The 69,883-nt window shown below is 38.0% G+C and overlaps 1 long non-coding RNA gene across 1 annotated transcript; it reads right to left on the minus strand.

Moving 5' to 3' along the window:
- Positions 1-41,725: 41,725 nt before the first annotated feature.
- On the minus strand, positions 41,726-42,704 carry LOC131038530 (uncharacterized). Its single transcript, XR_009104506.2, has 4 exons — positions 42,629-42,704; positions 42,227-42,521; positions 42,021-42,134; positions 41,726-41,913 (listed from the first exon to the last, which is right to left on the minus strand). It is a non-coding gene; the product is annotated as an uncharacterized LOC131038530 (long non-coding RNA).
- Between the last annotated feature and the right edge of the window lie 27,179 nt (positions 42,705-69,883).

Consider the following 69,883-nt stretch of genomic DNA (forward strand, 5'->3'; position numbering starts at 1 on the left):
TGAGAATGCTTATGTAATCCCTACTGGTACTCTCAGCGATGATCAAAAGAGAGAGATTCAAGAGAATGGGCAAGTCATGGAACCCCTAATCAGCAATTTATCTGACATTGAGTTTATTGATGTTCAAGATAAAGAGAATCCCAAAGAAGTATTGGATGCACTTGAGAATATCTATGGCGGTGATGAGCATGTAAAACAAGCTAACGAAGAAAGTCTTAGGGAAAATTTTGTAGACATGCAGATAGTTGGAGGAGAGACCACTCAACAATATGGAATAAGAATCAAAATAGTTGTAGGAGATATCAAGAGTGCAGGTGATAAAATAGAATATTTCACTATTGTCAGCAAAGTTTTGAGATCCTTATTACCAGTATATGCAATAAGGGTTGCTTCTATTCAAGAGTTGAGGTCTATAGATAAGACAAAGGTATCCCTAGACTCCATCATTTCAAAGTTGATAGCCTATGAGCTAAATAATTATGATGGTAGTATTTAGAATACTAAATCAGCCTTTAGAGCATCTATGACACCATCTAGAAAGGGAAAAGAAGCAAGTACCAGTTGTGAACCAATACAAAGCAGAGATATGGATGATGAGGAGATCCTAATGGAATTTGATGCTATTCTTGCCAAGAGACATCCTAAGGGAACCGGTAAATACAGAGGTAATTTTCCTTTGAAATGCTTTTCTTGTAACCGGATAGGACACATTGCTATAAATTGCCCTAATGGTGATAACAAGGACAAACTAGAGAGGTTCAAGAAGTTCAAAGGAGGAAACCAAAGAAACTATTTTGTAGTAGTTGATGAAGGTGTCGTTGATGAGGAATCAGAAGATGAAGAAAGTGAAGATATTATGTCTATGGCAGTCAAGGAAGATGTGTCAGACAAGAAGACTCTTGTATCCCACTTTGATAATTCCAATGAGTCGATCATTGATAGTGGGTGTTCTCACCATATGACTGGTGACCAGACTAAGTTTCTATCTCTGGAAGAGTATGATGGTGGTGTGGTGCGTTTTGGCAATGATGCACCATGTATGGTAAAAGGCAGAGGGTCTATCTCTCTGAATGGAAAGAGTTGTGCTGATAATCTATATTGGGTAGAAGGACTCAGACACAACCTTTTGAGTGTTGCTCAGCTGAATGAAAATGGACTCACTCTAGAATTCAAAAAGGGAGTGTGCAAAATCAAAGGAAAGAATGGTGAACTGATGGCCACCAGTATGCAGACCAAAGGAAACCTTTTTCAGCTGAATACAAATATCAGTACATGTCTTAAGGCTAAGTTTGATGATAGCTGGATATAGCATAGGAGACTCTACCATGTAAATTTTGATAACATAGTGAATACTAGTAAGATCAAGGCAGTTAGAGGATTTCCTGTGCTGAGCAAACCAGAAAATCCTTTGTGTAGAGAGTGTCAACTGGGGAAAATGTCTTCCTCAACCTTCAAAGGTAAATCTTTCACTACAGACAATTTACTTGATCTTGTGCATACTAATTTGTGTGGTCCTATGAAAACTAGGAGTGTGCAGGGAGATAGGTATTTTATGAATCTTACTGATGATTGCTAAAGAATGATGTGGGTCACATTCTTGAATGATAAGTCTAAAGCCTTTGGAATGTTCAAAGCCTTTAGAGCACTGGTAGAAAGAGAAAGTGGTAAAAGAATCAAATGCCTTAGAACTGATCAAGGTGGATAATTCACTTCCGGTGAATTCAACAAATACTGTGAAGAGAATGGCATCAAGAGGCAATTGTCCTCCCCCCATACTCCATAGTAGAGTGGCCTAGTAGAGAGGAACAACTGGACTATGGTTGAAGCAGCTAGAACTATGTTGATCCAAGGGAAGGTTGCTCACACCTTTTGGAGAGAAGCGGTGAGCACTATAGTCTACACAATGAACCGGGTACTCATCAAAAAGGGTAAGGATAAAACACCTTATGAGTATTGGACCAGTAAGACACCAGTGGTAAGCTACTTTAGAGTGTTTGGTAGAAAATTTTATATCAAGAGGAGTGAACATCAGAGCAAGTTTGATGCTAAATGTGATGAGGGAATATTCCTAGGGTATTCCACCAAGAGTAAAGCTCTCAAGTGTTTTAATAGTAGGACTAAGAGAATTGTTGAAAATATCAATATTAGAGTTGATGAAACCTCTGAGAAACCTAAGGAAACTGACAGTAAGCATGTAGGAGATGAACCAGTAGTAACCTTCTGGGAACCCTTTGCAACGCAGTCCAGTACTAGTAAATGTGTTCCTACACTAGTAGATGTTGATGCTGATGAAGATGAGGATGATGAAGAAAGGAAAGAGGAATCTGTCGAGATCATCCCTATGTATGTTAAATTGAATCATGATCCAAGGCAGATCATAGAAAATAAGGATGCAAGAATTCTTACAAGAAGAAAGGTCAGAGAAAATTCTTGTATGATCTCTAAATTTGAGCCTAAATCATTTAAAGAAGCACATAGAGATGAAGACTAGATCAAGGCAATGGAAGAGGAACTTGACCAAGTAGAAAAGAATGGTACATGGTCTTTGGTACCCAGACCAGAGTATAAAAATGTCATTGGCACCAAATGGGTTTTCAGAAATAAGCTGAATGAAGATGGCACAGTGGTAACAAATAAAGCCAGACTAGTGTGTAAAGGATATGCCCAAGAAGAACGGGAAGACTATGGAGAAACCTTTGCTCCTATAGCTATATTGGAAGTAGTTTGTATGCTTCTTGCATATGCAGCCTTTAAGGGATTCAAAGTATATCAAAGGGATGTAAAATCTACATTCCTAAATGGAGTACTTGAAGAGGAAGTGTATATAGAGCAACTAGATGGGTTCGCCCTATCTGAAGATAGCGACATGGTGTGTAGGCTACATAAAGTCTCATATGGACTAAAGTAGACACCTAGAGCATGTTATGAATGCTTACACTCCCATCTTGTGAAGATTGAATTTGAAAGAACAAGTGAAGAGAGCAATATCTACTTGAAATCAGAAGGAGATCAGATTCTGATCTATGAAGTATTTGTTGATGACATAATCTTTGGTGGAGTTGACAAGATGAGTCATGACTTTGCAAATGAAATGAAGAAGGAATTTGAGATGTCACTTATAGGGGAGATTAAGTTCTCCATTGGACTACAAATTCAACAAATGAAAGATGGAATCTTTATCACTCAGTTCAAGTATGTCAAAAAGGTATTGAAGACCTTTGGCATGGAAGACAAGAAACTGGTTAATACACCAATGGTGACTAGTTGTAAATTATCAAAAGAGGATAACTTGGCATTGGTAAATAAGAAGGAATAGCAATCAATGATTGGTAAGTTGCATTATGTAGTACATAGAAGACCGGACATTGTACATGCAGTGGGCATTACTACATGGTTCCAGAAAATCCCAAGAGAATCCCACTTGGTTGCAGTCAAGCGGATTCTTAGCTATCTAAAGGGAACTATTGATTATGAATCATGGTATCTATATAGTAATGATTTCAACTTGAGAGTGTTTACAGATGTTGATTGGGTTGGTAATGTGGATGACTGGAAGAGCACAACCGATGGTGCATTCTTTCTCAGTAGTAGACTGGTCTCATGGATGAGTAAAAAGCAGAGTTGTATATCTCATTCTACAGCAAAAGAAGAGCATGTTGTATCTTTTATCTACTGCATCTAGACCATTTGGATGAAGCATGTATTAAATGGCTTCAAAGTTAATGTATCTGAACCGGTAAGTATATTTTGTGACAATACAAGTGCAATTAACATCTCCAAGAATCTGGTTTTACATGGTAGAACTAAGCACTTTGAGCTCAAGTATCATTTCTTGAGGGAAAAGGTTTAGAACAAGTAGGTTGCATTGGAACATGTTTCCAGTAAGGAACAGTTAGCAGACATATTCACCAAGCCTCTACCAAAGGCTACTTTTACCTATTTGAGAGGTGAATAAGGGGTGCTGCCCCTTCAAGAGGTCAACTAACGGTTTGTGCTCCACATTAGTCAGGTCTTACATTGATATATCTTTTTTCAGGATTGGTGTGTTGAAGGATGCTACTCCTCAAGGGGAGCAGCATAGTGGAACATAGATGTATATGCCTTCACTTTAGGATTTTTGTCAAAGGGGGAGAAAATGTGAAGCAGAGATGATATCTACAGTATTGGGAGAGAAGATGTAAAGCGGAGAGATATCTTTGTATATTGCCATCAATGCCAAAGGGGGAGATTGTTGGCATATGTGCAGAGTTTGATGACATGATGATATTGTATGATTGTCATTGATGTCAATATGCTGAAGAGTGAACCAGTATATTGAAGTAAGCAACTTGCAAAAGAACCAGTATGATGTAGTAAACTGGTATATGTGAAAAAGTGAAAAGAACCGGTATGATGTAGTAAACCGGTATATGTGAAAAAGTGAAGTGGTATGTCTATCCAAGTGAACCGGTATGTTGGAATGTGAACCGATATATAGAATGTTTTGTATAAAGGCTTCATATGGTATGACTACTGGTTGGTAGTCTTAGCTTCAAGGTTTCTAGTTAAAGTGTTCCAAGCCCATGTGATTCAACCGATGATGTTGTGCGATGAGTTAGCATTGTAATGAAGAATAGATTGTGTTGCCATGTTAGCCTTGTGCGCGTGAAGGATCTTGCATGAAGGAGATTGATCCTATCTACCTCGGGAATGTGCAAAGTCTCTTTAAACAATGGAGAATGCGTGATGGGTTATCAGCCTCCAAGAAGCGATGAAAAACAAACAATGGAGAATGTCTTGAGATCTGTTCAAGACTGTTGTATTCAATGCAAAGTGTTCAATGGTTAGGATTGAACCGACTGAATTGCTTAGCCTAAATATTTAGGGTTTAGGGTTTATGCTGCTAACCTATCTCTTTCCTATAAGGTTGATGTTGTTTTTTATATTGAAGTTGTTGGTGAATGTTGTGTGTGTATCTAAGAGTAGAGATACGTGATTCTTGCTAGACCAGATAAGTGAATAGATATGTGTATAGTGTGATTGTAGAAGGAAGGAACTGAAGAAGATCTGCATTGGCATTGAGTGTTGCTACCAAATCATTGTAATACCTATTGATCTCTAACCACTTCAACAGTTGGGAAATCCCTTAACAGGGTAGCTTTAACCAGCTTGCTGTAAATCCTTTAACAGGGTGACTCAAAATCATTGAGTTTTTGAAATCCTCTAACAAGGTAACCTTTAACAGGGTTTAACCCTTAACTGGGTATTTAGCCATCCCTTAACCGAGTGATCCCTAGCCGGATCGGTTCCTAACAGAACCTATTGTAATAATCTTTAACCAGACCCGACTCCTAACAGAGCGGACTTCAAAAGGGTTCAAAGAACAACTTGTGGGTATTCATCCCCACCATGGTTTTTCCCAGTTGGGTTTCCACGTGAAAAATATGTGTGTCATGTGTGATGTCTTTTCATGTGATGCTTTGTTATTTTCTGTCAAGTGGTAAATCATGTTGAACTAGCAGGTTATTATATTTCTGATTGTAGAGTACAAGTGTATGCGTATGGGTGAAGTGGAAATAAGATGTTAGATTGTGTGTAAAGCCAAGTGTTACCGGTTTAGGTCCTTCACCATCTCACTATGTTTAACCGGTAGTAATCAGGTTTAGACCGGTGTTAGTGATTGTTAGTCAAGTGCACTGTTTGCATTCAAACCGGTTTAGGAAAAGTGATTTTAGCCTGTACTGATTCACCCCCCCCTCTAAGTACCGGTTTGGTACTAATTTTTCATCATTTATTCATCAAAAGCTCCATCAGATGTACTTTTCCTGTCATCAACATCTCCAACCCAATCTGCATCTGTATATGCACATAATGTAAAGTCATCATTTTTTAGGGTACCATAAACCATATTCAGTTGTTCCCTGCAAATGCCTAAAAATCCTCTTCACCGCACTCACATGATTTTCTCTAGGATCACTCTGAAATCTTCATACAATACAAACAACATTCATTATGTCAAGCCTAGCCTAAGTCAAATAAAGCAAACCTCGAATCATAGATCTGTATCTTGTAGGATTTACCGGTGCAGAAACATCTTTTCTTGTCAATTTCTCACTTGTAACCATAGGAGTACATACCAATTTAGAGTTTTCCGAACCAAATTTTTTCAATAACTCTCTAGCATACCTATTTTAACAGGTGAAAATGCCTTTATTAGTTTGAGTAATCTGCAAACCTAAGAAAAATTTCATCTCCCCAATCATAGACATTTCAAATTCATTCATCATATTGTTAGCAAATTCCTTACACAACTTATCTTCACCTCCAAAAATGACGTCATCAACAAATACTTCACTTCAATAATTAGTATATCATCATTACTAATCTTATAAGATAAATTATTATCAGTATTACCCTTAGTAAAACCAAGCTTCAAAAGATATTTATCAAACCTTTCATACCAAGCTCTAAGTGCCTGTTTCAATCCATATAAAGCTTTCCTTAACCTACAAACCATGTTTGTATCATCTGATACTAAAAAACCATCAGGTTGCTCAATATAAACTTCCTCATCAAGATCCCCATTAAAAAATGCAAACTTTACATCCATCTGATAAACCTTGTAGTTTTTGTGGGCAACATAGGCAAGAAATAATCTTCTAGATTCAATCCTAGCTACAGGTGCAAAAGTCTCTCCATAATCAATTCCTTCCTTCTGAGAATATCCTTTGCAAACCAATCTAGCCTTATTCCTTACAACTTGACCATCCTCATTCAATTTATTCCTAAAAACCCATTTAGTTCCAATAACATTCTTATTTTTAGGTCAGGGAACCAAAGTGCATGTGTTATTTTTCTCAATTTGATCTAATTCTTCTTCCATAGCTTTCAACCAATATTCATATTTATATGTCGCAATTACTGATACCGGTTCAACTTGAGAAATTAAACATACCTCATTAGTTGTCAGTCTTCTTCTTGTCATTACTCCATTGTTCTTATCCTCAATGATTTGATCTTCTGAATGATTCAATCTTGCATACCTAGGAGTCTTTTGACTCTATGTTCCTCTTCCCAGTTCTTCAATTACTATAGAATTTTTTATACTGTCGGAGTAACTAGTTCAACACTTTATTCCAGTAAAGTTGCTACCAGTTCAGATATAATCATTTCCACCAACGGTTCCTTCTCATAAACTCAGATTTGACCTCTATTCAACTCATCCACTTTGACATTAGCACTTTCCACAATTCTTTGCAATCTCCTGTTATAACATCTATATGTCTTGATTTCATTAGAATAACCAAGAAATATGTCTTCATCATTTCTAGGATCAAATTTTCCAATGATACCATCTCTCCTGATATAACATTTACTACCAAAGATTTTGAAATACTTAGTTGTAGGTGTATTGCCAAACCACAATTCATAAAGTGTCTTACTGGTTTCTCCTTTGATATGTACTCTGTTGAATGTATAAATTGTTGTGCCCACTGCTTCTCTCTAGTAGATATGAGGTAGACTAGCTTCCATCATCATTGTTCTAGCAACATCCAAGATAGTCTTGTTTTTCCTTTCCATAACTCCATTTTGCTGAGGTGTCTGGGGAGCAGAAAATCGTCTTCTTATACCATGCTTCTGTTGGCATTTTGATGATGTTGTGATTGTCATTGATGGACACACACTTGTTTTGTGATCACTTTCTTTATGCATGAGTTATGCTCAACCGGTAATTGTTCCAACCGATATTATTTATTATAGTCTTCAGACTATTGGTGTTTTGCAGAAGGTGTTTACCGATCACAAATTGACTGAAGACCTCAAGCGGCTCGAGGATCTCAAGCGGTATGAAGGAACAAAGAAGTAGTTAACATTTTTCCAGTATTCATTTTTGACAACCGGTAATCGGTAAATTGTATGATTCGGTATTACTCTGTGATGAGTTATCTTTCATCAACACTTTGGTGGTGATTTTGTGTCATGTTACCAAATGTGTCTAGATGCACTGAACCTAGGAACTTGTAATGTAATCCTATTGGATCGACATGAAATCAGACTCCTTTATAAGGACATCATGTCTAGGGTTTTAGAAGTTGATGAGGGTTTGTATGTGCGATCATAGAAGAGAAGATTAGAGTCTGTATGAAGATATTGAAGACTGAAGTAATGCTAAATGTGCATTAACAATGAGTTATCAAGGATCTAATCAGGCATACTATGCTAGTATCTAGATCACTTACTTGTTGATTACTCATATCTCTGACAAGTCTGAAACCCTTAACTGGGTAGGCCTAGCAAAGCCTTTGTAAATTCTCTAACAAGGTGGCTCGCAACTATGAATCTGAAATCCTCTCACAAGGTAGTCTTTAACAGGACTTATCTCCTAACAGAGATCTAGATTCCTAATAGGATCCATTCTAGTGAAGAACATTGTATGACCTTAACCACTCTGGTTTCTATTCTGCAGATAGTTACTTGTGAGTTTCTGCTCACCGTGGTTTTTCCTATTTGGATTTCCACGTCAAAACATCTTGTGTTATGGTGATTGTTCTCTTGTGGGTGAATGCTTTATTTTCTATTTGGTTTGCATTTATCTTAACCGGTTTATTAGTAAATATGTTGTACCAGTTATCTGTTAAATTTTTTAAGAGTTTGTACTCAACATTTTTTGGTATATTAATTCACCCCCCCTCTTAGTATTCATCAATTGGTATCAGAGAAAACCTTTATATAAGTCTAACCACTTGGAAGGAGATATGGGGGAATACACTATGAGGGAACTTACTCATCATCTCACTCAGACAGAGAAAGCCTGTGATGGACTCAAAGTCAAGTATAAAGCCTCTCTAGCAAAAAGAAGAGAGCATGTTGAGAAACTGATGAGCTTACTGAAAATAGTTCTTCTGATGAAGTAGACATGGATGCCCTAGTTGAAGAAGTTGAAAAATTGAATGAATCCAATGCCAATCCGAGAAGGGAACTGGAAGGACTGACTATCAGGAAATGTGTCAAGAGCTTGATAACCAAAGGAAAGCTGAAGATCTGGTAAAAGACAAAGATCATGAGATCTCCAAGCTGAAGCAAGAAATCAGTGCCCTTACTGCTCATCTCCAAGAGAGTAAAGTGGAAAAATAAGAAATGCAAGGTGAATGAAACATGGCTATTTTTGAGAACGGAACCTTGAAGGAATCCAATGTTGCTATTTCCAAGGAACTTGTTGAGTCAAAGGAAATACTTGCCAAATTCAATTAGAGTACTGTTAAGCTAGAGAAAAAGCTTGAATCAGCAAAACTGGTAAAGAATACCACTGGACTTGGTTTCTCCGGTTATGAGGAAGGTGAGACCTCTAGAGCAAAAGATGTAGCATCAAAGAAGCAACCAACATCAAAGGATAAAGGTAAGAAAAAGTTTAAACCTATTTGCTTTAATTGTCTCAAAGAAGGACATACTACTATTGTGTGTAGAAATAAGGCCTACAATAATTTTCCTTATTTTCTAAACAATAAGCCTAGATCCAATAGATTCAATGGAAACTGTTATGCATGCAACAAGTTTGGGCATAGATCATTTGAATGTAGGTCTTTTTTGCACAACATTGGGAGATATCCTCCAAGAACTCAAGGAGTTGTTCCAGAACCCTTTGTGAACCAGAATCCCAACTGGTATAATACCTATGACTATAGGTCAGGTAGCTATCAAGCGGCAAATGGTTGGAGAGAAACTTGTTTAGTCTACCATGGTAGTGGTCACACTGTTGCAACATACAGAAGGAAGAATGGTAGTATGAATAATGGACCATGGAGAACACCTAGAATGGTATGCTATCATTGCAACAAACCGGGACACACTGCTAGAACCTATAGAATGAGAAAGAACCTATCGGATGATATACCGATCACTCCAGAAGGGAAGATTGATGTTCAAACCGTTCAAGCGGGAATGAATAAAACTTGGAAAAAGGAATCTAAAGAAGTGTCACAGGATGAACCGGTTTCTGCACCTGGTGTGGAAGTCTCTGAACTAGCAAACTGAGCTTTAGAAAAGCTTAGGGGGAACAAATTGGTGAAATGTTTTGAACCCCTAGTTTATATCGGTAAAGACCCAAACTAGTATATGTTACCTATCAATCGGTAAAAGAAAAAATTAGAGTTTGTACCCTAGCGGTGGAGCATTTATTATGGTAGGTGAAGAATTTGTTTAAAAGGGATTCTTAACTTCATTTTCACTTGTCAGTTTACGAGCAAAGAAATTTTCAAGAACAGAGTGACAAAGGGCAATTTAACTTGTGATTCAGAGAGAATTCAAATCTTGCAAGAAGAATCTAGAGATATTTTCAACCTATCGGTGAAGAACACTAAGCAGTAATCAAGCAACTGAAGTGGTGTGGTGTGAGCTACATTGGCAAACCCTAAATTTTGAAATTGTGAAGGTATTTCTCAAAATTCTTGTTAATCATGGTTTCTACATCGCACTCCAGTTCTAGTGTACCTATGGACTCAGCTGAATTTATTCAAAGGAAAATGAAATACAATGCCATGTCCCAAATACCTGCCGGAGTCATTGTTGAAGAAGATATTTCAGGGTACATTGATTGTAAATTGGAAGACCTAGGATCCTGAGTGATTCATTCCCAGCCAAGTCTGTTCTGTGGGGATGAAAAGAAAATTAAACCAGAATACAACATCCTAGTGAGGAAGAAACTACATAATGTTGTTTCTTTTCTTGAAGAGTTCATTGAAGAAAACATTTGCATCATTCTGAGCAAAGTACATGGTGACAAAATGTATCTCGACAGGACGCATGACATAACACCTGAAGCAATTCATATCGTCACCAGTTTCTGCAACATTGGTGAGGTGCCAGCCCTAAGGAAGGTCATCAAGACTGAAATGACCAAACTCACCAGTTCTTTGAGCGATCAACGGGGAATGACTGTCAATCCCATCAAAGATGAATTGGTCGAGTATGCCTACATGGTGATTGGCTACCGAGTATTTTATGATAGCTAAATAAATTTTGTCCCTGCTATTGCGGTGAATGCCGCATGCAAAATGATCAAGGAAGACGCCTCATTTGATTTGTGTACCTATTTGCAAAAACAACTTCTACTAAACCTAAAGTCCATCAAACGAGACAGTGCTCTGAGGTTCAGATTTGGACAACTTTTGGTTGGCCTATTTTTCTACTTCCAAGGCTATTTCCCAGGAGTTGGTGATATTCAATGGTCTGCTGACCAACCGATCACTAAACAAATTAGGGAAAGTCTCCAAGCGGTGGGAACCAAATATCTTGAGGTCTTGAATTAATACCTTGATGAATTCAAGTAGAAGATGAGTCAGAGGATGAGGATATCTAGGGATATTGTTAAGAAATATGAAGAGGACATCTACTTTACCATAAAAGTAGATGAATGTATAATGGAAGCGGTAGAGCCCAAAAAGGAAGAAGTGGAACCTATGGGATATGAGGTGATGTATGACATGTTAGATGGGTATGCCTCTACCCTTCTTTCCTCGCCTCTTGATGCGAAGAAAAAGTGAACCGACACCTACGTAGAGAGGATAATACCGGTTGAAGATGCTATAGTGAAAAAGGGAAAGGCAATGCCATCGGTATCGGTACTGGTTACCTCAACAAGTCCTAAAGTGACCAAGCGGTCACTTGCCAAGAAGAAACCAGAAGTTGCACCCGCTAAAGTATTTGAAAGAAAGTGAAAGACCAAAAATAACTCACCAGAGTCAGAGGATACCAAACTGGAAGTGCAGCCTAAGAAAACCCGACAATCAAGCAAGAAGGCTAAGTCTACCGGTACTGCACCTGCATCATCAACACCAGTAAATATAGACATCTCTTCTTACAAGCCTCTGACATATTGTCAAAGGACTTTAAATAATATTAAGAGAAAGGTCCTTGATGATTTAAAAGAAAATTTTGATGATTTTTCTGATAATGAGAAGGAAGAAGTAGAACAGGAAATGTTATGTGAAAATGACCAGTCGCCATCTAAAATTAGATCAGTGACACCTGATTCTTTATACAATTCTTTGGACAATAAATAGCACATTGCCATTGAGAAAGAACAGGAAATAAGGGAGAAAGTATTTGCTCAGTACTTTCTTGAAGCCTCCAATTCTGAATTATTTGAGATAATGGACATGCATAAAGGTCTCTTCTTCATGAGAAGAAGATGACTCAAGCTGCTAGAAGGAAGAACCTCTGATGTAGAGAATGACACTCATCTACATGCCAAATTTGTTATCTAGTTACATCAAGTGTCTGAGGCCAACAAGAAGGCCGAACAAGACCCTAACCTATCCTCAGCCAAACTAGATGAGGTATTTGATGGTGAAGGAGAAAGAGTTACAAAACAGGTTGACACTATTGATGTTGATGTATTCGATGTTGAAGATGCCACTCCGGGCATAGAGAAGGAGAAATAGGATAAAGAAAATACAAAGAAGGAGAAGTGGGATAAAGAACAAGCCGAAAAGGAGAAACTAGACAAGGCAAAGGTTGATAAGGAGAAAGTGGAGAAAGTGGAGAAAGAGGAAGAGAAAAAGAAATCAGAAGACAAGAGGAAACAAGAAGAGGAGAAGAGGAAATAAGAGAAGAAGCAAGAAGAAGATAAGAAGAAGGAAGAACTAAGGAAATAAGAAGCAGAAAAGAAAAGAGTCATAGAGAAGGAGGAAACAGAGAAAGCCAAACAAGCGGAGACTCCAAAGGCAACCAATAGTCAGACCAAACTGGTTGACATCACCAGCCCTATCGACCTCCAATCTGCAGATGAATCAGAGTTGTTGTAAAGCATAAAGCTTTCACAAGAAAGATTGAAAATATTAAGGAGGAAAAAGGAATAGGATGTCATTCAAATTGCGGTTGACACCCTCACTGGTTTGATTCTAGGTACTAACCTCCCCAGTATCGATTCCTCTTTGGCCAAATTGAAACTTCTATGTACCATTGTAGAGGACCAGGTACAATTCCTAGAAGAAGTTGCTGAAGCAAATGCATAGAAGAAGCATCAAAAGGCACTAAACACTGCCTTAGTCAAGAAATTGAATGAGCTCCGGTCTCAACTTCAAAAACAACAGAAGGGTATAAGAGATGCTATGGATGAGGGCAAACTACTGTTGAGCAAAATCAGCCAACCCCATCTATTTTGCAATGATGTGCTCACCCAAAAAGAGAAACTCCAATCAGATTTACAGACGTACATAAGAAACTTCAAGATGCCATCTGATTCTTTCACTACATATGGGAAAACAGTTCACCGGTATCAACTTCAGTCTGCCAAGATAGAAGTGGATATTAGCAACCAGATAAGAGATTTTTCAGGAACTTCAATTGGTCTTATTACCCAGACTACAAATACTTTAGGAGTGCTTTCTCAATCTAGAAGCCTTAACGATAACTCAAGAGATGAGTACCATTGATGCCATGGAAGAACAGGTATGTCAGATGCAGATAGAAAGTGAGGTTTCTACCTCATTACTTGAGTCATGGTCATTAGCCATGAAGACTTTTATGCAGGATTTTAAATCAGTTTTTGACAAGTTTCATTCCTTATTGTCATAAACATTTACTCAATTTTAATGATAATGAGAAACAAGGGTTATTTTACAGTACTTTGTCACTGTTGGCAAAGGGGGAATAGTATTTAAAGTTTTGGTGAATGTTATGTATACTTTCATGTTACCACTTTAAGGGAGTAGTATACATTGTAATTTCTGCAAAAAAGATAGTGTATATGCTTAGGGGGAGTAATTTTGCATATGGCATATTTTTGTTGTAAAAACACTTAGATGTCAAAATTTTACTAAGTGTTGCCATCAATGCCCAAAAATAGACACACTTATTTTGTGATCACTTCATTTTGCTGAGGTGTCTGGTGAGCAGAAAATCATCTTCTTATACCATGCTTCTGTTGGCATTTTGATGATATTGTGATTGTCATTGATGGACACACACTTGTTTTGTGATCACTTTCTTTATGTATAAGTTATGCTCAACCAGCAATTGTTCCAACCGGTATTATGTATTATATTCTTCAGACTATGAGTATTTTGCAGAAAGTGTTTACTGGTCACAAATTGACTAAAGACCTCAAGCGGTATGAAGACCTCAAGTGATACGAAGGAACAAAGTGGTAGTTAACATTTTCCAGTCTTCATTTTTGATAACCAGTAATCGATAAATTGTATGAACCAATATTACTCTGTGATGAGTTACCAACTGATATTTCTATGATGAGTTATCTTCCACCGACACATTGGTGGTGATTTTGTGTTGTGTTACCAAATGTGTCTAGATGCACTAAACCTAGGAACTTGTAATGTAATCCTATTGGACCGACATGAAATCAGACTCCTTTATAAGGACATCATGTCTAGGGTTTTAGAAGTTGATGAAGGTTTTTATGTGCGATCATAGAAGAGAAGATTAGAGTCTATGTGAAGAGTAGGAGTGTGAAGATATTGAATACTGAAGTAATGCTAAATGTGCATTAACAATGAGATATCAAGGATCTAACCAAGCATACTGTGCCAGTATCTAGATCACTTACTTGTTGATTACTCATATCTTCGACAAGTCTGAAACCCTTAACGAGGTAGGCCTAGCAAAGCCTTTGTAAATCCTCTAACAAGGTTGTTTGCAACTGTGAATTTGAAATCCTCTCACAAGGTAGTCTTTAACAGGACTTATCTCCTAACAAAGATCTAGATTCCTAATAGGATCCGTTCTGGTGAAGAACATTGTATGACCTTAACCGGTCTAGTTTCTATTCAGTAGATAGTTACTTGTGAGTTTCTGCTCACCGTGTTTTTTCCCATTTGGGTTTCCACGTCAAAACATATTGTGTTATGGTGATTGTGCTCTTGTGGGTGAATGCTTTATTTGCTATTTGGTTTGAATTTATCTTAACTGGTTTATTAGTAAATCTGTTGTACCAGTTATCTGTTAAACTGTTTAAGATTTTGTGCTCAGCATTTTTTGGTATACTAATTCACCCCCCCCCCCTCTTAGTATTCATCAGCTTCTCAGAAAATTTTGACCTCAAACATTTAATCTTCAATCATGTCTCAATTTCCACTTCAACCTTAAAGATTTTAAACTTTTCAAATGCTTCAAATTTTTCCCTTAGAAAGCAACCCACATCATTCTAGAATAATCATCAATGATTAACATGAAATATCTATAACCTTGAAAAAATTTAACTCTAGCAAGGCCACACAAATCAATATGAATAAGATCAAGAACATCATTAGATTTATCTTGTATACTCCTAAAAGAGGTTCTGACATGTTTCCCCATTTGACATTCTTTACATACCGGATTACAAGGCTTCACAATCTTAGGTATATCTCTTACTGCCTTAGATGAACTAATCTTCACAATGCAATCAAAATTCACATGACACGACCTTTTATGCCATATCCAACTCCATCAATTTGTGTAAGCAAACATGTCTTCTCTCTGAAATTCAAATGAAATATATTACCTTTTGTCTCTCTACCAGTTGCAATCTCCAAACCAGATTTGTTAATGATTTTGCATTTTTCATCCTTGAACTGTAATTGAAATCCCTTATCCACCAATTGTCCTACACTCAAAAGATTATGCCTTAAACCTTCAACATAATAAATATTGTCAGTATTTCTCTTACCATCCAATGATATAGTTCATTTTTCCTTTGATCATACATGCTTTGTCATCTCCAAATCTAACCAAACCAAACCACCATCAAATTTTTGCAAAGATAGAAACTTACCTTTATCTCCAATCATATGATGTGAACAACCACTATCAATTACCCATTCATCCTTATCTTCAATTTTAGCAGTAAGTGCTTTCTCTTTGGGTACATTCTCTTCTAGTGCCAGAACATCTTCCTTGATAGCCAGAAACACCCATTCCTTCCCATTGTTGGAACCACTAGCAGAGTCTTCTGTCGATTCATCATTAGAATCAGTAATGCCTTCCTCATCCGCTATGTAGCATGATTTGTCTCTATTTTCCCTATACTTATACTTGTTCTGATATTTAGGGTTAGGCTTAAAAGATCTTCTAACTCTCTCTTCAAATCTTGAATTCCTTTCAGGACATCTAGATGCAAAATGACCAATCTTATTCATGCAAAACATTTAAAATGTGTTTTCCTTCGTACTTACTTCCTACCAGTCCTTTAGGCACTCTTCTAGAAAATGGGGCTACAAGTTGCTCAAATTCTTCATCTTCTCTCTTCATATCATCCGATTCTTTTGCATACAAATATTTCCAATCTTGCTTATCGGTTGTGGATGCAGATGCATGAAAAACAGGTTCAGTCTTCACAGCTCCAGAAGGTCCAAATTCTTCAAGCTCAAAAGAAGATAATTTCCCAATCAAGGTATTTTTGTTGATAGATGTATTAGCCATTGTTCTCTACTCATTATTAGCAATAGCCTTCATCTTGTAAGTCAGTGGTAGGGCTCTCAAAACTCTTAGAAACAACCTCATCTTCACTCAGAGTTCCACCACAACATTGATTTCCCGTAACAATTTCATTTACCCTTTCCATGAATGCAATAATCCGTTCATCTTATTCCATCTTCAGATTTTCATATCTCACCCAGTAACCATCAAGTTTAGCAATTTTCACTGTAGGGTCACCTTCATTAAGAGTCTCCAACTTATCCCATATAGCCTTCCCAAATGATTTGTCAGTCACTCTTATTATTTGTTGATCAGAAAGTGCACACAAGAGGGCTTCTCTTGCTCTACAATAATTCTCAAGCTTCTTATCCAGGCTTTCCCAAGGAGGACTGTCAAATGTCAGATTATGAGGTGTAACACCATTCTGTGTGATCTCCCAAATCTTCTTGCCAAGACATCTCAGATGAGTCTCCATCTAAATCTTCCATACTGTGTAATTTGTTCCATCAAGCCTAGGGATATCTCTCTAAAAGATAGCTCCAGATGAACTGGATGAACTTGAACTATTAGTCTCCATAGAATCTTCCTCAAAAGGTTAATCTTTCTGCAGAGAGGACCAAAGCTCTGATACCAATTGTTAGATAGTTCAAATAACCGGAAGACAACTAAGAGGGGGGTGAATTAGTTGTCACATATTCCTAGAACATTTAGCAATTAAAACTTTAATATCGAAACCCAAAACATTAATACCAAAATGCTTAAACCAAATACCAAAATAACAGTTGAGCCAATTAAGCATAAAGAATAATCACAAAATAAATACCATCCACATGACACCAAGATTTATACATGGAAAACCTCGTAAAGGGAAAAACCACGGTGGGAAGCCTATCCACAATCAGATAATATTTTTGTAGTAAGTATGTGAATTACAATTGAGGGGATTGCACTTGCATAAAGGCCAATAGCCTAGAGCACACTATTCATCACAAATGGAGTCTCACTGACTACATAGAAATCCAGACCACAATCTAGAAGAAGTGTTTTAACTACAAAGATAACATCTCCTATGCCTGAGTACAATTCTGGTTAAGCTCAATACTGGAGGACTAAATCCTCTTACATAAACCCAATTCGATCTCCAATGATCAACCAAATCCTCTGCTTGAATTATATTACATTATTCGCACATTGCATATCCATATCCATTCCCGGAACTTATACCTATCATGATCTACAATGAGATCTTATATCATATATATACAAACCCTCGACCACAAACAATTCGGTCAACCACGAGACAATAAACCAATTGTATAATTACAAAACATGTCGGCCTTAAACCAAACAAATAATATCCAACATATAAGACATCCCAGAAACACATCTAAAGGTCCAATCCACACGTTACATTAAGTCGATCCATAACCTAGATCAATTGGGACCCAATATAGGTCCACACGCTAAAGAAATGATCTTCATCCACCAAGTCTTGAACATGATCACCAATAGCATCTTGAATCTCCACCAGAAGCTGCACTAACACCACTTATGCATATCATCAAAGATCTTCATCAAAAGCTCTGTCGGTGAAACCCTCGCTAAAACAACAAGCCAAGCTTCTGAGCAAGCAAGATAGCATCTGATCACTAAACTAAAACCAACTTACTAAATATGAACATGAGTATCATGAATAAGCCAATTCCATAACCAAACCATCCTAGAGCCTACTGAGACCATAAGGGTGCCAGTAAAGCATCCAAACAGCTAGTGTTGACATCAATGACAAAACATCAATGCAACACATAATCAATTCCTCCAAATGCCCAGCACAACATAGGCAATAAATAGTCTTACCACTTCAATTCTTGCAACTAGAGCATAAGTTTCACCATAATCAACTCCTTCTTCCTATGAATAACCTTTGCAAACCATTCTAGCTTTATTTCTCACAACCTGACCTTCCTCATTTAATGAACTAATTCCCATGTCTTATTATTTTCTATCTGATCTAATTCCTCTTCCATTTCTTTCATCAAATTTTCATCTTTACTTACTTCAATAAAAGATGTCGGTTCAATTTGAGAAATCAAACATACCTCTTCAATAGCTAACCTTCTTCTAGTCATCACACCTTTCCTTTTATCTCCAATGATCTGATCTTCAAAATGATTTAGTTTCACATACCTGGGAGTCTTTGAATTTTCTTGATTTACTGACTCTTTCTGTTGTTCAACGGTAACTATTGAATTTTCTGATGTTACTAGAGCAATTAAATCTATGCTCTAAACTGATTCGTGCAGTACCGGTTCTAATCTGATAAATTCATCTTCCAGTCCATAGTCATATGATCTGATCTGATTGTTGTCCTTCTCATTAGCCTTGACATTTATGCCTTCCATTATCCTATTCAATCTTTTGTTATAATATCTATATGTTTTTATCTTGGTAGAATAACCCAAAAATATTGCTTCATCACTTCTAGGATCAAATTTTCCTAATGCATCGTCTCTTCTGATATAGCATTTACTTCCAGAAATTATGAAATATCTGACACTAGGAATATGACCAAACCATAATTCATAAGGAGTCTTACCAGTATCACCTTTTATGTGTACTCTGTTGAAAGTGTATATCACAGTATTAATAGCTTCCCTCCAATAGATATTAGGTAATTTGGCTTCCATTATCATTTTCCTTTCAGCATCCAATATGGTTCTATTCTTTCTTTCCACTAATCCATTCTATTGTGGGGTTCTAGGTGTAGAAAGTTGTCTTTTGATTCCATTCTTTTCAAAAAAGTTGTTGAACTCACCGGATGTAAACTCACCATCTTAATCTGATCTTAAACACTTTATCTTCAATCTTGTTTTTGTCTCAAGCATAGCTTTGAAAATTTTGAATTTCTCAAGAGCTTCAGATTTTTCTTTCAAAAATGCAACCCACATCATTCTAGAATAATCATCAATAAGCAATATAAAGTATCTATCACCTTGAAAACTTTTAGTCCTTGTCGATCCACATAGATCAGTATGAATAAGATCAATAATTTGATTAGATTTATCATGTATTCTTCTAAAAGAAGTTCTAACTTGCTTACCCATTTGACATTCTCTACATACCGGATTATGAGGTTTAATAATCTTGGGAAAATCTCTGACAGCTTGTGTTGAATTGATCTTCACTATGAAATCAAAATTTACATGACACATCCTCTTATGCCATAACTAGCTTTCATCAATCTGAGCAATCAAACAAGTCTTCTCACCGGAGTTCAAATGAAATATTTTTCCATTGGTCTGGGTTCCGAAAGCAATTTCCAATCCAGATCTATTGATGATCTTGCATTTTTCATCCTTGAATTGCAAATGTAATCCTCTATCCACCATCTAACCTACACTTAAAAGATTATGCTTTAAGCCTTCAGCATAATAAACATTATCAGTATTAGTCTTACCATCCAATGATATTGTTCCTTTGCCTTTGATCCTACATGCCCTGTTGTCTCCAAATTTGACTAATCCACCATCAAATTCTTGTAGTGTTAGAAATTTTCTCTTGTCACTGGTCATGTGATGTGAGCATCCACTATCTATAACCCATTCATCCTTTTCTCCAATTTTAGCAGCTAAATCCTTCTCCTCAGTATGAGTTGCTTCAATGACAGGTGTCGGAGAATCATCCTTGATAGCAATAAAGACCCAATCTTTACTGGAGCTTCCATTGTCAGTTCCACATATAGGTTCATCATCATGATCATCATCAGTAATACAAAAATCATCATCACCAGCATAATAACATGATTTATCCTTATTCCTTCTAAATCTAGGTTTGTTCTGATATTCTGAATTAGACTTATAATTCCTCATAAATCTTTCTTGATTCCTAGCAGCTCTCTCAGGACATCTAGAAGTAAAATGACCAATCTTATTGCATGAAAAACATTTGAAAGGTACTTTTCCTTCATACTTACTTCCAGTGAGTCCTTTAGGAATTCTTCTAGCAATTAGGGCTTCCAACTCTTCAAGTTCTTTGTCTTCTCTCTCAATGTCATCCAAATCTTTAGCATACAACTCCTTCCAATCTATCTTCTACTTACCGGAGGCAAATGCTTTAAATGCAGTCTCTATTTTAGTAGCACTCTAATCTCCAAGTTCCTCAAGCTCAAAAGAAATTAATTTCCTAGGTAATGTATATCTGGTATCAGGGGTACTTGACATTGTCTGGAGTTCATTAATTGTAGTAGCCTTCATCTTGTAAGCCAGAGATATAACTCTCAAAATCTTTGACACAACCTCATCCTCACTAATGGGTCCACTATAGCATTTGATTCCAATGACAATCTCATTTACTCTATCCATGAAAGAACTAATCTTCTCATCTTCTTCCATCTTCAAAGTTTCATATCTTACCCGAAAGCCTTCAAGATTTGCAATCTTTACTACTTGGTCGCCTTCATAAAGAGTTTCAAGTTTCAACCAGATTTGCTTTGCATTCTCCAACTCTATGACATTAAATATCTTTTCATCAGATAGGGCACTCAACAATGCTTCATTTTCTCTGACATCATTTTCAACCCTCTTCTATTCATCAGCAGGTGTTGGTGTTCCAGAATTAGGATGAGGTATATACCCTTTCTCCACTATCTCCCAAACTTCAACTTCAAGACATCTTAGATGAATCTTCATTTAGTCCTTCCATATTTTGTAATTTGTACCATCAAATCTAGGACTCTCCTTGTGACAGGGATTAAATGTGCAACTAGATGTAGATGCCATCAGATCTCCTCAAGAGGTTAAGCTTCTGCAAAGAGGACCTTGCTCTGATACCAATTGTTAGATAGATCTGATACCGAGAGAAAATTGAGTTGAGAGGGGGGGTGAATCAGTTTTCTAATAGTAATCAAAACTATTGCAGATTCTAACCTTTATACCAGAGCACAAAGAAACAATGAAAGATAAAACATGAAAGCACAGCACACACAACACCAATATTTTGACGTGAAAAACCCGGTAAAGGGAAAAACCACAGTGAAAAATCCTACCCACAATCAGATAATACTTCTGCAGTAGTATGTGAAATAATTATAATGGGGATTGCACTTGTAATCAGGCCAACAGCCTAGAACTCACTACTCATCACAAAAAAGAGAAGTCCCACTGACTTATAAAACATCAGAGTACAATCCAAAGAAAATGAACTGTGAAAGTAGCATCTACTAATGCTTGATACAATTTCGGTTAAGTGCAGATGTCTACCCAGCAACACCAAAATATTCTCAACCCTTCGTTGAAAGATATGACTTTATTCACATATAAGCCTTCCTTTGATAATGCAGACATAACCATCGATCCCATACCATACCATCGATATATGAATAAGTCACCTATAAATACAGATCATCAACCTTATTGATAAGTTCAACTAAACCCTAAACCCATAATTACAAAAGTTATATCTCATAATACCACTGGACCAATATTATGATTTACATTACATAGTGTGGACCTAATTCAAATTATCAAACAATTATATCCATTGAAAATTACGCTAAGACCAAAATCCAACTTATTTCACCAACCGATAGAAACCCTCGGTGCAATAACACAGAAAGTCTAACTGGATCCAACTAGGACCACCATAACAACATGCCAACCAATGCAAAGCCACCAAACAATTAGGACATGGTCAAGAAGCATCTTCAGCATGATAGAAACCATTTCCATAAGTCGGACCAAAATCATCTAACCAAATCATCAAATATTGCTAATCGGTAAAGCCAACCAGTACCAAGAAATATCAACTGGGAACATAAGCGATAGCTACTAAAGCACCAAATCATGAACCAACATAATTTGGCAAGCATATAACCATCCTGAATAAGAATCCAAAACCAAATCTAAAGATCTGATCATACCGGATTAGAATCGTAGCCAAAACCAAGATAAGCCCCAAGTCTAATCGAGATAGGTCCAACTAGGATAGTAGAACCACATCAAACCGAGATACAGTGTTGACATCAATGACAACACTTAACCAAATCTAGCATATGCCAACAGTATTAGGGTATAGAAATGACTCTTGTAGTAGGACATATTGATGCATTCTTATTATGTCATGGATAATGATTATGTTGGCAATTGACACTCATCCGATAGATATCGGTGCTTTATTCGTGGTTTAGGATTGTCATTGATGGAAACACTTCTTGAGATTCCTATCTGGTAATCACGGATCTTGATATCCGGAAGCGGATGTCAACTGGTAGCCACTTAATCGGTATTTCATGATTGAGCAGAGTAGTTTTGATCCAAAAGCTTTCTGGTGATTGTGGTGTTAAGAATCGTGCATAGGATGATTGGGCCAACATAGAGACATAATTTTATCATCGTTTTGGTGATTTGGTCAAGCTGACATATGATTACATGTTACATTAGCAAACCGATTTGGTCAATGATCTATTTTGTGATTGTGGATATATAAGAGTGGTATAGAAAACATTTTTGGTGTGTGGTATTATTGTATACGAGCGAGTGGTGATCGAGAATCCATTTTTGGCATAGTTTCACATGTGCATTCTTGATCCGGTAGTTGACTGAGACAGAAACAGAGTATAGTTACAAAGAAGATACAGTTAGAGAATTGGCACTTAATCAGAACTCATCCAGGCATTGTTAGATGCTATTTTGGAGTTCTTTCACTATATTTCATCATTGTAATTGATCAGTAAAGCAGTGAGCCTTCTGAGGTTGTATCCCTTATTGTAATTGAGTTGTAAGCTCTAGACAGTGTACCTGAATGCCTGTGCATTCCCCCTCATGTAATATTGTTTTGTTACCGGCCATAGTAGAATAATGTTGTGGATTCAAATCTCACCATGTTTTTTCCCATTTGGGTTTCCACGTAAAAATCTTGGTGTTATGATTTTGTGGTTGGTTGTTTCAAGTTTCTATATTTCAGTTTCATGCTTATGCTTCTGGTGGCTCAAAGTTAAATTAGAAAATATGTTAACTAGTAGAACACTAATTCACCGCCCCCTCTCAGTATTTCTTGATTCCAACAATTGGCATCAAAGATTAGTTCCTCAGAGGAATCCTAGCTGCCTGAAGAAGGTTTAGGAGATTGAATCAATGGATTCCTATTTTCAAAGACAGCTTAGTGTGGCACTTGAGGATCTTGATGCAACAAGAAATGAGATCACTACCTTAAAGAGAAAGCTGAATGCAACTAAAGACTTCATTAATAACTTGAAGGATCGTGAAGTCTACAAGAGACAAGAGGAAAGAACTGATGGACAAGCTGAAGGAGAAAGAAGATCAATGCATGTAGAATCAAGACAAAGTTGACAAGCTTGAGAGAGAGAGAGAATTTTGCATTGAAGAATGAGATGCAATCCATTGTGATGAGGCTAACTAAGGAGATTGAGGACTGAAAGAAGAATGAAGAAAATTTCACTCAGTCATTGAAGGAAAGAGCAGATGAGTGCTTAAGGCTTACCTGTGAGAATGATCAGTTGAAGCTTGAGCTAACACAATCAAGGAATAATGGTCAAGAAATTGAAACACAAATTGCTACCCTAAGAGATGAACTTGCTACTGCAAATGAATACAAAGACAAATTCAATGTTATCTTAGCAAGGCTTAATGATATGTTGGAAAGTCGAAGACATGGAAAGGACATGCGAGGACTCGGATTTGAGAAAGGAGAATCCTGCAGATCAGGACAAAGCAATTCAAAGCCTAGGAACAAGAATCCTTCGGTAAGACAACCTAATGCTCATAAATTTAATGGTAGATGCTCTACTTATGATCATAGGGTGAATCAATGTAGAAGTAGGGTGAATAATGGAATGAATAATGCGAACAATGGTCCTACCTTTACCGGTCAGTATTTCATATGCAATAATTTTGGTCACAAGTCAAACATGTGCAGAGAAGTAATGAATAACTTTCAAAACAAGAGATGTTATGCTTGTGGATTTTTTGGACATATCTCTAACCAGTGCAAGATGAGACCAAATCAAATGAACTTCAAACCTATGCAAAATGTTGTTTGTCGTGCATGCAATAAAACTACTCACATTGTAAAATATTGCAGAAGCAAAATTGTGAATAAGAGTGCTCTGGAAGACAAGAACAAAGCAGATGAGATAGGCAAGGCAAAGGTAGAGGAGATTAGAGACAACAATGATAAGACGTGGGTCGGAAAAGCTGAATCCAAAGCAAACAATGGATTTGCACCCGAATCCGATGCAGGATCTTCATCCGGTAACTGGGGCTTTTTGCCTTAGGGGGAACTTTTCACGCAGATTCTAAGAATCCCCTCTTCGGAGATTTGCAAATGATTATGGAAGGTTGTAGAAGGCTTAAATCCTATATGCAGATGTTATCCAGAAGATTTAGTGAAGATTTGATGTTTCAGTAAGCGACTCCATGAAAAATCAAGGTAACCGATTCCAACATTTATTACAATGAACAATTAGGTTTTCGAAGGATAAAAAGGCATTTCAAATATTTATTTGTCACAATTTGACCAAGATAAGGTGTAGAGAAGTAGAGAAAAGTATTTGGAAACCTAAACAACAATTATAGTGATCTTAAAGCGAATATCTATGCCCGGTTGTGAATTGATGTATTTATCTATTTCAAGCTATCATTGTTTGAAAAACCTTAAGTTCGAAATGGCTTTACCATCTGGAATTACTACCCCGCTTTTTGTGGAAATTAAGGATAGAGATTGACCCTTTTTTAAGAAACATCCTTTTAAATCTATTGAGGATGATCCCGAAGGAGCATTTTATTTTGTACCCTACGACATTATTAACAATGAGGGCATCAAGGCATATATCCATTGTGATCTTGATGAACTCGGCAACGCTAACATGTTGACCATGTATAACAAGCATCTGGCAGACAACTTGGGGAATCTCAAGTTGGAATGTCATCATTTGCAAGCCAAGGGTTTTTCTCAATTCATACACTTTCCAACATTTGATGAGAAAGAATGGATCTAGTTCATACTCAACAGAATTCAAGATGAATTTATGTGGTTGGATAAGCCTTCCAAGATCACTAAGCAAGCAATCGAGGTTGTGACTTGTCTGAGCACATCCGATGAAGTTACTAGCCTAAGAAAAATATCAAACAACACTATGATTGCTTCCACTGGTTCTCAATTTCATAGTAGAGCGATGACAATAAATGACATTTTGGAGCATGATGTCAAGTTTCCATCAATGGTGGTTGGATATAAAGTATACCAGTCAAGAAGACAAAAATCTATCTTTGATACATCAATATACTCTACCTATCTGATGTTGAAGGAAGATAAGAGGTATGACTTATCTACGGTTCTTTTGAATGAGTTACTAAGCAATTTGAAGAAAATTAAACAAGACAAGAAGCACACCTTTAAGTTTGACACCCTTATTATCTGTTTGGCTCTATATTTCATATTGAATGAAATCCCTGGTGTTCAAGGAAAGTTCCAATGGCCCTATGACAAGCCGATTCCTATGCAAATCAAGGAAAGGATTATGGGGATTGGTGATGGCACAATGAGAATATCCACTCTATGGGGCTACTTCAAAACTTTTCAAGCCACACTAAAGAGCAGAGAAAGAATCCCAAAAGAGATAGTGGAGAAGTATGAGAATACAATTTTATTCATGGTTGATAAAGACCAATGTCTAATGGAAACAGTTGAGCCAAGGACTATGTGGATTATTCCAATGGGTTATGAAGTTGATGTTGCTACCCTAAATTCTTATTCTTAACATATTTTGAGTCAGCCGGTTGATAAGAAAGAAGGAAGATTTGGTACATTTAAGGAAAAAGACCTAGCGTTGGACAAGCAGTTCATTGCACCTACTAGGAAGAGGGAAGTTTCTAAGATGGCTAAGGAAGTGGCAGTGTAGATGGGATTCACCCGAGAGGAGGTGAAGTGGGCAAGGGAGAAACATGCTCAGATGGAAGCTAAGGAGGAAGCCACGAAGTCTAAGGTCGAGATGGTTCCCTCTAAAGCCAAACCAAAAGCGACTAAATCTGCCCCTACTCCGGTAGTACCATTATCAAGACAAAGATCATTCATAAATAGAATTATGAAGCAAAAGGAGAAGCCTAAGCAAACCTATGTTGTTGTATCTTCGGTGGCCTCTGAGACCGAATCTAATGAAGAAGCAGGCAAAGCTAAGAAGAAAGGAGAGGTCGTCAGAATTGTGAGGAAACCATAGTCCAGTGGTGCGATGTAGAGCAAGAAAGCTAAATCTGAACCTACTCTTACCAGAAGACCCAAGAGAGGAAGAAAGACTAGAACTCAACTTGACAAAAATATTGAATCTGGTGATCACCAAGGTAAATATACATTTGTTCCTCCATTGACATTAGATCAATCGACTGATGAAATAATTGTTGATGTAAATTTGAAGAATATTGGAGTATATTATGAAAATGTGGATGAGGCAGATCAGAGAAAGGTTCAAGAAGATGTTGTTTTGTACTTGCATAACTTTAGGAAGACCTCGATTGAATTAGAGCGCAATATCCCTAAAGATCTAAACTAATATTATTGATACAAGGAGGCTAACTGCTAGTAAACTAGACAAGGAAATGAAAGAAAGATAATTCATTAATGTTTGCACCTGTATCTCCCAAGATGAAGCCAAAAGGCTCATTGATGGAGCTAATACGAAAGAATTCAGAAGAAGAAATGGGGTGAACAGGTTAATGATTGGAAAGGTTGAAGAGGTGAGGAAAGAGACTAAGGATATCTAGAGAAGAATCATGAAGAACAATCCTCTATATATTGATGTAGTTCAGACTTCCCATCTGGAAGTTAAGGAAGGTATCTTTAGTGATCTAAAGGATGAAACTCAGACCAAGGGGCATTCAAAAAACCAAGGCAATGTAACCACTGATGCTGAAACCAGTGTGAATCCTCTAGTGGTAGATAGTTCTGAAGAAGTCCCTGAGATTCAAAAGGATGATATTTCACCAATTGGCAACACTTGTGCATTGGATAAAGGGGATGGTGCTGAGGTAAAGGAACCAAAGAAGTCAGAGGTGTGAGATGTTGGGGTAGATAAAGGGAAGGGATTTGTTGATCTGACAATTGACACTCCTTCAGTCACAAGGACCCTACCCCAAATCTCTATCAATCTTGATGGTCCTCTAGATCTTCGACAAATGTCTCCTACTAAAAAGTTAATGCTTGCAGCAGCTATTCAAGCTTAGGCTAGTCAAGATCTAGTCAAATCAAAGTCCAAAGACAAAAAGCTAATTTTGATGTCTGTTGATATGCTACAGAAGGTGATTCTAGGAGTGCAACTAGATCCCAATTCTAGCCCCTCCAGTAAATTACTTCAATTTTACCAATTTTGATTCTTTGGAGAAGTCTACTACTAAGTGTATATTAGATAGATTTAAGGAGGTTATAATGCAGACATTCTAAAAGATGATAGAAGATGATAAACTCAGATTGAATAAAGGTTTGCAAACCATCTCAGATGCATTGGTAGAAGGTGGTAAAATCTATGTCTTGTCTAATTTTGCCAAAGTTCATAGTAGACATAGACAAGAAAATAAGTGTTTGCTAGAGTAAACTTGCTAGTATTTCACAATCTTTTGATCCTAATGTATCTCTGACTAGCAGTGCAGAAGGGAAGATAATGGCTCTTAATTATTTGATCTCAAGCCTTAATGCGGATAAGGATAGAATTTTGAGAAGATTTGGTGAACTCTAGAATTTGATTACCCCCCGATGGGACACCATGTTGAGTAATAAGGTCGACTATCTAAAGGCTATGCGACAACCTATTCCATCTAAACTAAAGGATGTAGAGATCCATGCTTATGCTTTCAGTGCAATCACTATAGTTTTGGACAACCTGAAGAGTGGAAGATTTTAATACTTTTCAACAAATCTACTTGTATATGGAAAAGTCAAGTACCATGAAGGAAATCAAATCACTTGACCTCAATGAGATCAATCCATATTTGAATGGATTGCAAATGATGATGTCCTCAATTTTAATTACTTTGATATCCTAAGAAAAGCCAACTTGATAGTGATTCAACAGAATGATTTAGGAGAGGCTCTAAACTAGGTGTGACATCATCAAGACCTAGAATCATTTAGTGTAACACTCTTCAGAGCAACAAAAATAATTGGATATTTCTTATTTTTTAGGACTTTGTACTTAGTTTGTAGGTTGGCTTTGTATAAAGTAGATTGTAATTGAAAATTTGAAAACTATTAGCATCTAATTATTACTTATGCAATATGTACTATGCATTATGCAATGCAATATAATTAGCCATCTAAACATATATGATATGTATTCCACAATTCATGGGCTAAACTCTATTATATTGACCCATATATCTTTATGCTATTAAAATGGATTTAAATTTAGAAAACAAGTTAATCTTTTTTTTAATGTTTTCTACTTTTTAAAAATCAGATTTTTCTCCACGTAAATCATTTTTTTTTCTTAATCTTTTAGTTTGTGCATTTTTTTCTCCCATATTTTTGTGGCTATGATGTGAACTGTAACCCTTAAATTAATTGAGCCAAAGATTATATTCCTTAATTTCATTTTTCATTCTACTATCAAATTTTCCCACATCCCATAACATAATCAAGCCATTGGACCTTGGTAAACTTCAAAGAAAGATGAACATAATTAAGAAAGCAAACAACCCCAAAAAGAAATTGTCTAATTGCATGGGGAAAGCAACTTTGCTTTATTTATTTAAAGGTATTTCTTCATAAGACAATTTTGTTGCTTGTTAACAATGTTATGTGTAGGTTGACTTATTTAGTTGTGTTTACCCTAACTATCAAGTGCAGGCTTAGTTAAAAAAACAATTGAAAAAGTTCTTCATTGTCTTCATATTATTTCATGGGGTCATAAGTGATCATTCCATCTATTTTTTATTACTTGTTATTCAGTTTATGTTATGATGGCTCGCTGTTGATTCATAAAAGAATTTTGTATTTCTATCTCCAATTTTTATCCGGACAATCTTGCTTTTGTCTCCAAATCTATTATTTATGTAAAACGTCATCTCACTGATGAATTAGATGGTGGTCTTGCATTTGTTACTGTGAGTGTTGTTCCTTAACAAGACTATCTACCCAAAATTTCTTAAATATGCTTCAATCTCCTCCTATTGAAATATATTCCAAAAACGTTACACATGCTCATTTGATGTCCTTGAATGTAGTTATCCTCCTTCCAGCGTTTCCGGAAAAATTAATAAATTATTTGTTTTATAACCATGTTTCGTTTTAAATTTTAAATGTGAATTCTCAGGCACCATACCTGTATCCACCATTAAGAGGAAATGGCAATGATATCAAACAGTCTAGGATAATTTTAGCTAATATTTCGAGCCTCCAGGAGTTTGAATTCTGCTGAAAAACATCTATTGAGTCAATCTGCAACTAAATATAAAGGCTACCTTTATTGCACCTAACGTTTTTCTTCAAAACAAAGGAAAAGTGAATTGAGTTTATTACTAGTGATAATTTAGCAAATGGAGGAAGTTGTTCCTTTTCCTAGTGAGCATAGTGAAGAGAATTAAAGCCCCTTGTATGAGGAAGAAATGTTTTCAATCAGTCTCATTCAAAAATGTTCTTACACAAGATTTTTTTTTTTTAAATGTTGTCATTTAGGGATACAGTTAGCTAGCTTCATAAATAAATGACTTACTAACCTTTCGTCACAAACATAGGATACAACAACAAACTATTTGAGTTAAGCCCATATAATATGTTAAATTTGGATCAGATTGATAGCATTTAACTCGCCTAGACTGTAATGTATATCCAATTTGTATTACGAACTGTCAAGAGGATCATATATGATCTTATTCTACTAATGGAAGAGTGTGAACTGCCGTTGTAATGACTTCGATCTGACTGCTGAAGAATATCGACTATAGAAGTATGTCAATCTGCTATTGTATGTATTATATTCAATCCCCTTGATGTATGAATTCGAACTGCTTATATATGAATACGATCTTCTTGTGGATGTCTACAGTTTGTTTTAAATGAACTCGGACTATGTGTGTGTTCCGTATATGGATGAAAGGAGATACAATCTCCTTTAAATACCCGCTAGTGTCCCTTCACCAAGGGGCGGTATTTTTCTCAAGCAACACGTCTCATATACAAGAGGGGTGGCGGACTTCCAAGTTGGCCCCAACGATGATTAATGATAATTAATCACTAACTAAATACATATCGCAAATCCGCATGTAAATATCTAATAATATTTGCTTATATAATGAGACGGCACATGTAATTTTCTAAGGTATAAAGAAACACCAAATATGTAAGGCCTGTAGGATTACTACCAACGCTACATTATCAACACTCCCTCTTAGATAGGAAGGACTCTTACTAGATGTCTACAAATCACATCACTTCATTGTGATGACTAACACAATGACTACACTCATCTGTATGAAAGAAGATAATCATCTCATCGTGATGATTGACCACAATGGCTACGCTCATATGTGGAAAGGAAAGATATCACCTCACCGTGATATCAACCATCATGGCTTCCCCCATGGATGGTGTAAGAATAGATATCACCTAATCGTGACATCAACCATTATTGTGAGATCGTCACCTCACAATGAGATTCACCATGGCTCATCCCAGAGGGTGAACACACAAGTACAATAAAGATCATCACGAACTCTCTCATGTGATGTTGTCATGGCATCACACACATGACATCCACCATGACTCATCTCAAAGAGTGGATCCACCATGGCTCATCCCAGAGGGTGGAAATAAGGGATTTCACCTTGAATCTCTCTCAAAGAGAAATGCATTAGTAGAAGCTTACACTTTAAGCTTCTCTCTCAAAGAGAAGAACGCATTAGTAGGGTAACTGCACAAAGATGGTGGTCAAAAAGGGGGTATAAGTGGACACTTTTTTTTTTCTGAAATCAGGTGAACCTAAATTTGGAAGCAAAATTTGAAAGTCATCCACTCAAGATATGAAGATAATCAAATAACAAAGATTGTAGTACTCTGAATCTAGTTTCCAAACTACTAAACTTTTTCAAAATTGGATAAAATTAAGGGGGCCAAATTCTTCGCGCACGAAAAACAAACCCTGATTTTTTCTGAAAAACATAACATAGTGTCTGATGTGCGCATCAAAAAAGTCATAGTTAGATTTAGTATTTTGACAAATCCTTTGGCAGAAAGATATTTAAGAGTGAGCACTAGAAGATGTGTATTTTTTTGTAATTTTTTGTTGAGTATTTTTTTTTATGATTTTTCCAATCGAGCACATCCCGAAAATTAGGTACTTATTCGTGCGTGAAGCATAAGTTGCACTAAACAAATCGAAAATACAATTTTTTTTTTTAAATTGTAAAGAATAAAGTGCACTACAATAATATATAAAAAAATTTAAATTTCGATAAGTATATCAAAAGTTATTAAAAAAATGGTTCACCTATGTCTATGAGAAACTATGGAGACATTGGTAAAAGAAATTCAATAATAATGTTATTGTTGTTCAAATTGAAAAAAAATTATATGGTTAGAAATCTCAGAAGATGGGTGAAAATATGATGGCAATTTTAGAAATACCTACTTGATGAAGTGTAAACCTGATGATGACAAAGTCGATAAACCAAGTTGATAAAATAAAACACGCCAAAAATGAGAGAAATGGAGGGAAATCAAACTTCCAAACCGTAGCTTTGTCATCCAGGCCTATTTCCAAGCCTAAACAGTCAAAAGCGTGTATGGGGTACTTATGGTTTAAAAAGCACGTACGGGGTACTTATGGTGTAAGAAGCGTGTACGCGCTCTTTTTACTATAAACAACACGTATGCGCTATTGTATAATATGATATTGTATATATAATATGTGTATATACATATAATATATGTAATATAATGTGTATAATATGATATTATATATATAATATGTGTATATACATATAATATAATATATATATATAGATAGATATATATATATATACACATATAAGTGTATTGTCTCCCCCTCTAAAACGCATACACGGTGGCTCTCTCTCTCTCTCTCCCCCTCTCTCCCTTCCTCCATACCTCATACCTCATCCCTCTTTCTCTTCTTCTCTCCCTCCCTCCCTCCATACCCCACTACAACTGTGTCTGCACTTCTATAGAAGTAAGTGAATTTATTTCTTGTCTGCAACTTTCTCTTTGATTTTTATCATGTATGCTCTCCTAAGAAAATTGACTGATGGATTTGTGTATGTGTATTGAATAGGAGGAATAGGGTTTGAAATTGAGCCACGGGTGCATTACCGTGACAAACAAGGAAACCTACAGCAATATTCTTCTCTAATGTGTTTTTAATGAGCCGAGCATATGTGGAAAATAGTGTCAACAAAGCAACATGATGAGTCAGAGTACCTGCAATATGTTTTTCAGAAGGAAACAACCGGTAGGAAGAGAAAGAGAGAGAGTAACACAGATGATGCCCTAGAGAATGATAGTGGTGGGTATGCGAGAGTTCCCATGTTGTTACACAACGCCTGTCACCTAAAGAAATTAAAGTTTGTTGTAGGCATGGTAGTGGTAGTATATGATGATCATCACTTGTCAAACGACTTGGAACAATACATACCCATGAAAGAAATCAAGTGTGTAATTCCTATAGTCACAATCGATGTCAGTCCTATAACCTTGCAAATTTAATAGCATCATATGTTTTAGAACTTAGGCAGTACTCTTAGGGTTAGGTCAAGCTCTTACACTTGCTTTTTAGCGAAGCCTCATTGTTTGTTCGCTTGGAGTCTCTCTTATGCTAACAATGGTCTAACTTAGCTATATCAAAACTAAACTACTGATGTTCTATTGTATGATGTTATATTCACAACTTTAAATTTAATATATCATTTTATTAGCCCACCATATGACCCTTTAGGTGTCATTAGAGGTCGTATTGTTTCCTAAGAGGTCATATGGTGTCCTACGGGGTCATATGGTGTCCTGCGACCCCGTAGGACACCATATGACCCCTTAAGACACCATACAACCCATAACAACACCATATGGTGTCCTAAGGGGTCATAGGATTCCATATGACCCCTCGGGACACCAATGACCCATAACAACACCATATGGTGTTCTAAAGGGTCATATGGTGTTCTATGACCCCTTAGGACACTATTTGGTGTCGTTATAGGTCCTATGGTGTGCTAAGGGATAATATAGTGTCATATGACACCTTAGGACACCTATGACCCCTTAGATGTTGTTAGGGGTCATATTGTGTTCTAAGGGTCATATTGTGTCCTGGATTCGATCTCTCTTCCTCTCCCTCCCCCCTCCTTCTTCTCTCCCTCTCTCCTCTCCCCTCTCCCCTCTCTCTCTCTCTCTCCCCTTCTCCCTTCCTCCATACCCCATTCCTCTCTCTCTCGCTCTCTCCCCTTCTCCCTTCCTCCATACCCCATCCCTCTTTCTCTTCTTCTCTCCCTCCCTCTTTCTCTTCTTCTGTAATTCCTATAGTCACAATCGAGATCAGTCATATAACCTTGCAAATTTAATAGCATCATATATTTTAGAACTTAGGCAGTACTCTTAGGGTTAGGTCAAGCTCTTACACTTGCTTTTTATAGAAACCTCATTGTTTGTCCACTTGGAGTCTCTCTTATGCTGACAATGGTCTAGCTTAGCTATATCAAAACTAAACTACTGATGTTCTATTGTATGATGTTCTATTCATAACTTTAAATTTAATATATCATTTTATTAGCCCACCATATGACCCCTTAGGTGTCATTAGAGGTCGTATTGTTTCCTAAGAGGTCATATGGTGTCCTGTGACCCATTAGGATACCATATGACCCCTTAAGACACCATACAACCCATAACAACACCATATGGTGTCCTAAAGGGTCATAGGATTCCATATGACCCCTCGAGACACCAATGACCCATAACAACACCATATGGTATTCTAAAGGGTCATATGGCCCCTTAGGACACTATTTGGTGTCGTTATAGGTCCTATGATGTGCTAAGGGATAATATAATGTCATATGACCCCTTAGGACACCCTATGACCCCTTAGATGTTGTTAGGGGTCATATTGTGTTCTAAGGGTCATATTGTGTCCTAGATTCGATCTCTCTTCCTCTCTCTCCCCCCTCCTTCTTCTCTCCCTCTCTCCCTCTCCCTCTCTCTCTCTCTCCCCTTCTCCCTTCCTCCATATCCCATCCCTCTCTCTCTCTCACTCTGTCCCCTTCTCCCTTCCTGCATACCCCATCCCTCTTTATCTTCTTCTCTCCCTCCCTCTTTTTCTTCTTCTTTAATTCCTATAGTCACAATCATGATCAATCCTATAACCTTGCAAATTTAATAGCATCATTTGTTTTAGAAATTAGGTAGTACTCTTAGGGTTAGGTCAAGCTCTTACACTTTCTTTTTAGTGAAGCCTCATTGTTTATTCACTTGGAGTCTCTCTTATGCTGACAATGGTCTAACTTAGCTATATCAAAACGAAACTACTAATGTTCTATTGTATGATGTTCTCTTCATAACTTTAAATTTAATATATTATTTTATTAGCCCACCATATGACCCCTTCGGTGTCATTAGAGGTCATATTGTTTCTTAAGAGGTCATATGGTGTCCTGTGACCCCTTAGGACACCATATGACCCCTTAAGACACCATACGACCCATAACAACACCATATGGTGTCCTAAGGGGTCATAGGATGCCATATGACCCCTTGGGACACCAATGACCCATAACAACACCATATGGTGTTCTAAAGGGTCATATGGTGTTCTATGACCCCTTAGGACACTATTTGGTGTTGTTATAGGTCCTAAAGTGCTAAGGGATAATATAGTGTCATATGACCCCTTAGGACACCCTATGACCCCTTAGATATTGTTAGGGGTCATATTGTGTTCTAAGGGTCATATTGTGTCTTGGATTCGATATCTCTTCCTCTCCCTCCCCCCTCCTTCTTCTCTCTCTCTCTCTCTCTCTCTCTCTCTCTCTCTCTCTCTCTCCCCTTCTCCCTTCCTCCATACCCCATCCCTCTTTCTCTTCTTCTCTCCCTCCCTCTTTCTCTTCTTTTGTAATTCCTATAGTCACAATAGAGATCAGTCCTATAACCTTGAAAATTTAATAGCATCATATGTTTTAGAACTTAGGCAATACTCTTAGGGTTAGGTCAAGCTCTTACCCTTGCTTTTTAGTGAAGCCTCATTGTTTGTTCACTTGGAGTCTCTCTTATGCTGACAATGGTCTAACTTAGCTATATCAAAACTAAACTATTGATATTCTATAGTACGATGTTCTATTCATAACTTTAAATTTAATATATCATTTTATTAGCCCACCATATGACCCCTTAGGTGTCATTAGAGGCCGTATTGTTTCCTAAGAGGTCATATGGTGTCTTGTGACCCCTTAGGACACCATATGACCCCTTAAGACACCATACGACACATAACAATGCCATATGGTGTCCTAAGGGGTCATATGGTGTTTTATGACCCCTTAGGACACTATTTGGTATCGTTATAGGTCCTATGGTGTGCTATTTGGTGTCGTTATAGGTCCCTCCCTTCTTCTCTCCCTCTCGCCCCCCTCTCTCTCTATCCCTCCCTCCCCCCTCTCTCTCTCTCCCTCCTTCCCTCCTCTCTCACTCCCCCTACTCTCTCCCTCCCTCCCTCTATCTCTCCCTCACCCTCTTCTCTCCCACCGTCCCCCCTCTTCCCTCCCTCTCTCCCTCCCTCTACCTCTCTCCCTCTCTCTACCTTCCCTCCCCCCTCTCTCTCTCTCCCTCTCTCTCCCTCTCCTTCCTTCCATCTCTCTCTCTCTTCCTCTCCCTCCCTCTACCTCTCTCTCTCTTCCTCCCCCTCCCTCCCCCCTCTCCTCTACCTCTCTCCCTCCTTCCCTTCTGTGTGCCCCCTCCTCTCTCCCTCCCCCCTAATCTCCCCCCTCTCCCCCTCTCTCTCTCTCTCTCTCTCTCTCCCTCCCTCCTTTTTCATTCATATTTTTTATACTACCAATAGCACATACGTGATACTGGACCTATTAGTTCACTACTCTGTTATAACTTTTTTAAGGCGTAGAAGCGCGTACGCAGTACTTATTACTTGTAAGCGCATACGGGGTACTGAGCCCATTATTCACTACTCTGCAATAACTTTTTTTAGGCTTAGGAGCGTGTACATGCTACTTACTAGTACAGAATGGAAAAAAAAATATCGTTGGGCTTGCCAACATTTTATGGACTAACAACGTGTACGTGGTTATTAATGTAGCACGTACGTAGTACATAGACATAATTTTAGTTGCCAAAGAGCCTCAATGGCCTCAAAAAATGTTTTTGAGGTCGTTGAAGGCCCCACTGGAACTATGTCTGCACTTCTATCACTGTTTTATATATAGAAGTGAATTTTTCGTTTTTGCATGATTTCAAATAATTGAATTGTTGTTCTTATTAGTTTTGTCAATAGTATTGTGATTGTTTAATAGTTTGATTATGAACTTTTGTTTACATATATATGTAATATGATTCTATTTAGGACAACCGATATCAACCACGGGAAAGAACAAGCGAGGAACGATGGAACAACGAGAGGTTGAAAAGGAAAGACAAAGGCAGCGTATGAAGAAATTACGTGACATAAGAACAATGGGAGAAGAAGGTATGTCATCCTCAACATCTCAATTCGATTTACCAAACGAACATAATGCACCTAATGCAATTGAAGAAGAGACGTTTGATTTACCATATGAACCTAATGCAATTGAAGAAGATACCGCATTGAATAATAAATTAAATGATGAACATACACCCTCTCTATTTGATGAATTGAATGTACGTAATGCACCAATATTAACACCTCCTAGAATCATTCGTAGGAAACCAAAGTATCTAATTGACATTGATGAGAATATATTGAAGCCAATGCCCAATAAAATGAATGAACGAACTTGTAGGAGAATGGTTAAAAGAATATGGAAAAACTATTTTGAAAACTTAAATCAAACTGCAAGATGTCAATTAATTGTTCAAATGATTAAAAATTTGAATGTTAGAGAGATAGTGAAAATTCTAGGCCTAAGATCATCTGAAAGTAACAGTGAACGAACTATTGTGAGAAATCTATTTGATGCATATCAAGTTATTGGTTCAAAATCACATACTAAAGATTCTAATGCTACTCGACGTGTCATTACATCAATCATAATGAGCAAGAAAATAAAAAAAGATCGTTTGATAAGAAAAATAAGTAAGTCATTAAAAGTTAGTAGAACAACATTAAGTAAAGCATTAAACAGGTGGGAAAAAATAGAGGAACCTAACAATAATTCTCTTTGGGCATTCTCGGGTAGACTACCACGCAAAGACAAGGTTGTTGTTGATGCACTAAGAACATTAATTAAAAATTTTTGGCATAACACAAGAGTTTTGCCCAACGAAAGAGATGTTGTTAGAAGGCAAATTGGGTTTAAAAATCACGAGCCACATGCCAAACACTATTTGGATATGACTCAAACTAAATTTTATGAAAGATTCCTTCAAAAGTTTCCTCAAATAAGAATTTCTCAAAGATTTTTTGAAATGACAAAACCTTTTTATATTAAGATTAATCATGTATGCACCACGTGTTGTTGTAGGATGTATATTGAATTTTCCATGCACTATGATATTTTTCATCATATTTGTTTTACTTTGCACACTAATGATGTTTTGCAGGAATGCAATATACAAGCACCTCCTAAGTCGGTAAGAGAATTTATTTCAAGTGTGATGTGTAATAGACATGATGGTTGCATTTATTACAAGATGCCTTATTTGGAAGATTCTTGTGTTATATGTGGTGGTTTGCAACCTTTACCAAGATGCGTATATTTGGAGAGCACACATGAAATTGGTATGAAACTAGTTTCTTTCGGAAAATATAAGACAGTCACATATGGAGTTAAAGATGGAAAAGATTTGAAGAGATGTGAGCTAGTGAAAAATGATATATGTGTAGCTGAATTTATGAAAATGTTTCAAGAGAAACTAGTTTATGAGTATATAATGCATACACATAGAGCTCAATGGTTAGATGAGCATTTCAAGTTATGTAAAGACACATTTCCTCTTGACACCATTGTCTCTATCGTTGATTTCGCTGAAAATTATACACTACAACCTCAAAATCAAATGCAATCTATGTATTATCACTCTACACAAGTTTATATTTTTGTACACAAGCATTCATGCATGCAGATGATAGCACAGAGGAGGATAGAAGGTTGTAAGAGAGTATCACTTCTACATAAGTGATGATTGTACTCATTCATCGGAGTTTTTACAAGGATTCTTTAAAGTTTTCTATGATAGTTTAAGGGAAAGGAACATACGATACAACCGACACTTAATATGGTCAGATAATTGCACCACACAATTCAAGAATGCAAGGATGTTTTATTGGTTGACAAGGATGCATATGACAAGCAGTGTACAACATCTTTTGAAATTTCACTGAGGCTGGACATGGTAAGGGAGAGCACGATGGTGCAGGAGCATGTGTGAAAAGAGCCCTAGCTAGAGAAGAATTGAAGTATGAAGGTGGTGTTGAGTTGATAGATGCAGAAACAAATGTGCGATGGTGTAAGTCTATGATGGGTCCAGGTAATCCAGGTACGTCAATGGTTCATAGATATTTTTGGTTGATCACTGAATCTAACATTGAAAACTATCTAGATTGTTGTACAATTGCAGGATCGAGTGACATACACTCATTTATAAGTTCAAATTCAAGTTCACTGGTAATTTATACGAGACAGATGGTATGTTTTTGCTCTTCATGCATGTATTGTTTGTGGGAAGAATGTGAATCACAAGAGTGGGTTGACAAATGGTCTTGTAGACCATTGGTTCCCATTGATTCATATCAAATTCTCAAAGCACTACAATTGAGCCAGATGGAGACATCAGTGGATTTTGACCATGTATCCGACCTAGTGGATTCAGGTGATTTTTTGAGTTAATTTTTTTGCAAGTATTATTTTTGTTTCATTTTGTTGTACATCATACTTTATTTTTGGTATTAATTAACACTTTATAAAATGCAGGTCATGTGTATGCAATTATTGCAGAAGAGAACAATGAAGAAGGAATAGATTATTATTTGTGTCATGTTGAGCCAAAAAGAAAACTGACAACCACAATCATTGACAAATAGGATATTGAGTACCCAATAGGGTCTATTGTCATGACAGGAACATGGCTTCGAAGATACCCTATCAAGAATTTTGATGTTTGGTTGTTCGAGGACTTTGAAACACACAGACATATTCTTCATTTCTCTAACCTTGTTGTTGCAACAAATATTCATTTGATGAAGTATCGTGGTAGACCTCATAACAAGATTTTATGGAAAGTTCATGAATTTGACCACGAGGCAATACTTGACACAATACGGGTGAGAGTCGATCCTGAAGGCTCACTTGATTGATTCTATGGTTCAGAGTAGAATGATTTTGAGAATTTTGTATAAATCATCGATGAATTGTTTTATATTCGTTTTTTGTATATATAAATGCCCATGAGTTGATTTTTACATGTTTAGGGGCATAATTTTATATATTTAAATGGAAATGAGCTTATTTGTACATATGTACATGCCAAATTTTGTATATTAAAATGGCAATGAGTTGAATCACACATATTGTAATGCTAAATTTTGTATAAAAGCCCATGAGATTATTTGTATATTAAAATGGCGATGAGCTAAATCGCACATATTGTAATGCCAAATTTTGTATAAAAATCCATGAGATGATTTGTAAGACATTTTTTTGTATAATCAAATAGCCCAGAGTTGATTTGACCATATTTAGAGGCAAATTTTTGAATAATATATGACAATGTTTTGTGACTATTTTATGTGTCAATGTTTTGTGACTATGTGTTGAGTATATGTGATGTGTCCCTGGTCAATCATGAGCATTCTTGATTCTTGTATAATCATGGAAAATTATTTGAGTCATTATTGGGTCATAGGGGTCATAGATTGAGACTAGATACAATTTGAGCAAAAATTGTCATTGTTGTCAAAAAAATTGTCAAAAAAGTTGTCAAGCAACTTCTACATTGCGTCGGTAGGGTATGACTCTCGACGTTCCGACGCTTTGGGATGCATGAAAGAGGCATGCCTAGCATAAAACTGCCCACCTGGATGCACTCGTGACGTCGATTTGTGCACACGACGAACCAAAACAATTCTAGTCAATCCTGCAACTTTGCATTGCATGCAATTGACGACTTTTGGAGCAGGCGAAAAAATGCTACCAATTGAAAATGGCTCTGAGTCGTCAAAAACTGAGATATGCCATTGTAGAGGAGCCTCACTCGACCCTACGGGTTCAAACGGATCGACCATATGTGTCTTAGATTGGAAGAAACAGTCCGTCAAATTTTGAAATTTTTTTGGACTCATAGCACTTGAGAGATCGCCCTGATACGGTATGACTCTCAACATTTCGACGCTTTGGGATGCACGACAAGGGCATGCCTAGCGTAAATTTGCCCACCCGGATGCGCCCGTGACGTCGTTTTGTGCATACGACGAACCGAATCAATTCTAGCCAATCTTGCAACTTTGCATTGCATGCAATTGACGATTTTTGTGGCAGGCGAAAAATTGATCGATCATGTGTCCTGGATTTGAAGAAATAGTCCGTCAAATTTTGATAATTTTTTGGACTCGGGGCACTTGAGAGATCGCATCGGTATAGTATGACTCTCGACGTTCCGACGCTTTAAGATGCACGACAAGAGCATGCCTAGCATAAACCTTCCCACCCCAACGCGCTCGCGGCGTCGATTTGTGCATACGACGAACAAAATTTGACCATTGCGAGTGTGAGGCTGCTCTCACACCAAACACATATTGTTGTTTATATTCATATTGTCGATTTTTGTTGTTTATATTCATATTGTTGATTACATATCTAAATATCCATTTAAATTTATAAAAGGGCAGCCACCAAATACAACGAATACACAATAATGAACTGAATACAAGGAGTTTTGTAGGATTAATTCAACATTTTAGAAATTTTATCAAATCATATTCCACGATTGCAATGTTTTATATCATATATTTTTGTTGTTTATATTCAAATTGTTGATTACATAGGCAAATGATCAATTAAATTTATAAAAGGACAACCACAAAATACAACGAATACAAAATAATGAACTCAGTACACATTTATTGGATCGAATATCGACATATATATATATATATATATATATATAAAGCATGTCTTCCAAGTCAATACAAGTATTACAAAATGTGGCATATGCCATGTCCAAATCGATATATAATAAAAATGTAGAATATATCTACATGTATTGGTCATTCTATGACCAAAACTAACACTATATGATCATAAACTTGTGGTGGATCATCAAAATCAAGCCTCTTCGATGTAGTACGCGGCTCTATAGATGGCTGCAAAACTACAATTCAAAAGCCAAGTTAGAATTCTTTTGTAGAAAATAGTTCACAATTAACAACATAACTATGCATTTAACTATAATTTCTTTGTAATTGAAACGTAGATTACCTGATTGGTTGATCTAGGAGCTAATGTCTTTGCTCTCCTCTCCTTGTCACTCTTAGGAGTTTTCTTGAAGACATACTTAAATAGATCCATGTTATGGTCGTACCGCGAAGGGGTCTATTGTAGGTTAAATGTACAATTAATACAATGTACTAACATAAATATATCAAAAACACTTAAAAGCTATAATATAGGGAACAATGACGTACATGTGGCTGAGATGCTTCTCCAATGGACTGAGGATGGCTCACCATCGATGGAGAAACTATCGCTATTACTTATACAAAAAATGTTCAAAGATTAAATACAATTAATATAATGATAAGTATTGTAGGTTAAAAACAATCAATTTTACATATCAAACAAAAGTGTACCGGATCCTAAGATGCTTCTCCAGTGCACAAAGGAGGGTTCGCCATTGATGAAATAGGTATATACCTCCGCCCTCTCTTGATCCATGGGTGAATCATGTGCATTCAACAAATCCACATAGCTCAATGGCCACTGTACATGTAAAATAGACAAAAAACACTAATCAATCTACAAACCCCAACTAATACTTGATTTCAACATTTTCAAACAATTGTACAGCTAAAAATGTGTTCAATTACCTTCTTCCCACGTTTTGGCATCTTCAAGGAATTCTTTTTCTTAGGACAAGCCCTAGACGCAGAGGGGGTACCCTTAAAAAACAAAATTAACATGAGATATTAGTACAAATAATAAATTAAACATAATTTTAAAAATCTAAAATGAAATGACTTGCATATTCCATCAAAACAATACATAAAAAGGGTTGTACAAAACATGATACCGTATAGCCTTGTAGGCCAAAATCAATCACTGAGAATGTGATGTCATCAATCTAGGACATTTGGTCCCCTGTCAACACCTACAAACCAAAAATTGGACCAAGCATTAAATATAATTAGTATATCTTGTATTTTTTTGAATTCAAAGTGTACTATTCTATTTTAACATGTTACAAAATTTATACCTTGAGCATCGAAGTTGCAGCTATAGGAACTGGGGGAGGAGTATGGGATACCGCAGCTGCATCCTGAAATGTATATTATTTGTCTCAATTTAAATCGATGTATAAATGAAAATTTATTTATGTAATTACAAATTTAAAGTGACTAATAAATAAAATGCTATGAATTCAAATCAACACACCTGTTTGTCACTCATGGGCAAACACCATGTCCATCAACTCATCTGTTAGTGTGAAATCCTCAATAATGCGGGTCTGGCATCTACTCCCGCAAATCGTGCACAAATGAGATGAGGATCCATCTACACTGGCTGCATCATCTATCCCCGAGCATATCCTCGAACAACTGACACACATATGTTGGATGGGCTCTCTGTCGCCACCTAATGGCTCATCATCCAATACAATAGGGTGTGCTAACGACATCCCATGCTGGATGATGGCACCAGTCAATGTTGTGGCCACCTAAAAAGTCTATAGCTTCATCGACTCTTTCAGCTCTACTGGGACAACCTAATGCACCTTGGGTTTGGGTGCTAGGGGGCGACGACTCTCCGCAGGTAATCGCCTACGAGCTCCAGTTCTATCTTGGGCAAAGCCACCACCTCTACCATGGAACTCTCTCATGTCAAAATAGTTTGGGCGCACATTGAGCACAAACTCACAATATACTTTTCTCAAAAAATATAATGGCACTTCATAATTATTACAAGGTGGATCATCAAAAACCATCCACCACCTCTACCAAAAATGATTCTTCATCTGCACATTGGTACACCAATGTATGGGAAACCTCTTTGCATTAAGAGGTAATGATTGATCAATTTTGGGATCAACGAAAAGAGCACATATTTGTTGTTTACTAATATTTTTGTTTTTTACTTCCTCGTATGATAGCCCATCGACATAGAATTGACGACACTTATCCCTAAAGGTTTCCCATTTGGTAATTTGTGTGGAAATAGCTATGACACCACTAGCTAATGTTTCTAGGCTAGTAGCGAGAGATTGATGATGCTCAAGTTCAGATGTTTTCAATTTAACAATCAGTCTATTGATTTTAGACATATTTTGTCCTAACTGATTAATTAATTGCTCATGTGTTTCAGGTGTGCGGTCAAAAGGAGGAATTGGGGGTGTATCTTGTGGGTTTTCAGGAGGTGCATTTGGTTGTTCTTGTGGGTTTTCAGGGGGTGTGTTTGGTTGTTGTTGTGGATTAGAAGAATCTGGTTTTTGAAACAAAAAATGAAAAACTAATCAAAATTAATGAAATTAAATTCAAAATGTAAAACAAATTGAACAAACGGTTAAGAAAGACAAAAATAAATGAAAACTAACCTTGATCCATAGTCTGGAGGAGAAATCTAGCACCTCGTTTGCAGTTTAGGAGAGAAAATGAAGAAAATACAAAGTAAAAACACGCTATTCACGAGAAAATAATACCCAATTTTTTTTTTAAAACTTTTTTTAACAGGCACCGCATACGCGGTTCTCCTGGGATTATTAGCGCGCACACGCTCATTTTCCTATAAGTAGCACGTACGTGCTCATTTTCCTAGAGGTAGCGTGTACGCACTCATTTTCCTAAAAATGGCGCCTGCGTGCTACCTTTTCTAGGCTCGGGAACAACAAACTTAAGCGCGTACGCGATGAATTCAAATTTTAGAACCGCGTACGCGCTGCTTGTTTTTCCATGTTTTTTTTGGGTGGTGTCCACTTTTCTGACCACCATCTTTGTGTACATACCCAGTATAAAATATAAATATATATATATATCAATGATGTTGAGACTCAATCTCAACTAGGGCTTCATTCTCCACCATACCAAACTTATCTCGAAAGTACACAAACATTAACCTATAGAGAGGCTTGGTGAGAATGTTTGTCATCTGCTCATCAGTACTAATATATCTCAACTGAATAGCATTCCTTTCCACCATGTCTCTAACATAGTGATACTTGATCTCCACATGCTTTCTTCTGTCATGAAACACAAGATTGATAGAGAGCTTTACACAACTTTTGATTATCACAATAGATGCTTGTAGGCTTCAAGGATTGCTCAAAGAATCATGCAAGAAGCTTCCATAGCCACATTGCTTCTCATGCTCCACACACCTGTTGCACCAAGAAATCATGGCAGAACCCAAACTAAAACAACAACCAAAGGTTCTCTTATGATCAATGACACACCCTGCCCAATCAGAATCAGTGTATCCATGCAACTTCAAGTCCACGTCAGAAGAATATCTCAAGCCATATCCAACTATTCTGCGTAGGTATCTCAAAATATGTTTTGTTGCAACTAGATGTATTTGCTTTGGTTCACACATGAATTGGCTAAGTGCACACACTGCATAGCAAATATTTGGTCTAATATTGACTAGGTACATCAAGGATCCAATCATCTATCTGTATAGTGTAGAATCCACCAGATCCGAAATAGCTCCAGCCTCTCTTAGCTTATGCAAGTTGGTCTCCATAGGAATGGACATAGATTTACAATCCATCATACCAAATCTTTATAGAATGTCAATGGTGTGCTTCTGTTGACTCAAAATGATCCCATCAAATTTCTGCCAAACTTCTAACCCAAGGAAGTAGTGCAATAAACCAAGATCCTTCATCTCAAATTCAAAAGATAACTCCTTGAATTTGATAATAAGATGATCTTCTTCAGTGATAAATAAGTTATCAACATAAATAATTAGGATTAATGCTTCCCCATTAATTACCTTGAAGTACAAGTTTGAATCTGCATCATTCTTGGAGAAGCCCAATCCCATCAAGTAATGATCAATCCTTTTGTACCAAGCACGTGGAGCTTGCTTAAGGCCATACAATGCCTTCTTCATCTTGCAAACATGAGACTCCTTCCCACGTACCACAAATCCTTCAAGTTTCACAATATATATTTCTTCCTCAATTACACCATTTAGAAAAGTCGTCTTTACATCCATTTGGTGAATCTTCCATCCTTTAGATGCTCCAATAGCAATGATGGTCCTAACTGAAGTATATCGGGCAACTAGAACAAAGGTTTCCTCATAGTCAATTCCCTCCTTCTGCAAGAATCTTCTAGCACAAACCTAGCTTTGTATTTCTCAATACTACTATCAACAGCATGTTTGATCTTAAAGAGACATTTAGAAGAAACAACAAATTTACCTTCCAATCTAGGTACAATGTCCCAAACATCATTCTTTAGAATTGATTGATACTCTTCTGCCATGGCATCTTTCCAAACCTGTTGACTAGTAGCTTCCTCCACACTGGTAGGTTTTGATTCAATGATTTGACTCGTCAATGCAACATAGCTATAGAACTTATGAGGTCTCTTACTTTCTCTAAATGTTCCTCTTGGGGCTGCAAAAGTTTCATCCTCTTGCATCATTTTCCTTTCCCAAAGAGGTATTTTCTTGCCAATCACACTGTCAGTAGGCCCATCAGTAGGATTCAAGGGCTCATTTGGATCATCATCTTCTTCAAGTTCATGAGTCTCCCTCTGAATCTCAGGAGTATGATCATCTTCCATATTTTGAAGAGGCTCTTGATCTTCATTGTCCATCTCATGGATGCCCTTGGATTTTTTGGATGCAACATCCTCTTCAAATGTCACATCCCTACTTAACTCAATCAATTTTTTGTCCTAGAATATAGATTTTGTAGGCTTTTGATGTTTCACTATAGCCTACAAATATTCCCTTCTTGCTAGAAGGTTCCAACTTTGTCCTTTTATCTTTGGGTATATGTATGTACACTAGACAACCAAAGATCCTCAAATGATTCACATCCGGCTTCACACCTGTGAATGCTTCTTCGGGTGTCTTATTCTCCAAAATACGGTGAGGACATCTATTTTGAACATAGACAGCTGTTCTAGATGCCTCGGCCCAAAAAGATGTTTGAAGATTTTGATCATGAATCATGGCTTTGGCTGCTTCCATAATAGTTCTATTTTTCCTTTCTGCCACACCATTTTGTTGAGGATTATAGGGAACACAAAACTCCCTCTTAATCCTAGCTTCAATGCAAAAATTACGGAAGTTACCGGAGGTGTACTCTCATCCATTATCGGATCTCAAGACTTTGATCCTCTTCCCGGATATGTTTTCTACTTGAGCTTTAAATTCCTTAAATCTCATAAGTACCTCTTCAGATTCTTTACTCTTCAAAAAATAGATCAAAGTCTTTCTCGAGCAGTCATCAATTAAAAAAATGTAATACAAGAAACCACTCAAGGAGGCAACAGACATAGGACCACATAAATCTGAATGAATGAGTTCTAAAATACATTTGGATCTACTTTCACTACTATGAAATGTACCTTTAGTATTCTTACCCAATGCGCAACCTTTGCAAGGGTCTTCATGCTCCTGGTTGAGTTTTGGAAGGCCTGTAACCATCTTCTCCATTGTAGGTAGTGCATGAAAGTGAAGGTGGCCCAATATTCTATGTCAAATCTCACAAGTACTTGATGAGTCATGAAATAAGGCTTGACGAAGACTAGTACAAAGTCTATAAAGACATCCATGGCGAACTCCAATGACTTGAGCCGTCATGATATTTGATTTCTTTGGCCATGCAAGGACTTTGTCGTCTACAAATGCAATTCGATATCCCTTGTCTTCCAAGGCTGATATGGAGACAAGATTTTGCATAATTCCCGAAACGAATAGTACATCATTCAATTGCAAGGAAATGCCTGAATTTAAGTGAAGAGAGGAAGTCCCAACTCCTTTCACGGAGTAACTAGTATCATCTCCAATGATTACTTGTTCATTTAAATTTCTCTACACCAAATCATTTAAATGTCCTCTAAATCCAGTAATGTGGTGAGATGCGCCGCTGTCAAATATCCAAGTCTTGTGGTTGGTAGGCACATTACTTGAAAGGGCTGAATAGAATATGAATCCATCTGAATCTTTTTGTGGAGGAGTCTAACCAACATCCGCAATGGAAGCTTGAGGCATAGGCCTAGTTGGACATTCCTTTGCATAGTGACCATACTTGTCACATCTAAAGCATTGGACTTTTGAAAGATTCTTCCTTCTTTTGAATATGGGAGCACCATTGGATTCCTTATCTTTCTTCCTTTTGAAATGTCCTTTCTTACCCTTCTTCTTTGAGGATTGAGAGGCAAGAACATGACTATCTTCATTTGTAGAGTTTTGGCCAATGCCTCTCATAGCCAAGCTTGACTCTTCTTGAATGTAATTTGTCTTCAATCGATCAAACTTAGGGAGTTTTGATCTTGCGCTTATCCCTTGTATAAATGACTTCCATGATGAAGGAAGACCATTAAGTGCCAACATGGTTAATTCTTTGTCATCTATAGTATGTCCAATGGTAGAGAGTTGATCTCTCAATTCGGTAATCCTCATGAAGTATGATGTAATGTCCCCTTCTCAGTGAAGAGTAAGCAGTGGTCCATTGGCCTATTTCGGAGACCCGTACGCTAATTGGAATGGAGAATTAGTGTTTCCCATTTTTGTGGAGTTTTCCACGAGCCATTTGAGGACTGTCTAGTGGGAATTCTGCATTCCTATTCGTGGATTCCTTCTAGGTTTTTCGAGAATTTCGCAGTGGTATGACATGCAATCCATTCAAGGGAGTTTGCAGAACTTACTATTTTTAGTAAGTTGATGGCAGTTGTTAGGGTTTTGAGATTATTTTGAGTTCTCTGAGTTTCCTCTCACGATTCGAAAATCAGGTTGTTTGGACTTGTTTTCTGGACTTATATTTTTAGTAAGTGTCATTTCAGGCAGTTCTATTTTTAGCAGGACAGTTCAGAACTCCAGTTTAGTCCAACTATTGGTTCAGCACTGCAGTCCTCAATCGAGTTGGTATTGATCAGTATTTGGCTTGCAGAATGATTTATTAAATATTAGCACTGGATTCTAAAGTTAATATTTAATTATTTGGATGACTTTAGGAAGTTAATATTTAATGGTTATTTGGACGACTTTGGAGATATATAGTATGTTTTATTTAAGTAATTTTTATTTGCTCTCCTAAGTTGGGCGCCTTAATGAAAAATAATGCTTTAAGTCATCAAGTTTGGACCTAGCAAATGGGGCAAATTTGTCTAGATGGCACGAACTTCTCCTTGGGCGTGCCCATGATGTGAAATGAAATGGAAATGCAATGCCATTTTGAAATGAGATTAAATGTGATTTGTTTTGGGCGAATTTGGGAGCAGTTGAATTTGAATTTGGTGGAGCAAATGTTATAAATAAGAGCCTTGGGCTCTCATTTTGGGCATCTAGAGAATTTACATTGTTATGCTGCCAGAATGGTTAGTGACTGAACTTCAAAGTTGGAATAGCTTCCTAGTTGCTTTAGTTTTGTACTTGAGACATAGTACCTAGCTGGATAGATGAATTTTGGGTGAATTTTTTGAAGTGTTTGATTTAGTTTCAGTGTGGTTTTGGAGTGTCTTGTTTGTTCCTGTGATTTTGGTGTTGTTGGATGTGGTGGCTGAAGCAATCTTCTGTTCATATCTCCCTGCCTATTGATCATATCATTCTGGGTATTGGCTCTATCCAACTATACTCCCTGGGTGATAAAACTCACCAATTTGCAGATTGGGATGTGGTGATTCTGATTTTTAGTTGCAAATCAAAATTTACAGTAGGGTCGTACCATTTGGGAGGTGCCTCGGTTTGCATGCATCATATTTGAAGATTCAAAGTCGCTGATTAGAGGTTTGGGATTGATCGCCTTTGTTATATATTTCATTTGAATTTGATTTGGTGTGCTTCAGTGTTGATTTGAGTGAGTTGTGAGCTTTTGGGTGTTGTCGAGTGTGGCTGGTTCTGCGTGTTATGGATTTTCATTTTCAAAACAGCAAGTAGTGTTTATGTTGTGTGATTTTGATAGTGGATTGCTTGAGATCTGCAATTAGCTTCTTATCTAATATCATATCTCTATTTTGTAAGATTATTTTAGTAGTATTGATCAATCATTCTCTTTGCATCTTACTTGTAATTCCCACTGTGCAAGTGGAAGAGGATGGCTTGGCCGCCTTCTATGTTTGTAATCAGAAAATAATGTAAGTCCTCCCGCTGAAATATTCTGGTAGAGTTGATTTGTTTTGTGTGTTAGTGTTTCTCCTTGGCTAGTTTACAGCCAAGTCTTTTGTTTCTCTATCCCGCTAAGAAGTGGAAGGGGTTGGCTTGCCGCCCGTCTTGTAATCAATTTTCAAATTTCAAGCTCTTAATGATCCCCTCAGCATTGTATGCTCTCACCCTCCTAGGTTGCGCTCTCGGTGATCAGAAAGTGGAGGGTTACTTCCAGCACTATTGAGATTATCTTTCCTAACGTTAACGAGTGCATTGTAGTGTTTTAAATTCAAAAAACAATAAGGGGGATACTACATATGAGATGATGGATTATCCTTTCATCATCTTGATGTGGTGAAGTTCAATGCCTTCAATGTAGATTTTTCAATGCCTACAACACAGGTAAATAGAAAATTTGCTCTTTTCACCTATAAAAGTTGGCCTCATTAGCTGATCTTTGCCCATTTATGTATTTAACTATATTGGCACTATAATGTATGAGTAAACGTCACTAAAAGCTCAATTCCTTTTCCATAAAATTTTCAGCTCTCCTTGAATCCTTTTCTACACTTTGATGTTTACAGTCTTCTTCAATATTTTCCATAAGGCTATCCAATATAAGAGCGGTGTCAAACTTTCATCAACCAATAGCATTTCTTGCATATTCTGACCATCTTCGTATGTATGTTTCAAAACATTATGCGGGATTCATTGATTAATTGACATTGGATATATTGTTCCGATGTAAAATCAATTGTTATCTTATCATGCATTATGATGTCTGTTTGATGCCAGTATTCTTATGGTTCCTCGGTAATTTATACTCTTATTTGGTCTCCAGATACTAGAACTTGAAAGTAATTCTGAGAACAAGCATAGTTATGATTTCTCAAACAAAAGGTTTAAGAGAAAGACTTGTCTGACGCTGTTGTTGATGTGGTTGCATCCAATGCTTCTTGCACTCAAGTCTACTTTGAAGGCTCTATTGATCCTGAAAGGTCTGAAAGCCATTATATGCCTCTATGGCATTTTTCTTGTTTGATATATATCAGCTCCAAATGATGTTCTACATTTAGAATGAGTTTCTTTTCAATGCTAACATTCATAACAATTGTGGCATTTCAAGGGAACTCTTTCATAATCAAACTAGATCCCATTAATTTTCCATCATTCTGAGCATGAATTCACAAGGTAGTGGTTTCTACAATCTGAATTGATGCATACAATTGCATAAGTTATGATTGTTCTATCTGTGCTTTACATCATAACAACATATAAATTCTTCCAAAGAGTATCATACTACTTTGAGAGGTAATCCAGAACTCAATCCTTATCCACATTGGTACAACCATGGATATTTCAGTAGTAGAACTAAATCCAATACTATAATATTCCAACAAGAAGCAATCTTTAATCACTAAAAACGAGTGATCTAGAATCACATCCCTATCTTGTTTGCTTGCAAATATAATCATAAAATAGAGTCTAGTCATAATTTTCATCTTAATCTAACTTATTTACATATGTTAATTATCCAGTCCTTTGAGCAACTTGTGTGAATCCCATAGACCCATAAATCTACAGATTACATCTTTATTACTCAAATCTCACTATATGCCTTTATACGTCCCTATTGGAAGAGTACAAAATAGGGGTTTCCTGAAGTTGTCCATGACAATTGTTCTTTTGGGATGATTAACCTCTATAGATGTTATCTTTGTCATATCATGTTGCAAGTTAACTTCCACTTCCTCTTTAGTTTGTAATGCGTACTTCCAATTAAACTTAAATGTATGTTAAACTTGATGGAGAGGACAAATTCTCCATGATACAGCCATTTTAGGTGAAAATGATAGATTTTCAGATCGGTTCCCTGCTCTAGTCCAATGTCTCTATCCCAAAAATTACATTCCAAATTTTGATATGAATGTCCCAATAGGGATATAAAGTATCTACAAAACCTAGTGTTCAACAGGAATGCTCTGTGGATTTTGGATGACCTCCTGGACATCCTAGGGACTTGAGGACTTGAAGTGAATATTGTTGTGACATTTTCACACATCACCCGATTGCAAATGGGGACTCCAACTTTTTTGCTTTCTAGGTTAGTTGTCTTAGCTTAACTTTTGATAGTGGTAGAGTCTTTTGCTATTAACCTTTGTGTTGAAGAGGTATAGTTTCTCAAGGGCCAGTATGAGATGATTCCTTCAATTGATCATCATCTCTGGATGGCAAGGAGGTGTCAAATTGTGTCAATTTGAGCAAGATAGGCAAAGAGGTTTAAGAGGCAAGTCGCATGGACAAAAATTTCACTAAGTATAAGAAAAATTCCTTTGCCCTCCAAGAAATTCGAACTGACTTCCTTTCCCAGTCCAGGCACAATCCCTTCCACTTCTCCCAGCACTGCCAGTGGGTGCCTAAACCCATTCACTCCCATTTCCATTCCTCACCATTTCCATCACCATTTCACCTTTCCATTCCCCTTCTATCTTTCTATCTTATTCCTTCATCCCACAGCCCATCCATCTTCACCCTTCCTTCCACTTCTACTTCCTCCCCTCTATGCCTTCACCTTATCCCTCACATCTCCCTTTCCACTTCCATTTATTTCCATTCACCCTCACCTTCCCTTCCATCCCATTCACTTCCTCTAACCTCAACCCACCTACCTTCCTATACTACCATCCTACCTTTCCACTCCCCCTTCCTACCTTTACCTTTACCCCCACTACCACTTCCATCTCCTTTACCTTCCATCTCCTACCCTTCTTCCTCTACCTCCCCCTACTTGCACCTATACCTTCACCTACCTAACCCTCTTCCCATCCTAGTATACCCATCCACTACCCTTTACCTTCACTTACACCTACCTATACCTTCACCTACACCTACACCTACCTTTGCCTACACCTACATCCTCTACCCTCCATCTCACACCCCTTACCCCTCTACTTCCCTTAGCATCCCTTTCTACCCTATACCTTTCTATCCTCCTACCCTTGATCCCCTTAGCCTACCCTTTCCCTTAACCTACCACCCTACCCCTTACCCTTTCACTACCCCTTATAAATCTTGTTCCACTTTACTCCCCATATATCCTTACCCCTTATACCTCTTGTTGTCACAAAAGCTCACACCCTTGCTGAGCTATTAACTCAGCAACCGTGTGAAACATGGAAACAACCCTGAAGTGTGGGACCTTGCGTAAGGTGTTGGATCTCCAGAGAAGGTCGGCTTGCTTCTCAATCCAAGTGCAAGTGTTGAACCAACACAACACTTCAAAACTTACTCCTAAGCCTATCCTAACAACTTGCAGAAGTAAAGGGAAAAGAGAATTGCTTGAAATAAAAGGAGGTGATGCACCAAGAAGAGATTTTTCCTCTCCCTACCCGAAATGGCACAAGGAATCAACTGAAATACCCAAGAGATGCACAAACTTCAGTTGTATGAGTGACCCAAACACATGTATAGAGGTTAGAATTTGCTAAGTGTCAAGAGGGGAGAAGGATTCCCACAAGTCACACTCAGAAAAACAAGTTAACACAGCATATATGGAGAGAAGAGCCACAAAACATACACTTATGATGAAGGTAAGGAAACATACACAGCATGTATAAGTTGAAGGAAGGCAAGAATGTAATTTCAATTCATTCAAAGACCAAAGGCCAAACTTACAGTTGCAGAAATGCAAAAAATAATTACAAGTCTTCAAGAGAAGAGAAAGAGCATAGGAAAGTTCAAGGTAGTAGGGAGAGAACCCTTTAGAATGAGGCTTAACAACCTTTATATAGAAAAATGGTTACTGTAGACGTATAAAAATGACCATATTCCTAAATGAATATTTTATGTTCATTTCTCTATTTAATTAAATCCAATTTAATTAAATTACCCACATTCCTCTATTTAATTAAGTAAATTACTCAATTTATTTAAATTAAATTCACTATATCCATTTAATGAATAAATCATTTTATTCAATTAAATTCCCCCTATCCACTTTTAATTAAATTCAAATTTAATTAAATAGTTATCCTAAATTGAATAAATCTAATTTATTTAATTGCAACCAAATTGAATTAAATTACTTTATTTCAATTAAATCCTATTATCCCTCCATCCACTTGCAAAATCCCAAACCCCTTTCTAATCCCTTCTAGAATCTTCTAATCGCTTCTAATTAACCTAACCCCTCCTCTAAACTTTGTCACATCCCTAAGCAAAGGGAAGTCACTTCTCAAACCCTCAAAGTCTTTGATAACCATTAAAGGCTTTCAACCTTCAACCAATAAATGGCTCAAAGTCTTTGATAACCATTGAAGGCTTCCAACTTTCAACGCCTTGATCCCCAAAGTCTCCAATAACCATTAATGGTTAACTCAAACCCTCCTACATGGTTAAAACATTTGTTTTGACTCAACCTTCATCCAACCCAAGGGTCTCATCAAGCCTTTAATGCTTTGACCATGATTATCTCTTAATCATTTGCACAAGGGTTTATCCTTGGATTAACTCTTAATCCAGTGGGTAATCTTAATTTAGACTTGACCCTTAGCCTCTAGATAACCATGAGGTCTTCTCAGGCATTCAATGTCTCCAACCCCTTCTCTCAATCCAACCCTATGTTGACACTTGTCACCATTTCATTGGTGCAAATTGTGCACATGGATCCCCAACTTTCAAATTCAACCCTTGATTGAATCTTTCAATCCTGACCATCCATTGCCCTATTCTTGCTATAAATAGAGCTCTCATTCCTCCAAAACAATCATCCTTCAAATTTGTAACATCACACTTATGCTCAAATACATTCAAGCTTTCTTATTTCATATATGCTCATCATTTAGCCTCTCTTTAGAATAGAAATTAGACTAAATATGCATGTTTAGAATAATTTCTTTATCATTTTAGTTCAATCATAGACTAAATATAGTATGCTAGGATAGTATTCATACTAATCTTGTCATCTTATCATTTAGTTTATTGCATTTTAAAATCATACCTAGCTTATAACACATCTCATTCTAAAAATCTATCAGAACATCCCTCGTTCTTGCATTTGCCATCCCTAAACCATTTTGTTTAGTGATCTAAGAGCAAAAACATTGGTTTGAGGGACATTGTGAGATAGAGAACCATGGGACCCACCTTGGGAAGCTGAGTAATACTACGTTACTCCATAGATTGCACCAAGAAGTCCTGTGTGTGTGTGTGGACTAGTATTCTAACATATTTTCACATATTGAGTTTTATCAGCCCACTTTTCCCGCATACAGTTACAAGAGTGATCATGGCCCCAATATGTCAGTCTGGGAGTGCAGGGAAGTGCATGCACTTGACTTCTATACATGCAAGCAACCTAGCCAAAAAGGCAACCCTGAGAAGATGGACTGACTGACCTTCCAAAGTTAAAGTATGCAGACATGACATAAGTCACCACAACAAGCATGGCCTCGTACCTCCCTTGATGGAAATCCTACCAAAAACATTAAATGCACCCCTGTGGCTCCACAAAACAAGGTGCACAAGTCACAAAAGTCGTCGGAACATTTAAATCTTTGAGTGTTGATCACGCCTCCGGAAGTGTTGCAAGCCAAAAGGAGTTTGGAAGACTTCGAGGACTTGGGTCACCGAAGTTGGGGGAACTTCGGGGACTTGGGTCACCGAAGTTGGGAAGACTTAGGAACTTGGGAACCTGAGGATTTCGGAGTTCTGGGGTAGAAGACTAGGAATTTGGGAACCTGGGGGTTTCGGAGTTCCGAGGTAGAGGAATAAGGAACTTGGGAACATGGGGGTTCCAAAGTACCGGTGTAGAAGAATTAGGAACTTGGGAACCTGAGGATTCTGGAGTTGCGGGGTAGAAAACTAGGAACTTGGGAACCTGGGGGTTCCGGAGTTCCGAGGTTGAAGACTTAGGAACTTGGGAACCTGGAGGTTCCAGAGTTTCGAGGTAGAAGAACTAGGAACTTGGAAACCTGGTGGTTACGGAGTTTCGGGGTAGAAGACTAAGGAACTTGGGAACCTGGGGGTTATGGAGTTCCGAGGTAGAGGAATAAGGAACTTGGGAACCTGGGGGTTCCGGAATTCTGGGGTAGAAGACTTAGGAACTTGGGAACCTGGGGGTTCTGGAGTTCCGGGGTAGAAGAACTAGGAACTTGGGAACCTGAGGGTTCCAGAGTTCTGGGGTTGAGGAAGAGAAGACTTAGGAACTTGGGAACCTAGGGGTTTCGGAGTTCCGACAAGACAACACTTCACACTTCATGATTCCATTGTTTTCTCTTTGATCAACTGAGGCAGCGCTGGTCCATAAAACATATCTCTGATTGGTTCTCACTGATGGACCAAGGGTGTCATAAAATGACAACACCTCCCAACTTCCCTTCCCTTCACCGCAACACTCTTTCCCCACCTTTATATCCCTTATGTCTCCCTTTGCCCCAGTAGCCTCCACTTCCCTCTGTCGCGTGGCAGCATTCCTTACCACTTCCCTCACATTCCTTCTAGCTCACTAGCTTTGACTCCCTCCACTACCTTGCTACACTTCTTGGGCCCCACAATTTCTAAAATGGAGATTTAAAAAGTTTTCTTAAGGCATAGAACATTTCATTCTTCTCCCTCTCTACCGTATCACATTTCTTGGGCCCCACAAACCTTACAACACTTCTTTTGACTATCCAAATCACCAGATGACTCTGTATATGGTGAAAATGGATAACAATAATAACAATAATATTGAAAGACTAAAATGGATTCAACCACTAAACCCTAGCCTAACAACAACAAAGATCCACCATAACATATGAAGATTACCTAAGACAATGCAAATAACTCAAAATCACAAAGATTATACCATCACATGTCCACTAGGGTTTTGATCTCCATTCTTCCTATCTCCATTGATCTTGCTTGATATACTTGCTCTCAGATTTTTGTATGCACAAAAGCTCAACAAAGAACGGAATGTGGTTGCAAGTAGAATTGTAGTCTAGTCAATTGATCAAGTAGTTAGGCATGTCTCATTAGGGATTAGGGTTTGACAATGAAGAAAGCATCTCCTTAAATAGAAGACACAATATGAAATGGAGGGTTAAGATTGAGAGGTGTAAAAAGAGAGGTCGGCTAGGATTAGAGGGTAGGTATAAGAAATACCAAAATAATGAAAGAGGTAGGTAGTGTAGGAAATAAGAGATGAATGACATGTGTCATGTGTAGAAAAAGATAATGAATTAATTAAATAAATAAAAATTTATTTAATTAATAGAAGAAGTAGGACAATTAAATAAATAAAATATTTATTTAATTTAAGAAAGGGATAATTTAAATAAATAAATGTATTTATTTAAATGAGAAATAAGGCTAGAAGAGGATAAATGAATTAATTAAATAAATAAAAATTTATTTAATTAATAGAAGAATTAGGCTTAGATAATTAAATAAATAAAATATTTATTTAATTAGACATGACAATTTTGAGTGTCTACATTTTGCCCCTCTTTGAGACAATGCGGCTTGTCGCGTTGTTTCAAAGAAGATAAGATGAACTGATACAGAGTTGCCCCAAGATGGGAGTTATATGCCCCCTCGAGAGATTGGATGAAAATGTCTGAAAATATTGCAGACAATCTCTCGATAAGAAAGACGGGATAGAATGGACTGATTGGATAAAGTGACAAAGTCACGGGATGAGAAAGACTGACTCGGGAAATGAAGACGAGGGCTAGGCTAGGCTATAAGATAGACCACGGGCAAAAGACATCCTCATTGTCATCCACACCCTTACGAGATCACAGTGCAGAGCGAGAAAAGAGAAGCAGTAGTCAGCAGCGATGGCTTTGGTTCATAGATTTGACCGTGTTCGCCGATTCCAGCGACCAGCAGATGCAGGAGAGCCGGTAAGTACCACAAAACCTCCTCGTACTTTGATGCATTTATTGTTGTCATTAATGCATACTAGGTAATGTAATAAATGCGCATTTATGTCTTCCAGGTCAAATCGGCAGTTCTGTGATGAACATATGCTGTCGATTGGATAAGCTGCTGAGAGGATACACTCAAGAAGGTCCTCTAGGGAAGACTAAGATAGATCAAGGCACTTTGTGATGAACAATGAGTACCAAGATAAAGTACTTTGTGATGAACAGGGAGTACTAAAATATGAGCAGCACTTTGTGATGAACAGGGAGTGCAAATGTGAGTAACACTTTGTGATGAATAGTGAGTGTCACATACGTAGTACTTTGTGATGAACAGGGAGTACCACTAGGATAGATAGCAACACTTTGTGATGAACAGTGAGTGTCACTAGGATAAATAGCTATGTGCATTTAGATAGCGAGTAGCATTTTGTGATAAACAGCGAATGCCACTATGACTGACATGATTTGATTTGCTTGATTGCAGGAGTACTTGCCGATGCTGGAGTCACGGGAGAGATTCCCATCGACTCAGAGGTTGCGACCTGAGTTGACAGCCGAGGACTAAGCTGCGATTGAGGTTATGGGATTGAGATACATTTTGTATGTGCCTGAGTTTCGGGTGAACATGGGATTGTTGACTGCACTGGCTGAGAGATGACACTCAGAGACTTGTAGTTTGCATTTGCCGATGGGTGAGATGACAGTCACCTTGAAGGATGTATATAGGATTCTATGGATACCAATCGATGGGGAGTTAGTACCCTATGATCGAGATAGAGATAGGGATGCACTGAGACGAGTGTTCTAGGATCCAGGACTAGGGATGAGGGTGGGACATGTGGCATGGGATACCATGACATGGACAGGATTAGCACTACCAATAGTGTTGACAGGAGTTATTAGTGGGTTCCTCTGTCTGGATAGGACGACACGAGGGGTGGCTGCAGGGGACACAGGGGCCAGGAGAGTTGATCTTGGGGTGGGTCCTTCTAGGGCTCAAACTCCGTCGAGGCCAGGCGGCTTCGAGGGAGGGAGTTCATCATAGCCTTAGAGGGCTCCCTATGTATCAGTATTGTACCATTTTTGTATTGTAGACACCTGCGGGTGATTTTGTAGCCATATGATTCTTTTGACATCATTGTATCATGACACTTTTGATTATATATGAGAGATGATCCATTTCTGCGGCAGCTATATGCATGCATACCTTATGTGATGAGATGTTTCTTATGTGATGTATGTTTATGATATGGATGCTTATATGATGCAATGCAATATATTTTTGTTCTTTTATGTTGTATATGTGATGCATGATGCAAATGTGAATGTATGTAATGCAAATGAATATGATAATGCAAATGATTATTTACATAATGAAAATGTGAGATGTGCTAACATGTGTTGTATGCAGGATGTGATGCAATTGTGATATCTATATGTATGTATGAAATGCTTATATGTGGTGATGTAGGTGTAACTATATGAAATGCAAATGTTTTTGGTGTGTCATTATACTCAGTCATGTGATAGCGGGCTACGCAGACTCGAGAAGGACAATGGAAGTCAATCAAGAAAGGGGGATGGAAGACAAAAGATATGAACGTGAAAGAGCTTCTTGTGCGTTATCATCATTGAGCTTATTATGGCAGGTAGGTTATGACAATCGAGGCATTTGTTCGGCCCAGAAAGTCATTGTACCCGTTTGCATGGAGATAAGACAGTCACAAACAAGGAATGCCCCAGTTCATACTAGACTCACAGTGTCCTCATATCCTTGGACAAGTCATAGCATTACTAAAAGACAATCCACAGACAGCAAATGCAAATAGGTGACGATACCCCATCCTCGCCTTTCTAGTCAAAGACATCCTGGAGATAGAATCTCTAGTCAAAGACATCCTGGAAAAGCTAAAAGACATGTCACCAAAAGATAAAATCAAAAGAAAACCAAGACTCGACACCAACATCCACTGTAGTCCTCAAGTTTAGTGTCTCTTGTCACTTGTTTAAGTCTTATTCGATTGTGGTCACAATGTTCACTTTCACAAAAAAAAAAAAAATAGATAGCACTGAACCATATGTTGTCTGAGTCTGTTGAAAGATTTGATTTTGTTGAAGCCCATTGTTGTTGCTGTGTCTTATCTGAAACTGACTGAATCCATGAAACTGATACTTTATTGCGGAGAAGGCGGAACTTTATTGTGCGGAACTTTATTGTGGACTGGCGATGCAAATGTTGCTTTATTGCGGATTGTGCGCGGATAGACTTGAAGGAAGCTGAAAGAAACTGTACTCCTCGAAACATCTGATGTTCTCAGTTCCACACCCATTACTAGACGTAGGAATTGGCCGTAGTCACAGATAGGATCTGATTTATTATGGATGGAAAAGGGAGTGAAAAGGGAGGGTTATGGATGGCTAACCAATCTTAGGTAGATCAATAACAAGCCATGATGGGAATGGGTAAGTTTATTGTGAGTGAATAGGTTGTGAGTGTGTGCAAAGTGAAAGGATGAAAGAGAATCCTGAAGGAGGGAGGAGCAAAGTCCCTACGCATGGCGCTGGTGACCCTGTTTTCACCATGGTACTTGCCCAGGGCGCCACCGAAGTGGTTTTCACCGTTGGACGAAATTATTTCTCTTTACTTTTTTCGATTTTTCAATTTTTTTGTTGTCACAAGGCGCCTGTTTGCCAGGTTTTCACCAAGTAACGATTTTTTTGTTTTATAATTTTTTTGTATTTTTGAAATTTTTTGATTTTTTTGTATTTTTGCGTTAAGATGCTCTGAAAAGCTATGTGTAGAACCTGCGAAGGTGCATGCTGTTGATAGGATCCTCCAAAGGTTCACCTTCTGTAGTAGAGACCTGATATGCCCCAGATCCATATGCTGCTGTGATGATGTAAGGACCAAGCCAATTTGGTTCGAACTTGCCCTTCTTATCTCTGTCTTGCTGATTTTTGGGGTTCTCTCTGAGGACTAAGTCACCTACCTCAAATGTGCGAGGCTTGACCTTGTGATTGTAACTACGACTCATTCGTTGTTGGTAAGCCTTGAGATGATTAAAAGCAGTGTGTCGTCGTTCCTCCAGCAGTTCTAGTTCTTGTAAGCGGGAGACCCTGTAGTCTTCATCGTTGATTATGTTTCTCAAGGAGACCCGTAAAGAAGGTAGCTCGACCTCAATAGGCAAGATGGCTTCAGCGCCGTAGACAAGTGAGTAGGGTGTAGCTCCTGTAGGTGTGCGGACACTGGTACGATAGGCCCAAAGTGCGGGATTGAGTTGGACATGCCAGTTACGGCCAGCGTCGTCGACTGTCTTTTTAAGTATTTTGAGAATTGTTTTGTTAGACGCCTCAGCTTGGCCATTACCTTGGGGGTAGTATGGTGTGGAGAAACGGTGAGAGATATGGAAGCGCTCACAGAGTTCACGAACATCCTGGTTCTTGAAAGGACGCCCATTATCGGTGATAATGGAAGTAGGAATCCCGTATCGGCAAATGATGTAGTTCAGGATGAAAGTAGCGATTTGTTTCCCAGTAACTTGTGTGAGAGGCACAGCTTCAATCCACTTTGTGAAATACTCTGTGGCTGTGATAATGAATTTATGTCCATTGGAAGAAGGAGGGTGAATCTTGCCTATGAGATCGAGTCCCCACTGACAAAAGGGCCAAGGAGATGCAAGTGGCTGTAGTTCTTGTGCTGGTGCATGTATAAGGTCTCCATGAATTTGACACTGCTTACACTTCTTGACAAACTGATATGCATCTTTTTCCATAGTAGGCCAGTAGTATCCAGTCCTGATGAGTTTCTTGGCCAAGGTAGGACCACTAGTATGCGGACCACATATCCCTTCGTGCACTTCTCGTAACGCAATCTGAGCTCCGTCACTCTCTAAACATCTAAGAAGGGTGCCATCTAGACCTCGTCGGTATAGGATATCAGCTAGGATAACGTATCGGGAGGATTGGCGAATGAAAGTGCGGCGTTGGTTGTTCGATAGATCGGGAGGTAAGATATTGTCGCGAAGGTATGTGAATATGGAACCATATAACTGGGATTCAGGACCAACAACACATATCATTTCCGTAGGAGTGATCTCATATGACGGAATCAGCAGGTTGTCAACCAGGAACTCATAGCAGGTCTCATTTTGCGGTAGATCAATGAGCGAAGCAATTGTAGCCATGGCATCAGCAGCACGATTCTGTTCTCTTGGTATCTGCTCAAACTCTATCTTTGCAAAGTGCTGTTTCAGATCATCTACCAGTTGTTTGTAAGGCATTAGCTTTTCATCTTTTGTTTGATAATCATCAGTTGCTTGACGGATGACAAGTTGAGAATCCCCAAAAACACGAAGTTCTTGGATCTTCCACTGAACTGCAATTCTTAACCCAGTTGTTAATGCCTCGTATTCCGCTATATTGTTGGTGCAAGGAAATGATAAGCGGTATGACTTTGGTATAGAATCGCCTTGGGGAGTTATAAAGAGTATACCCGCTCCTGCCCCATGCTGTGTGTATGAGCCATCAAAGTATAGTTGCCATGGCTTTGCAGGTGATATTGTTAGAATGGACTCATCTGAAAATTCTGACTGTAGAGGAACATCATCTATCATGGGAGCATCTGTCAGTTGATCTGCGATGGCTTGTCCTTTTATGGCTTTTCTGTCCACGTATTCAATGTCGAATTCACTCAAAATCATTACCCACTTGGCCAGTCGCCCAGTAAGTGTAGCTTTGTTGAGAAGATATTTTAGTGGATCAATTCTGGCAATCAACTTAGTCTTGTGAGTGAGCATATAATGTCGTAATTTTTGTGAAGCAAAGACCACAGCGAGACATGCACGCTCAATAGGTGTGTAGTTCAGCTCATATCCCACCAACGTGCGACTGATATAGTAGACTGCTTTTTCCTTGCCGTCAGGTATTTGCTGTGCTAGGAGTGCCCCCAGTGCTGTTGGAGTAGCTGATATGTAAAGTAGCAATGGTTGATCCGGAATTGGTGGCATCAAAACTGGCGGGTTCAAAAGATAGTCTTTGAGTGCCTGAAAAGCCTGTTGACAGTTCTCATCCCATTTGAACTTGATGTTTTTGTGTAGCAGGTGCTGGAAAGGATTGCACTTATCTGCAAGTTGTGCTATGAATCTTCGTATGGACTGGAGTCTCCCTTGTAAAGACCGAAGTTGACTGATATTCTTGGGTGGCGGCATGTCCAAGATAGCCTTGACTTTTGCTGGATCAGCTTCTATTCCTCTTTTAGACACAATGAATCCTAGGAGCTTCCCGGAGGTTACTCCAAAGACACATTTCTTTGGGTTTAATCTTACCTTGTATTTTTCCAGCCTATCAAAAGCAACTAAAAGTATGTCCAAGTGTGTATTTCTGTCTATTGATTTAACCAAAAGGTCGTCAACATAATCTTCCACCGTTACATGCATGAGATCATGGAAGATAGTAGTCATAGCTCGTTGATACGTGGCACCTGCATTTTTCAGCCCAAAGGGCATGACATTCCAGCAGAAGGTTCCCCATGGACAAGTAAATGATGTTTTATGTTGATCTTCAGGTGCAATCCTGATCTGATTATATCCCGAGAATCCGTCCATTAAAGATAACATCTCATGGCCTGTTGTGAGATCAACAATTAAATCAATGTTTGGTAATGGGAAATCATCCTTCGGACAAGCCTTGTTGATATCCCTGAAGTCTGTACATATTCGGATGCTGCGATCTGGTTTGCTAACAGGTACTAAGTTGGAAATCCATTCAGGATAATCAATTGGGCGTATGAATCCGACATCCAGTAATTTCTCCAGCTCTGCCTTGACTAATAATGCCACTTGTGGATGCATTTTCCTCAATTTTTGTTTTACTGGTTTTGCCCCCGGTTTGACTGTTAAATGATGCATTACTAAATCGGGGTCTAGTCCAGGCATATCAGCATAAGACCATGCGAAGTTGACTTGTCGTTCCTTAAAGAAGCTTATGAACCTTGCTTTCTCGGCCTCTGTCAATGATTGAGCCAAAAATATGTTATGTGGAACCTCTGTTGTACCAATGTTTGTCTTTATAGTCTCCTCTACCAACATGGATGATTTTTCCTCGTATGATGCTGGGAGAATGTCAAGCCTTCCATCTTTGGGCGCCTCAGAGAGGTTTTCACCCTCAGATACGTCCTTTCTTTTTACTTTTTTAGAGTCAGATAGCGCCACAGTGTGGTTTTCGCCATAAGACCCTTGTTTTGTTTTTATTTTCACATTTTTGCGACTAGAAGGCCCGACACCCTCACCAAAGTATGCCATGTTATTAAGCTCTATGGCGTATCCTGCTTTATGGTCTCCAAGAGGAAGATCATCGCGAATGCCAAGATAATCGACTATAGCTTCGTCATTTTGAAATGTATCAAGCTGTGCTGGTCCATCCTGATCCCAGTCAATGAGTTGGGGGTGAACGAGGGGAAGGTCTTTAGTGTTTTCAGAGTTCGCAAGGCTAATAGTGAAGATGTGGTTATATTCAGGTATGTCAAGATAGTCATCGAGGTCGTCAATGGCACTCTCCTCATCAGTTTCGATCGTGAGTGAGTCCAAATTATCATCACTAGTAGCACCCTCAGGGACGGGTGTCCTCATCCTATGTGATCTTGACCTAGGGCCGTGAAATGAAGCTTGTGCGGGATCCTTATGGGTCGGTTCTTGACCAACTCTGAATTTCTTGTAAAACTCCTCCTCCTCTGTAGGTTCCTCTGGCTCTCTAAATGTCTCGTTGAGCTCATAGTCGCTGGAGGATTTGTCTGAACCCCATTCCCATTCGTTGGAATATGTAGAATAGTCATCTTCTTGTTGAACTTCAGCCACTTTGACTCGCCATATCTATTTTGTTCTTTTATTGTGAATCTTGGGATTTAGAAAACCAAGCCCCTTGGAGCGTTCCCTTCTTGTAGTTAGCTCAGGTTGTAAAGGCTCCATGGCACCTTCTTTGCGTAGTCCGAGAGGGCTTTTTCCATCATACCCAAATCTTTGTAGAATTTTGAAACCTTTGCCATAGTTCTCACAGGGTATTATAATTTGATCATGTGTATCCTCTTTAGCGTCCTTATATAGCATTTTATATAAATTTTCTTCCTCTAGTTCGCCCCATTTTTGAAAGACGGTAGGATCCCATTTGAGTAGCATGATGGAGATTTGCTTATTAGGATGTGGCCTCCCATATTCCTTGGGAGAGGTCATGACTTGTCGTAAGAACATTGTTTGATTCAGAGTGTATTCTCCCATGCCTTTGTCTTGAAACTTGGCTCTAAGTTCACCTTGTTTGGATGTCGAGGGCTTTAATGACTCAGGATCAATATATGCTGAAGAAGGAGTAGCTTCACGATTGCTGGGAATGATAGTCTCAGTATGTGATCTCAAGTTATTGCAATATATGAATGGATTTGGATCACCATTGACCGTTACCTCGACTCCATTATGAGGAAACTTAATGCACTGATGATATGTTGATGGGACTGCCCTCATTTCATGAATCCACGGACGTCCTAGCAATATGTTATACGTAAGGCCTAGATCCAGGACTTGACAAACCACATCCTTTGTGACTGGCCCTATTCTTAGTGGTAAGATGACCGTGCCCTTGGACGAACGCTCTTCATCATCATAAGCCTTAATAGTGATTTGGTTTGTAGAATTTACAGCTTTGTCAGAATATCCCAATTGTCTGATGGTGCTCAATGTACAAATATTAAGACCTGCTCCTCCATCTATCAGGACTCGCTTTATTCGGTGTTTATGTATGAAGGCTTCAATATGTAGAGGTGCATTATGAGGCTGACTTATGGAGGCGTCATCGGCTTCTGTGAATGTGAGGGAGTGTGGAACGGATAAATATCCCATCATGGCTTGAAACTGGTCCACGTTTAGATCAGTAGGGACAGCAGTATCTCTCAAGGTTTTGTCAAGGACAGCTTTATGTGCAGGAGATATACGTAAGAGCTCAAGAATAGAGATGAGTGCGGGTGTTTTCCCTAATTGCTCTACAAGGTCGTACTCAGGCTTAGTTGACGGAAGATTGGTATTCTTAGTAGAGGTACCTGGCAATGTGATCTTACCTCGACGGGTTGTAACATGACATTCAGAGGTAGATGTGGACGAAGATCCCACACCTTTTAGGACAATTTTGGGTCTTGGAGAAGAATTCTCAGGATTTTTATTTTTGATAGTAATGGTAGAAATATGATTGTCCATTGAAATGTGATTAATAGTGGAATCATAATTGTAAGATGTTCTGGTGTAATTGGCTTGATCATCTGTGACTTTGCCTTTTCCCTTGTCATGTTTTGGGAATGGTTCCTTAAACACCTCATGCTCTTGATTAGATGAATGTCCCTCAATCTCAATATCTCCTCTGTCAATGAGATCTTGTACAATGTTTTTCAATCGATGGCAATTACTTGTCTTGTGACCCTTGCTCTTATGAAACTCGCAAAATTCATCATCATTCCACCAATTTGGTTTGACCTTTGGTTCATATGGAGGAAAATCTGGGACTGTGATCACTTTGTTTGCTACAAGCTTTTTGAATACTGATTCAAGTGGTTCTCCCAATGGAGTGTACTTCCTTCGTGGTTTAGCAGCCGTTTGATTGTTCACTTGATTGTCGGTAGAACTTGATCCAGAAAAGACGAACTTTGGTCTTACTGTGTTGGCATCAACAACACCATCATTAACCGTGTTCTTGTTCTTGTTCCAAAATTTTGGTTTGTCCTTTCCTTTGAAGTCCTCTTTGTTTTCTTTGAATAGCTTGATAACTCCTTGTTCAATTAAGACCTTTTCTGTTGCTAGGCCCTTTTCAATGACATCCTTGAATGTGGACAAACAAGCTTTCCTGAGATCATAGCCAATAGCCTTGTTAACATTTTGTGTGAACATCTCCATCATTTGTTTTTGCGGGATCTCACAAGAGCATCTGCTAGCTAGGTTTCTCCATCTTTGTAAAAATGACGCGAAAAATTCTCCTTCTTTTTGTTTCGTATTGCACAAGGTAGTAACTGAGACATCTGTTTCAATGTTGTAAGAAAAATGCTGAATGAATGCTTCTGCCAAGTCGCCCCATGACTTAATACCGGGAGGTAATTGAGAAAACCATTCCATAGCTTGATCTCCTAAGCTCTGTGGGAACAACCTCATCAAGTATGTTTCTTCTGCCGCTACCTCAATGCAAGCTGTGAAGAATTGTCTTATGTGTGCCTTGGGGTCTCCTCTCCCTCTATATTTGTCGAATTTTGGTGTTACAAAGTGCGGAGGAAACAGAGGCATTGGAATGCTCTTATCAAATGGATAAGGGCATATATCTCTCATAGTATATGTGGGTTTTGATGTGCCCATGTCTTCCACTTTCTTTTGTAGATCTCTAATTTGTTGTTCCAAATTATTCTTGGGAGGAGATTGATTTCTTGTAGCATACCCCATGTTTGAAACACCCATTTGAGGAGGAGCTTGTTGCATGTATGGATGATACTGATCGTAAACATGTCCATATGGAGGTCTATATTGTTGCGACATGTATGGAGCACTTGGCATAACTTCTTGTTGAGGGACCCCATATCTGTTTTGTGTATATAAACCATATTCAATAGGCCTTTCATTTTCCATTGTGTTGCCCCCAATTTTGGCATGAGGTCTCCTTGTGTCAAAATTTTGAGGAAGTCCTTGAGTATCCATTTGTCTTGGTTGACCCATATCTTGAGCATGTGTTTGAGCATAAGGCCTCCATGATGGTCTTTGAGTGTAAGTATCATGCATTTGAGCTTGTGTATGTGGGATTGCTGGTTTCTGAAGAAAAACTGATGGTGACTCCGGCATCATATTATTTGGTCCTCCACTATTAGGTTGAGTTTGTTGTGAAGGTCTACTTTCCATAAGTTGAGATAAGTCAAAATCATGTGGTATTTTAGCTCCACTTTGTGCCATCATGTTTAGGAAATATTGACGATCTCTCCTCATTATCTCTTCAACCAATCTATTGAATTGAGGATCCATTATAGATTCTTGTATGTCTGCTGATAGTATTGAAGAATTGTCAACATTGTCATTGTGTGTAGCATTGTTGTTTATAGCGTTTGCGCTTTCCACATTTGGATTGTGTCTATAAACATTCATGTCTGGTAATGTAGTGTGCTCAGGATTGTAGAAGACATCATTGTCATACTCATAAGAACTCATGTTTACGGATTCTTGAGCTTCTTTGACTATTCTCCTAGATTTTTGAAGACGGGTTTCAACCATGAACTAGGTGTTTGGCAATATGTGAGAGACTAGACGGAAAATGACAAGAGTATGGAAGACCAAGAGTTGTATGGAGTGTAAATGAATCTTGAGGTGTACTTGCAATGTCCAAAGTATAAGACCAAGTATGTAAGTAGTAGAGTAGGTGTGACTTCCAAAGAGAGGATAGTTTCTCTTGATGAGGTAAGCTGACCTTGACTCTAAGTAAGACCAAATGAGACCCAAAGGTAAGAAACCTTGATGAGGGACCACTTAGCAAAGTGTAGTTGTATGTAGTGTGTTGACAAAGTATGATGAGGACAAGCAAGTGACCTTTTGACTCAAGTTTAGACAAGTATGAATGTAAAATGAGATGTGAAGCAATGATGGACTATGTGAGACCCAAAGACAGGTTGAATGCTAGATGAAATCTGAAGAGACAACCTAGGAAGCTCAAGTATGCCGAAACTGATTTCTTTTGTTTGTTTGACTGTTAAAATTTTCAAATCCTGACACAGACGCCTCTGTATACTTCACAGACGCGGTTTTAAGACACAGACGCTACTCTGTTTAACGCAGACGTGATTCTGAGATTTTCCTGTTGATGTTTGCCGGGACTGTAACAGTTTTTTGCAATTGTGGACACAGACGCGCCTGTATACTTCACAGATGCGATTCCCAGACACAGACGTGTCTCTGTTCGACACAGACGCAGATAAAAACACAGACGCTATTCTGTACTTCACAGACACGTTTATCTGACACAGACGCGGTTTGAACAGACACAGACGCGTTTCTGTAACCTTCGTACAATCTTTCCTATCTGTGAAGTTGTTTTGTTGTGACCAAATCTGATTGTTCGACTGTTTTTCGTGACAAGAGGACACAGTGCTGATGACTCAATGTTTGCTAGTGTTTAGACTCCAAAATGACTCCAAGAAAGTGTGTTGTTTGATGTAAAAAGTTTTTGCATACACTTGAAGACACAAAAGACACAATGTTTTGCTGTTTTGTCTTTGAGTGTTTGAATGTTTATCATAAGTCAAGCACAATTCTTATGGCTGGCCAAGACAATAGTTGTTGATCCCACATGGGGTTTTACCCCCGAGGCTACGCTATTCAGAGCGGATACTTAGATGCTTGACCTCACTGGCTCCACCCTCGGCACTCACTTCTCGGGTCAGCCAAGCATCAGTCCCCATGAAAACTCCCCATGGCGAACTTTGTATCTCTACTAAGAACCGTATGTGTGTGGGCCACTACCAGAGGTCCGACCTCCTGCCCCAACAACTAGAAGGATTTGGGCCTCTAAAACAAAATGGTGCTAGTAAGGGCATCTTCTCGTGTGGCCATACATGCGGCACTTTCAGCTCTGTAAATACAGAAGGCTCCCAGCCGGTAGGGGTTACGCCCTACAAATGATCAAATAAATTTGATCAAACGGGTTTATGGGGAGACATAGTGTCGGTATGAACTAATCAGCACACGTTATTCATAGTTTTCACCATGAATACATTTGATTATAGTGGTTTGGATGAGGTGGGTTTTCCTCGCTACCACTTGGGTCGTTCTCTTCTCACTAGTAGTCCTAATGACCACACGGGAAGACAGACCCTCTAAAGAGTAAACAAAAAGAGCCTAT

The sequence above is a fragment of the Cryptomeria japonica genome, chromosome 9, assembly GCF_030272615.1.
Source record: "Cryptomeria japonica chromosome 9, Sugi_1.0, whole genome shotgun sequence".
Classification (NCBI taxonomy): Eukaryota; Viridiplantae; Streptophyta; class Pinopsida; order Cupressales; family Cupressaceae; genus Cryptomeria; species Cryptomeria japonica.